At 43.4% G+C, this 66,724-nt stretch overlaps 1 protein-coding gene across 2 annotated transcripts; it reads right to left on the bottom strand.

Moving 5' to 3' along the window:
* Positions 1-16,138: 16,138 nt before the first annotated feature.
* LOC103184497 (alpha-synuclein) lies at positions 16,139-54,388 on the bottom strand. 2 transcript variants are annotated; one of them, XM_007902527.2, is made up of 6 exons: positions 54,150-54,388; positions 53,165-53,310; positions 51,855-51,896; positions 44,253-44,398; positions 18,466-18,558; positions 16,139-16,802 (listed from the first exon to the last, which is right to left on the bottom strand). In XM_007902527.2, the coding sequence occupies exons 2-6, from the start codon at positions 53,283-53,285 to the stop codon at positions 16,770-16,772; spliced, it is 435 nt and encodes a 144-aa protein (XP_007900718.1). In that variant the 5' UTR covers positions 53,286-53,310; positions 54,150-54,388; the 3' UTR covers positions 16,139-16,769. The 2 variants fall into 2 exon arrangements, with proteins under 2 accessions (XP_007900718.1, XP_007900717.1); XM_007902526.2 differs by lacking the exon at positions 54,150-54,388 and adding an exon at positions 53,553-53,842.
* Positions 54,389-66,724: the final 12,336 nt, after the last annotated feature.

A 66,724-nucleotide genomic window follows, 5' to 3' on the forward strand; every position in this document is an offset into this window, starting at 1 on the left:
CCAGCCAAGACTTAACAATAATCACACAATAGTTTTGGAAGGGCTCAAAATAAATTTGTTCAGAAAAGGTTGACAGCGGAACAAACCATGGTCATAACACAAACATTGCTTCACAGACTAAATAGGTGGGCACACCTAAAAGTAGAAAAGAGGAAATAGAAATTCAATAAGAGTTGGGAATTTATATCACTGATGTGCAATGACTTGGCCCTGGGAACCAAGTACAGACGCAGAGCTTCACTGGGTTCCAGCCAAACTAAACTTTGTCTGACACTCCAGTTGAAGTGTGTTCCTTCCCTATCCCTCCTTTCCCAACCAGTCTGTTATCCCTTCTCCTCTCTGGCTCTGGTGCAGCCATCAGTACCATCCTCCCCCCTCTATGCTGTCTCCTCCAGCCCCACCCCCACTTTCCTCTCTGACATCTCCACCCTCCTGTCTTCCCTCTGCATCTATTTTGAATGCCTCATCATGTTGGGCAACTTTAATCTCCACTACTCCTTTTCTTGTTCCACATCTGCTGACTTCTCCTCCCTCCTCTCAAAACCTATATTACATTGGATACACAAGTGGTTGACCGGAAGAACCCAGAGGGTGGTGGTACAGGGAATGTCATAAGACTGGGAAAATGTTACCAGCGGAGTTCCACAAGAGTCTGTTTTGGGACCTCTTTTGTTCAATATTTTTATAAATGATCTGGAACGAGGAGTCGCAAACTAAGTTAGCAGATGACGGCAAGCTAATGAAGGTGGTAGATTGCAAAGCTGAACAAGATAGGTTACAGGAGGATTTGAATATACTTGGGACTTGGGCAGATCGGTGGCAGATGAAATTCAACGTGGAGAAATGTAAAGTACTTCACATGGGGACAAAAAATCCTGGAAGTGACTATAATTTGAATGGAAGAAAAATAATATGTATGGAAAATGAAAAGGACGTGGTGGGTCCTGACTGACAATAAATTGAAGCTCTCCCAACAATGCTTTAGGGCCTTGGGATGTCCTCCCGATGTGAAAGGCACTATACAAATGTAATTTTTTTTGTTATTGTATGTCAGTGAATAAAGCGAACCAGATGTTGGGATATATCAAACGATCAATAGCAAGCTGAAATAGTGGGGTAATCCTGTCACTGTACAGCTCATTGGTGAGACCACACTTTGAGTACTGTGTACAGTTCTGGTTGTCGCGGTACAAAAAGGATAAGGGGTCAACTTCCATGCGTGCAGATGACACCCAACTCTATCTCGCCGCCTCCACCCTCGACTCCAGGACAATCGATGTCCTGGCTAATTGTTTGTCTGATATCAAGTTCTGGATGAGAGCCAACTTCCTCCAGCTCAATGTTGGCAAGACAGAGGCCTTCCTGCTTGGCTCCCGGCAGCACCTCTTCACCTCAGTCACTGACACTATCGCCATTCAGGGCTGCATTGTTCACCTCTCTGAGCCAATCCAAAACCTCTGTGTCCTTTTCAACCCTCAGCTACCCTTCAAATCCCACGTTCGTGCCGTGACCCATTCAGCCTTTCCCCACTTCTGCAACATTGCCTGCCTCTGCCTCTCATCTAGGCCACCGAAACCCTGATCCATGCTTTCATTACGTCTCGGCTTACGTCCTCTCCTGCACAAGCCTCCGGGAATCTATCACGTTCATTCTTACTTCACTGGCTCCCCATTCCTCAGAGAATCGAGTACAAAACCCTCGTCCTTACCTTCAAGGCCCTCATTGGTTTGCTCCCCCCTACCTCCCTGACCTCATAACCCCATATCAGCCTATCCACTCCATGGCCGCCTGCCTGCTTGAAGTCTCCCGCAATTCCCGTTCCACCATTCGCGGTCCGGTATTCAGCATCGCTGCCCCCACCCCCCCCCCGGAACTCTGTCCTGCAATCCCTCCACTTCTCGCCCTCACTGGCGTCCTTCAAGTCCCGCCTGAAGACCTTCCTCTTCAACAGTGCCTTTGGCTATCCTGAAAGCGATCCACCAATCTGATTAACAACCGGATTCCTACGTAGTGCTCGGTAAACAAAGGCATATGGAGTCAACAAACTTGCCTAAGGTTTCGCCCCGCCCGGGAATCAACTTGTTGTGTTATATTTTGTTTTATATTATAAATAAGTAATAAATAATCCGAGGAAAGAACAATTACACGTTATAATTACATATCCTCTGCAAACCTCCAGATTTGGCCAGCCTAGTGGTGATGTATACATCTTTCTAACTGTCTCCTATTGTCTCGGACATGTTTTCAACAGCTCCAAACGGTTACTAGGAAAGATGGTTACACCCAGCGTACTTTTGACTCATTTCAGAAAAAGCTCGATGAAAAAGATAGCTATCTTTAGATTTTAATACACATTAAACGTCAGGTGGACTTCGCAAAGCACTTCACGGATGTTTGCTACCTTCCTGTAGATTAGTACTAATTAGTACTGCTTGGAGGTTTAATGTAAGCACTTCATAAGTGAATAGAGCTAGGCTGACCTTTCTTTGTTTAATGAAATATGACATGTCAATTAGGCGACTGTGTGTGTGTGGTTAGGAGAGGGTGGAGGTGTGGAGAGGGTGAGTGATGGAGAGAAGAAGAAGGGGATGGGGATGGTGTTCTGAGTGGACAGTGAGATGCTAATGATTACTCAAAGGATAAATGATAGCAGATGGCATTGACGTAAATACTTTGGCCCACTGACAGAGCTTGAGATTTATCTACAAATGCACCAGCACGCTCACCAATACTCCGGTCATTTTGTTTTTTCCATCCCTTTCTTTACAGAGCGCTCTTTAAATAGGAGCGTTTCAGAAAGCGGGTTGTGAAGAAACCGAAGATTAATAATTTGGAGGGCAGGGTGAGGTAAATGCTTCCCGTTCGATATGGGTTCAACATTTCCTTTCCTCTTCCACCCTGCTTTTATATTACAAGTTTCTCCTGCTGCAACGATGAATAATTTCTCGACCTCTCTCCAGTCAGTCACGTTCTGGCTGTCACTGTGACACTAAAAATATCATCACAGCAACAACACAACCTCTTCCCCACGGAGCTCTGGGGTATATTTCTGGGGAGCTGTCTTTGATTGATAATTTCCTCACAGATAACCTACTATATTAAAAAATGTCAAAGTACGGAGACCATCAGGATGGAAAAGAGCTCTTTAATCAACATTTCAATGAACCAAAATCCATTAAACACTAAATGAGCTGTATGCAACCTGCCCCTCATGATACTGCAAGCTCTCAAACATCCCCAATTAATATAAACTGAACACACTGCTCTGCGGTAATGAACAGCAGATTGTTTCTTGATAAACCTGCTGCAAGGACGTCAGAATGACTTGCCTTCAAGTGTGCAACGTGGTCCTGGATCTTTGGACACAAGCCAATCAGGCGGTTACCGCTCCTGGTAACAGATGTAGCAGACACAAAACCAGAACACAAGGCAGCAAAGCTCTTTGCCACTCTATGCTTGTTCACCAATGTCAGCACAGGGGAAAAAAGGGTTAGGGTTAAGTGCAAAGTAAAGCACCCAAGTTCCAGAGGTGCAAGTATTGTGTTGCAGCTCTCACCATTGGTGACCAAATCTGTCATCGCAAAATAATTAGTACCAGCAATATCCATGCGTATAGGATACAGTAGAAGAAAATATTCTGAAAGAAGGAGGACTTGGGATCCTTTGTGCCAAGGGAACATACTAAATAGCTTGGCATGGCGCAAAATCTAGCCTGTTGCTCCTGAGAAGTTTGGGAGCTTCGGAGCATGATGCATGCGTAGATTTCTGACAATTGCTTTGCAATGCAACTCTCTTTCAGAAGAGAATCTGTACCCCACATTTCAATCAAACAGAAATACATCAAGAAACTGTAGAATTCAATTATTCCTGTTTAACAATTCAACTCTAGGTTAAGGTTGTGATCCTTACTATCTGGCTAAGAATTATCAAGCATGTAGACATTAACCCTGGGTCCAGTCTACTTGTCCAGGTGGTCGTTAAAGATTCCGTGGACCTGCTTGAAAAGAAAAGAGAGTTTCTCCCAGTATCATGGCCAACAATCCCCCAGATAAAATTGGTCATTCATTTTATAGCTGTTTATGGGACAGTGCTGTGTTTGCCTACAAAATAAACAGACACTGCACTTTACAGTAAATCCAGTGAAATGCTTTGAGGTGCCTGGACAATGTGATAAGGCGCTATATCAAATGCAAGAATTATTAATAATAAAATTGAGGAGAGTTTTTTTTTCTGGATAAATCAATTGCCCGAGTGTGCCCGGGACATTCGATTTGCTAACGAGGGAGAAATCAGTGATTTATACTCTCATTGGTGACCTCTCCCTCCTGGTCCATTTGCTATATGTAACGTGACTGATATGTAAGCCTTTGGAAGTCCATCCCATAACCTGTATACCTCGCCCCCTCCCTTGTGTCTTTCAAGGTTCATCTCAAGACCTTCCTCTTCGACCGTGCCTTCGGTCACCTTCCTACCATCACCGACTTGCCCTCCGACCCTCTTGACACTGCCTCGCAGCTCGGGTGCAAACCCTTGAGAATAAATATTCACAAATGGAGGCAAACACTTTCATGGTTGAATTGATCAGGCGCTGTACCAAATGAAAGGACTATTATTTTTATTATTATTATTATTATTATTATTGCAAAGCACAAAGACTCGCTAGGCCTCACTGGTGTGTTTTCACTGTGTGGCTGATACATTTATGTGCGCAACAGAAGAGAGATGAGCTGTGGATCATTACTTATTGCAAGCTTTTAATAGGTTTCAATGAGAGACTCCAGAACACTGTCAGTGTGCTTTTTTAATTAAGACTATAAAGCCCAGAGTCTTTATATTCTTCACTTTGTAGATCACAGATTCTCCAAACAAAGGTCACAACTAGCATTCTGGATTTGCACAGAGATGCCACTGTGAATTAGAGTCTTTCCATTGAAACCAATCTGTGCCTATGAAATGGAGATAAATGTTGTATTATTCCTTGGAGCAGTCAGGGAAAGGCAGAAAAGAGAGAGACTGAGTCACTTGTGACCAGAAACAAGCTTTCACGATAAGGCACGCACAAGTGTGGGAAAACAATCTGATTAAACTTCACTTAAATAATCAATAAAACACCCACGTCACAATCTGTGACCCAAAAGGTACAATCTGTTTATCGAGTTTTAATAATGAGATCTAAGATCTGACACACAGAGACAACAAACAGCCTCCGGTAAATCCTACACTATACAGCACACGTCCAAGGCACGGTGCAATGGTCTCAGTCTAGAAGATTACTTGCAAGTAACAAGGTAAGAGTGGAACCTTTGACATCCAAGGGAAGCCTGCAGGATTGGGAGGATAAACCAGGCAGACAGATATAATAATAATAATAATAATAATCCTTGATTTGATACCCAGTGATATGTGATAACATTTACAGCTGTGGCTCAAAATTCCAGCATTGCTACGAGTAATATACCATTTCACTCTCAGTATCGGCCTCTTCAAGATCAAACAATTAGAAGAACTATGAATCCATTTAACATTTTATTGCAATTTTGTAGATTTAAAAAAAGCACTAATTTAAAGAGACACTAATCTGCCTGGCAGTTAGTACTGGCGTGCGTTACATGGAAAAATCACACTCCGGGGGCCAAGTTCAATTGCTTTGTCTATGAGAACATGGGACTTATTAATGAACTGAGGTAGCTTTCCTTCAAGGTGAATGTCACTTTAACTGGTGGCAATTAGGTTAAATCTTCAGGTGGAGTGACTTTGCCAATTTTTCAGATGGACTTGGACCGCGACGGCTGTTAAGACTTAAGTTTTCCTTTTCTTAAAAAAAAAGGTTTCTTCTTCCCTTCTTCCTTGTCGCTCCAAAACACTGGCCCACGTGAAGGGCACTATATAAACGCAAGCTGTTATTGTCGAGTGTCCCCACATCACAACGCATTACCCCATTCAGCTGCGAGGAAGTGATGTGCTGCCAAGTCCTCTGTGACTGCGGCTCTGAGCTTGGCCACCAGTAAGCAATCTAAGGTGTCTCTGCCATTGATTATACCTGTGGGCCCCAGCAATGGAGCTGAGACGAACTGGAGGAGACTAGAGTGCTGGTCGATTGGGTTCCTATCTACTGCACCAACAGGAGCAGCTGTTTTAACACAAGTCCAAGAGGCATAGGATGTCAATCAAATCCAACCTACTGTGCAACCTAAAATATATCTTAAGATCGTGTTTGAAGTTGGAGAATTAATCAGACCAATTAATTAAGCCTGCAACCTTGGCAAATATTATTACTCTCCATTCCCGTTCTCAAGACTCAAACGCAAATCCTAAGCTGACCCTCCAATGCAGTGTCGTCCTTCAGATGAAATGTTTAATCAAGCTCCCGCCTGCCTGGTCAAGTGACATTAAAGATCCTTTGACACTGCTCGAAAAGAGAAGGAAGTTTCTCAAGATGTCCTCGCTGATGATCCTCATTCACTTCACCGCTGTTCGTGAGATTGCTGTATGCAAATTGCCTGCTCCATTTGCCCGCAAATGTGCAGTCACTACACTTCAGAAACTTTGTGAAGCGCTTTGAAATGTTCTCAATATTATACCTAAGTAGACAGGTGATTATTTTATTATGAATAGCTTATTTCATTTGCTGGTGAACATCTTGATTTCAAACTGTGAGCGCAGAGGACAACATCTGCAAAGCCAGCTGGAGAGGGTTGACTGAACCTCACCATAAGTGGCGTTGTCAGAAGCTACTGAAACATTCCAGCCGACAATCACAGGCAAACTTGTGATTTCAACTATAGTATATTTGCGATGCCAAGTCCCTCAAATAGCTCAGTTCTTCCAATAATCTTATTGTGAAGAATGTTTCTGGTAATGACTATTTATATCAGAACAGTTCCTCTTCTGAACCCATATGCTCAAGGGAGGAAAGACAAACTCATCCATTATCCATCACTACCCAGTGACTAATGCCTTTGTGGAAGACATGACTGGCTGCTTGTTTGCCGAGGACGGTGTTGAACTCAAAGGTGCAGCCTTTCTGGGTTGAATCTGATGCTAACATTCACTAAGTTGATCCCCAAATGGAGAAGACCCATGTAGGCCAGGTTCCCAAGGGAGAGCAGCAACCCATGGAGCTCACTCTGCTGAACATCAGCACCTTCAGGAAAACACCAGGCGTGATAAAATAACCACTTCACCTCCTTCATTCAGAGGCCAAAAAATAAATAAACCTCTAAAGCGATTCTGTCAAAATGACTTTCATTTCCCAGCAAAAAAAAAACCTTTCAATGTGAGAGATCACGTCGCTGACATTCGTTAAGTGGATTCACACAAAGCACTCGGAGTGCTATCAAGTTGTTGTTGTAGATCCTCTACCAGACTAAGGAATGGATGATCTGGACTTGCATTAAGCTTGCTCCAATATCCTTTTTATATCACCCATGTAGAATTGCTTCTTTATCGCATGTGCAGCTGAGTTGAAAAGACCCTTAGCCGTTGTCCCCCACACCCCATAATCCTCTGTTCCTTCCCCCTTTATGTACCATCAAGATTCCTCTGAAATGCAACGATGCTTTCTGGTTCAAGCACAGCTTCTGGCCGTGAGTTCCACATTCCCGCCAGGATTCCTGCATTATTATTGCAAGAGTACTTTCTGCATCGCCCCTGCAATAAAACGAGGCCATCCTGGCACATCCAGTGAACATTCCTCCAGTATCCTGAGGTGACTCTCCATTCTGCTTTCAGTACCATCAGCAACTGAGGCAGCTGGTAGTAAAGTACCCCCTCCACCCCCCCCCCCCACACACGCACAACACCCACACACGTGGGGAATGGCCTGAGCTGCCGCCTGGCCCAGGCCAACAATTACTTTTGCGGTGATGAGTTGTAGAGACATTTCTCCTCACAGCAACTCTGGTGTTTTGCAGCCACACGATTTGTTCATGTGCTGTCTGTCGCCCGTGTGTCCTGGGTATGAAGGTGGGCGGAAATTTGTCAGTGATCTGAGCCACTACCCTGGATGAATGCAAGCTGTTGTTGTTGTCAGATATGAATATTGATTTGGAAATAGCAGACCTTGCAGACAGTTGAGAAATTATCAGGCCTCCAACAACAACAACAACAACAACAAATTTCATTTATAGAGCGTCTTTCAAGTCGGGAGGACGTCCCAGAGCAATGAACAGTCAGATGTCGGGGCGCGAGCATGGGGGGGGGGTGGGGTAGGGGTGAGGTGGGAGAGAGACCAAAGGCACGGTCGAAGAGAAGGGTCTTGAGACCGGCCTTGAAGGAGGCGAGGGAGGAAGCAAGCCAAAGGGACTGTGGGATGGAGTTCCAGAGTATGGGGGAGGAGAGGCTGAAAGCCCATCCACTGATGACAGGGCGGGTCGGGCGGGAGACATGGAGCAGGCCGGAACCTGATGAGCGGAGGGAGCGGGCAGGTTGGTAGGGAGTCAGCAGGTCAGAGAGGTAGGAGGGGGCAAGGCCATGGATGGTCTTAAAGGTGAGAATGAGGATCTCCCTTCAAAATACACTTGGATATGGATGCTCTGCCAGGTGTTCGAGTCCATAGTTTAAGGAGAATTCTGACTGTTTTCCACTCAAGGAAAAATCCCACAAATTAGACTCAATTGCTGCGAATTCTAGCTCACAACGCACAGGGGCAACAACAAAGGGGTTGAAGAGAACTCATCTCAGTTCAAAGACGGCCTAAAACACTTGCTGCCCATCACCAGTTGGTGGAAGGAATTCATATTTTATAACAAATTTTCCACACACATCTGAAGCAAACAAGGAGGATGACAGGCTTGTTAAATATAGATCGTTTTTTACATATTTTAAGAACAGTTTATATCTTTAGCAAGAAGAACCAAACCCAAAGTGAGAAGAGGGGAAGGAAATGAGTGATAATTAGTCTGCTGTAACAGAGGTGCTCAGCACAAAATTTATTTTGGCATTGGTAGCTGTCTGTGAAAACGACAAGCCATAGAAAGCATGGCAGAGGTACTTGATGAGTATTTCACCTCAGTATTAACAGAAGAGAGTGGTAGTGAGACATTGAATGTACGAGCTGTGCAGCAATTAGAAGGGATGACTATAGAAAAGGAAGTGGTGTGAAAGAATCCCTTCAGAATGTCAACCCCACTTGTCCTCCCATCATAGCATCGAGCTGCTTTTTAAATGAGTCCAGTGACCTGGCCTCAACCACTCTTCCTCGCAACCTGTTACTCACTGAGTAAAGAAAAGCTTCCTGGTATCTGTCCTGAAATTGCTCTTTGAAACTCTAAACCTATGTCCCATTGTTCCACCGTCTCAAACTGGTAATATTATATGGCAAATTTAAAGAGCCACAATGGCCGTGCTTTTCTACCAATGTGATTTTGTTAAATCGTAGGGGCTGTTCTCTCACCTTGGCTCCTTAGTTCTGATCCACTGTACTGTGGGAATGAAATTATTCCTCTGCTCATACGGGCATGCATTTCAATGGAACTTGTACAATGAAACTCCTGTTGATTAGATCTGCTCCGTTTGTCAGCACAAGCAAGCTGCTTAAACATACAGGAAATTATATTCCTCCATGAAAATGTTGGGCCCCAGCACTCATCTGACATAACATGTAGCTTGCAGACAACTCCACAATCAATTCAAGCAGAACGAGATCTCAAATAGCCTGCAGTTGCTAATGCCTGGAAGTCATTCTGTATAATTGCTAGGCTGGAATGTTTGAGCATGTCTGATTTTCCTAATAATAATAATCCTTGCATTTGGAACTGGAACTCCATCCCACATTCCCTTTGCCTTGCTCCCTCCCTTGCCTCCTTCAAGGCACGCCTCAAGACCCTCCTCTTCAACCGTACCTTCAGCCACCCTCCTACCTTCTCTGCCCTCCACCCTCCCCGATCCCACCCCGCCCCCACCCCAACCCCTTAATAGATGAAAGATGCTTTTTGAAATGTAACTTTATATTGTATATTGTATTGCTATGGCGCCTTATCATGTTGTTGAAACATCTCAAAGCGCTGCACAGAATATACTGTAAAGTGAATTAACTGTACATTTTGTGGATGAAATGCAGCAGCCACATTCTACTAAGTTCTACTTACCTTAAGGTAAACAGAGGTGTTTGGAAACTTGCCTAAGGTTTCACCCCACATGGGAATCAAACCCAGGGCCTTTTGCTTGCTTGGTGAGTGCTCTAACCACTACACTACCAGACATCAGAGCCACAGACATGGTAAAGCAATGAATCGATAGGATGTTACCTGTTTTTCGGATCAGGAATTCCAAACCATTCGCTCGTTCAGGTAGCTGTTAAGAATGCTATGATATAGTATTCTAAAAAAAAAGGGAATTTGTCTTAGTGGCATGTCCAACAATCCTCCTGTTAAATTGATCGTTTGCCTCTGTGCCGTTTGTGGCTCTTCTAATTAATAGCCACATCACTTCCCAGGATTATTTTGCTTTAAAGAGCTCATTTGTCAACTACTTTGTAAAGGCCTCCTGTAGCAGAACCTACAAGAGCTTGAAATTGTTGCTTCAGAGCTTGTTAGTATCTGAGAATCTAATAAACATCCTCTTAGTGCTTACAACATGTCTCATGGGGAGTGGGGGGGTCTCTGATTTATTCCACAATCAGTGAGAACCTTATTATACTCCTTTGGATGTTTTCAATCAACTGTGACTTAGTGCTTGTTAGGTATTGTATAACTGAATCCTGCTACAATTTTACTGTGGTTTAATTTGTGACAATGTTAACCTGGGTATCATTTCAGCTCCCTTTACTGTTTTAGCACAATTTTCATTATATCTTACTGTATTTTCCTTAAATTAAACATGCTAGAGAGTGAGCAAATAACAACGATATAGCCCTGGAGCTCGTAGGACAGCAAAAAACCAACTTATTTTGAGGACCTCTGGTGATTCCTTTGGACAAGATTCTGTTGCTTTAAAAAGGGCCCGGTGAGAATCTGAGCCATCCAGGCCGGGAAGGAACACTGTGAAGCGTGATGCGATACGCCGAGGCTCTTCAGTCTTGAAAAGAGGTGTCGTGTCTCAGATGGAACCTGATAGAGGTGTACAGAATTTTAAATGGGATTCAGAAAATGAAACCCAGAACAATACTTTCAGACGCATAGATACGGTAGATTCAAGAAGACACGGGTTTAGGAACGCGAAAGGAAATTTCTGGACAGACAGTAAGTGTTTCTTTACCCAGAGGGTAGTTAACGACTAGAAAAGTTGCCCGGAAGGGTGTCTGAGGCCAGGACACGACACAGTCAAAAAGCACAGCTTGACGCTATGATGGGCATACAGTAGGGTGGGTGTTCTGGAAGGATGAGATCAGGCAATAATAATAATAATAATGATTGTAGTTCCTATAATCATCGCTGTAACGAGGACTGTGAATAAGACTATTTAGAAATGGCTTGACAAAATGCCTGGTGAACAAAACATCAACCTCTTGCAGAACGCGGCTCGTTTAGGAAGCTCAAACATACTAAGAAAAGTAACATCCATTCCTATGTAACGTGACAAAGTTATTGGTCTGGCTAAAAAAAAACACACTTAGAAAATAATTCAGCGGAGCAATTTAAACTGTAATAACATTATAGTAATAATAATCCTTGCATTTGATTTAGTGCCTTATCATGCCATTGAGACATTTCAAAGTACTTTGGCAGTCAATGATTAGCTATGATATTAACAATAACAATAACGATCCTTAAGTTTGATATAGTGCATGTCAGGAGGACCATTCAAAGCATTTCACAGGATTTACAGCGGAGTTTAATGATGGAGTCTTCTATAGTCAAATAAACAAATGATGCATGTGCACAGGTGTCCCTCTAGCTGGAGACAAACTCGGCAGCGGCTCAGGGAAGCAGGTTTCTGGAAGAAACAATTTTTTTTTTAAATGCTCGACCGGCGAAATTGAGGCGGGCGGGACTGCAGCGAGCTCCACATGCCAGCGCCAGCAACTGTGTCTTAAGATGCATTCATCTCTCTTAAGTTAAAGCTAAAGCTATTGAACCTCTAATGGGGTAGGAGGGGACAGGCACAATGGAGGTCTGCCTGGGGCGGCTCATTATCCTGAGCGGCTTCCGCGCGTGCAGTCTGTACCAGCGGAGTTTTGGATGGAATGGCCAAGCGGCAGCATGAAACACAAACAGAAAGAGAACGAAATAATCTCCTATCCTGACAGCCCGTGTTCTGCGGCCAGCCATGCACACCCATAAATCCTGACGTTATCATCCACGCATTGAAAATAAAAGAGGCAAACAGACCCCCCAAAACAGGTACTGTACTATCAAGCTAATTCCGTCCCAATTGATCCTAATCCACGCAAATGCTTCTGAGCTGAACCCTGAAATGGGTTGGGACATAGGACACATGTTGTGACCTTGACAATGCCTCAGTCTATTCCCAGCACGTGTTGAGCCTTATTCAGAGCCCAATAATAACCCAAATGTGACTCCATTATTCTGCTCTTCCTTCTGAAGGCTTGAGAAACAATTACATTATCTTGTAATATAATGCTCAGCCCTGGCATCCTTCCAGTGGTAATTGACTCGGCGACAGCGTTTTCACTGTTTGTCTGGGACTGATCTTGTTAAAACCCTCCGGAGGATTTCTTTGTGATGATCATTTACTCTGAGCTGCTTAGAGCCATCACTCACAGCTTTTGGGTGACGTGCTGTGCTCCTGCTCCCTGTGCACTTTGCTCAGGTCACCTCAGAACCAGTCTAAAGGCTTCCAAGGATATTCTGGAGTGAGACTATCAAAGTGACACATGTTAAATGATAAGGTGAACGGGCTGGAAAATGGGAATTAAAAAAAAAGGGTGATTTTTAGTACCTTCTGTACTGAAAATGTCTGTGTTTCTATACAGCAATGTTATATTAATTAAAGAGCGATGGGCCACAGAAGATACCTGAAATGTTATTAACACAATGTAGTGTGCAATACCTATTTCAAATGGCGAAGTGAAGAATGTTTTTGACTGAGCAGAAAAATATCGCCTGTTGGCGTCCGAAGAGGAGTCAGGTTGGTCTGTCGTCAGCAGTGGGTTGGAATACCGAGGGTCTGCCTGGTTTAGCACCACAGAGACCGCCACAGAGGGATGACTTTATTCCAACATAAAATTGCCACATGTCATTTTGGAGCCAGTCCACCCACAAGGAGAATCAATTTACCTTCTCCTCAAGAGGGTATAGTTACTGGCTGGTCATTTGGCATCCAGCAAGCACAGGTTTGAGCCCACTTTATGTGGATAGGAGGTAACAGGAACTTACTGTGAACTTTCTGCAGAAGACAGAGTGGGTAGAGAGGAGTCCATGATAGGGTAGGTTTAGGAAACAGCAGCTTTTGATGGGCTAAATGGCTTTTGTCATTTACATTCTTCTCATTGCAAAACAAATGGATAACCCAAGTTGAATCTAATTCAGCCAATTCTGTAGTGTAAAGGTGCTTTTTTGCTTAATTTTTATTACAGAAGTACATTTGCGAGGGCATTGGGAAGACAACGGGATTGGGTTCAAATAGAGTACATTGCTGAACGGGAGATCTCTCCAAATAATGCAAGCGGATCTTAAAAGTAATAACAAGGCAGATCTGGATGGAAGGCAGGACCTGTTAAATACTCTCCCTTTCTTTCTTTCTTTCTTTCTTTCTTTCTTTCTTTCTTTCTTTCTTTCTTTCTTTCTTTCTTTCTTTCTTTCTTTCTTTCTTTCTTTCTTTCTTTCTTTTTTTCTTTCTTTCTTTCTTTCTTTCTTTCTTTCTTTCTTTCTTTCTTTCTTTCTTTCTTTCTTTCTTTCTTTCTTTCTTTCTTTCTTTCTTTCTTTCTTTCTTCCTTTCTTCCTTTCTTACTTGCTTGCTTTCTCTCTCTCTCACAGACATACAAAGGTATTTTAAGTGCTGCAATGGATAGGTTGTATTCTGAGAGAGGCATAATTTTTAACTTTGTTCCTCTCAAACATTTCTATACTTTGTGTGACAAGACGATTAAACCCAAGTTTACGACAATTGCTGCACTATTCTGAGCTATAAAGAAAAACAAAAAAGCAATATAAAATAAGAATAATCAAAAGGTGACCTCTCTGACGAGTTCACGACTCACCAGTTATGCAATGTGCGTAAGTCAAAAATCAGCTAAAACGCATCCTGGAAGCAGAGAGCAATACGATCAGTTAACATACATAAAGTCATCTGTGTTGTGACCTTATCACAAATGCCACATGACATTGCCATCCATAGCTTCCTCCAGCTTTTGTCTGTAACAAGGTCAGTAACAACATAAAGTTTTTTTTATGGTCTGATACGCACGGAAACCTAATGCTGTGTTTTGAGTATCAAACTACTTTGAATTGTGTATATATAGGGAAATCTCCATTGATCTGAAATGTATTGTGCACTCTTGTCATAGATGGATGCACACTGTTTAGGAGACTAAAGGTAGAAAAACCAGATAGCAGTGCTAAAATGAAAGATACTCACAGTCGCACCATTTATGGCCTCAAAACACACAGTCAATCCACTTTACAGTTTGTCCTGTGAAGCACTTTGAGACATCTCAGTGACAGGATAAGGCACTATCGCAAATGCAAGGATTATTATTATGTTACTGTTGTCATAATTTCCGTGATATATCTACCCATCCACGTAGGCCTGGTAAGAAATCAGCACAATAGATACGCAGCTTGTTTGTTCCTGCTGTGGCAATACTTTTCTACCCTCATTTATATCCCATTCAAACAGAAATAGTAATTTGATCGTCTATTCAGTTCTCAACGGGATACCGAGGCAGATAATTAATTGCGGGTCTTAGAAGTCTAAATAGTGGTCCATAAAGCTGTCAGGATGATTCATGTCCTGCTGTATCATCATAGAACCAAAACCATTACATTGACTTTTCGGCCATTCACAATACAATTGTACCTATACGTAGACTCATCAAAGATGGGCTCCAAAGGTGTCTTCGGTATCCATATAAATTTGCGCATTTTATAAGAACAATTATGTGGCTGACACAGGCAGGCAGAGACAGAAGGTGTCCCATCGATAGGCCATTAGTCAATGCAGTTAGAAATGACATGTTGCAAATAGGGGATTAAAAATAGGAGGAGGTACCAGCATAGCCTCAACGGTCACCTCCTCCGCTGACATTCCTATGGTTCTGTGAAACGACAAGTCTGGACACCAGTGAGACAATTGCATTATTACTATTACTCTCCTATTTTAGGAAAATAAGCAAACCATTTCCATATTTTTTCTCGACGCATTGGCCTAATGGCTGAAACACTGGCTGGAACCTAACGCCTCATTAACAACAACTTGCATTTATATGGCCCTCCTCTCTTAAACTGGGAATGCTGCTCTGAAATATAAAGGCCACTTAACAACTGACTTGCGGGTCATTACTGTGCGCAAGCTGCCTGCTGCTTTTGCCTGCAAACTAGAGTCACTACACACGACACGAATTGCTGTGAAGCGCCTCGGGACGGCCTCCTGACCTGAAGGGACAAATCTGACACGAAAGGCAAGGATTACTTATGAAGCGGGGCCCAGGCTCAAACACTGTGCAGCACAAAACATTTCCTTCGGCAATTTTACGTTTGGTTTTGCTGCCTTTTGCGAATTATCTTCTTTAAACATGTTTACTCCCTTCAGATTTGCTTACGCCTCCACACCTTCCGCACTACCCTTGGCAAAGGGGTAACTAGGAGACTTCCTCCCACTCCTTCGTCTTCCCTTTGTCCTCTTTAAAATGGTTCCACGCCTCAGCATGCTCCTTCCCCCACAACAATTTGCAGTCATCGTCAGAACAATTGCTACCCATCAGAGCACCTCAGCGACACCATAATAATAACAACAGTAGTAGTAGTAATAATAATAATAATCCTTGCATTTGATATAGCGCCTTATCATGTCGTTGACGCCTCCCAACAAAGCTCTTCACGAAATTTATTGTAAAATGGATTGACTGGGTATTTTGTGGGCGAAACGTGGCAGCCAATCGCACACATTAGGGTCCCACAAACTATCACGCAGTGTTGCACCCTACCCCTGACCAGCCTGCCTTTGATGCGTGATGTTATTGCATCCACGGTCACTGCAACTCTAGGGAATCTGATAAAAGACTCAACAGCAGAGGAAGTAGGTTCGTATTTTCTGTTTATTTGGTTTCACAGAAACACCAGATATTTGCAATACACTAATCAAAACCACCAGCACATACTGATTCTCATCGTTGCCATATATTTATAATGTGCGTAGCTCCATGCTGACCATTTCATATACTGTACAGTACTCACAACAAAATCCTGGTCAAACAGAACCACCATACACAGAAAACACACGTCAGATACATCACACACGAATTACATAGAGACTTTTTTGTTTGATACACACATACGCGCGCGCGCGCGCACACACACGCACGCACACACACACACACACACACAGAGCAAGAGTAAAGCAGCGGACAGATAGGCAGTTTTGCAACCGCTGAACCTCAAACAAACCCGGGGTCCGCAGAACAGAAGCTGTCCTGCTCCAACAGCACTTATTTCAGCGGGAGAGAAACCACTGGAATTAGGCCTGGTCAAAGCCACAAAGACTCCCGAGTACAACTGATGGAAGACTTCAAAGTACACTATAAAAAATAAATCATTAAAAAAAAAGCTTCACAACTAACTAACGTCTCAACGTAGCACTTCCACGGGGAGGAGGAGGAGGAGGAAAGTGGAGGAGCTCTTGGTAATAGTCCGTGATACTTCGAGTGATACTCACGCTTCGGGTCCATAGTCTTGATATTCATCCTGTGGGGAATACAGAGCAAAAGAAACACGATTCAGATTGTTTTTCCCCCGTCCCATTGAGCGATCTGGGTGAAAGGGCCAAAGCCTAGTGCCACAGGATCCCACCGTGGTCCGAATGAGAGGATAAGAAATTTTGCTGTGTCCGGAATGGAATGCAAACTCTCTCTCCTCATGAGGAGGATAATCACAACACCATAGCAGCTGACACTTGGGCTGTTTTAAAAGGGACGTTGATTGCAGAAGGAAAGGAAAACCGAGGGAGCTAAGAAACTCCACGACTTGGAGTTCTAAATAAAGAATGAGAAATGGAAAAGGTTTCTCATGTGCAAAGAAACATTTCAACAGTTCGACTGGTGCCTATGGTATATCTCCCAATGCAATCTGGAAGCAGTATCGAGACTTTTTGTAACTGATGCATCTTCAGTGAGATGCAATATGTCACTGCAGATTAGTGACATATGCAACATGTCATCCTGCTGATTCGATTTCTCCTTCCCCACCTCCATCCCGTGTGTGTGTGTGTGTGTGTGTGCGTGTGTGTGTGTGTGAGGGGTGGGAGGTGGGGGGTGGGGCAGGAGCGCAGGGTGGGAGGAGAAAGAGAAGTCTAATTTGGAAGTTAGTAAATGGATCCAAACCAGCAAATTCTGCTGGCACCCAGGATGTGCTTCAAGATGCCCGCTGGAACTCTTACTGAAATACCAATCTTGTGTTTGTGACTGTTGCAAAGCTGGAATACGGTCAGAGAGAGCTTCTGGCACCCGGCAGCAGACTGGTGTCCAAGTGGACTTCTTGAGGATGTGTCCCAGACACACCTGGGTACTTGCGGCATTCGCCACTTTACAAAGCAATTTGCCAACGTGGCGAATCTGGCCCCAGTTTTGGTTTCAAAATCAGACTCGGGGTAAGGCCAATGATAAATCAGACGCTTCAAGTTCATGCCTGTGGCTCCTGGCACCATCTGGCACTCCATCATCAGAAGAGTACAGAATGTGCACAGACCACCCCGTGCGTCAATCTCTCTCTCCACACCTACCTTCGCGCTTCCTTCAACTCCCCTTCGTTCTCCAACAGTTCCTTCCTATTGACCTTACTTTGCCTTTCACCTTCCTGAACCTATTTTTTTTTAAATCCACCTTTTCCCCATTCCTCTGGTAATTTATAAATTCCGTTCAATTTAACATCTTTCTGGTTTTCATTAAATGCACCTTACGTTTCCTGCATTTCCAGTGGCCTGCCTTTTTTTTCGTTCTATCATTTCAAACTCGGTCTCAAGCTTCACTCTGTGCTGCATTGGGTTGGCAGGAGAGGTCAAGCTCTGTGAAGATCTATTTTCCTAGATTACTGGGCACCGTGTTCACCCAACAGAGCAAGCAGAAAGTTGTAAACCCACAGGCTGATTCACAAAATAATAATAATCCTTGCATTTGATATAGCGCCTTATCAAGTCTCTGAGACGTCTTAAAGCGCTTTGCAGAATATAGTGTAAAGTGAAGTGACTGTGTATTTTGTGGGTGAAATCAGTCGTGCCTATGAGCCTACTTATCTTACAATTCACTTAAATCAGTCTAATATCATCAGTCAGTTTGGCTGAAGTGTCTGAAAGCCCAGTGAAACTTGTTCGGGTGAGGTGAGATGGCCCCTCTCACAGCGGCCTTGAACTTACCTCAGTAGTTGCTTCGTAGGTCTCAGCTTCGGGATCTATTTGCAACACGTCCGTGTTGTCAATCATTCCTTCCTGAGGGAACAGATCTTCATCCTGTCAACAAGAAAGTCATCATTGGTGTTGCTGTATTCAGATTTATGTAGCGGTTCAAGAAATCAATCTTACTTGTCCCGCCTCCCCACTGTCCTAACTCTAATCCCTACATTTGATATAGCATTTCCGTTTCAGGAGGACATCTGAAAGAATACTTCAGGATACTCCACGTGATATAGTGTAAAGTGTAGTGACTGTATACTTATAGTATGTATTGAGCTATCAGACAAAAAATGGGGAACTATAGACCAGTTAGTCTGACATCGGTGGCAGGGAAAATTCTAGAGTCCTCAATTAGGGACGTTGTCATGGGGTACTTAGAAAATCCTAACATGATTAGGCAGAGTCAACATGACTTTACGAAAGGGAAATCATGTTTAACAAATCTTATAGAGTTTCTTGAGGGTGTAACTAACAGGTTAGATAGGGGGGGGATCCAGTAGATGTGGTGTATTTGGATTTCCAGAAGGCCTCTCACTAACCACTGGAAACACTCATGGGTTTGTGTTGTCGCTGACCAGCTGGCTTTCCGCACGCTTGCACAGTGAGGTTCACTGATATCATCGGCACATCATCAGTGGATCTGACTGTGTAAAATCCTGACCAGGGCTTGTACTGTTATATTGCCAGGTCTCACTTGATGGAACAAAACCAGGAGGTTATAACGGAATCCAACTGTACTGTGTAAACTCTTCATCAGTGCACTATAACAAATGCTATTGCCTTGTTATTCCAGAAAGTCAAATGAAATCAGAGCGGTCTACAACAAAGAGAACAGAAAGCCACATTTAGCATCTTAGCTTTACGGTGGCCAAAAATTGTAATGTAATAGCTCAATAGTTTGACAATTCCTTCAGAGCGTATTCTGAGATGACTCAATCTGCTGCGAAGGAACAAAGCTTTAGGTTAAATGCATTAATAAACTGCTGCAGCTCCAACTCTATTATCAATGCATCGCTAGGCAAACATGTGGGCAAGATTGATGTATCACAAACAAGCAGCAGTAAAATGTAATAAGAAAAGTGGAGCATGCAGCCCTGGAGAATAAACCCATTTTTAATGAGGATTTAAGAATGAATCTGCATTCCTATGGTAGCTTTACAACGTCTCAAAGACCTCCACAGGTAATTTATTGCATTGGCATTTTTGCAGACAAATAACGCAGCCATTTGCATCAGCGAATTCTCACAAACAGTCGGGAGGTGAATGATAAATCAATAGGGAGGATTGTTGGCCATGACACTGGGAAAACTCTTTTTGAATCTTGTCATAGGATCTTTAGCATCACGTGAGCAGGCAGACAGAGCCTCGAATTAATATCTCATCACAAAAAAAAGGATAAATCATTAATTTGTCCTCTCCTAGGGAGGGGCATGAGAGAAAGATACTACTGCTAACTCACAATCTTATCTCACAACCATATATACTGCGTAACACGTGCCTGGAAACTTCAAGCTCTTTCTTTTGGACCCAAATCTGCGGATGGTTTTACTCACTTATTGATCTGCAAGGGCCATGCGTTACCATGCCTTCACCTGGAAAATATAGTCACTGCACTTCACCATAAATCTTTGAGATGTTCCCCTGACATGAAAGATGATCCATTAAATGCAAGTATTAGGTGTTTTTATTTCCAGTGCTGGGCTGCAGTGTTAGGCTGTGATGGTATTTCAGACTATCTATTTCTTAGCAGTAGCTCTCACCCATAAAAAGCATACTTTTTGCTTTCGGTGATGTCTGTACCAGTGCGTACATCAATGTTGCACTAACTGATACCTCTGCCATTGGTGTGTTTTACTTCTGGAGCATCATCATTCCATCTGAGAGCCAGATGTTCACGAGCAGACTGTTTGGAAATTTGGAAGGATTAATAATAAGTAAAATAATAATAATAATCCTTGCATTTGATATAGCACCTTTGCCAGCTCGTCCAAATATCTCAAAGGGCTTCACTGCAAAGTGAAGTGTCTGTATTTGTAGACAAACTGGGTAGAAAGTAAAACGAATAAAAAGATAGCAAATTGAGACATTTCCCATGTATGGCTGTGTCTTACAACGTGGGTTAATATTTCAGATTTACAATGAAGTTTGAATCATCGGGAAAGCAATAACAAGATTAATGGTTGCATTTGATAATCTTTTGCAAACCTTAAAAGGCTTTCCAGGAGGCCCACCGCTGACCTTCCCCATCCCGCTCTTCCCAGTTTGGGATTTGACAAATCACAGCAACACGAGTTTAGATTCACCTGGCATTTCTGACAGTTCGGAATTTGACGCATTCTTAAATGCGACCTTCATTTTGAAGCCGGTTTCCTGTAAGTTTATTTTAAGAACTTCAGAACACAAGCTTGAAAGTTGCGCATCAACAATTTAAAATTTTGGAAAGCCAGGTCAATTTGGACCACGGTGGCATTTCTCCCTCTCTACATGCCATTGCGAAATGTGCCCAACACAGTGTAAATCAGGTGCATCTTTTCCTCCCAGTGAATTATGCTGCAAAAGGTAGTCGGTAGACAGAGGAACAACTGTGGCTGGCAGGCTTCCATCAAATTGTATGTCCCTGGTTTGAAACGACCAAGGCCAGTAATGTAGAAGGCCAGTAATGTAGTTGGCAAGATTTCAGCTAATCGATGCTTTAGCACAGTTGGCGTGCTGCCTGGTGATGGCAGCAGGTTTCACAGTATCATTACTGGCAGATCAAGTGCAAATCTGTGCTGAACTTCTGTCAACTGCATCAACGATGCATCAATAGATTGGGCTTCACTATTTGAAGTCCTATTAATTATCCGGTTATGCACTTTAGAGTTAAAATCCCAATAACTCGCCCTATCCCGGTGACGAGTCCAAAATTTGTGTTAAAGCTGGAAACGGTTATAGGCCGTCTTTCGGTTTGGTTTGCCAGTGTTAGTAAGCGTGTGTTCTCCAGATCTACCTGAACAGGTAAGCGGGACGTTGGTTTAACTTCTCATCTAAAAATGGCACCTTTGCCAACGCAGCACTCTATGAGCATTGCATTGGAGCGTTAGCCAAGACTGTGAGCTCAAATTCCTGACTTGCAGGAGATTGAACTCACAACCTCCTGACTTTGAGGTGAGAGTGCTGCCAACTCAGCCAGGTTGACACCTGCATTCCTTCCAAATGGCATCCGTGTGCCTTCCAAACTTCAAAACATTCCCGTCTCTGTTCATTTCTTTTTGAACTCCAGGAAAAATACAAGGAAAATGACAAACTCTATTTACTGTGCGTTTTAAGCGCATTGGTGTCCACTCTCCCCTGCCCCCTCCAAAGAGAGGATTAGTAGGTATTTGAGAGGTAATGAAGAAGAGCGTCTACATTTTCACAGAAGCAGCCGAGATGAAATGAGAAAGCCCTGAGGTAGCAGCCATTATCGCACAGAGCAGCACCAGATTCGTCTCTCTTCCCCGGGAAATAACCAAACATAAAATAAAATAGAATGTATTTGTTCTTGTGATCGTTGCTGGGAGAACGGGCACAATAATGGGCGAGGATGGAAAGGGTCTGCCACAATACTTTGCCGTGAGCAGCTTGAGCCCTGCTCCTGCTGAGCACATAGCCATGGCAACAGACTTGTAAGGAGACAAATCTCTGAGCCGTGGCAGGGACCAAGCCAACTGCATACTCAACAGGACGACATGGAGAAAGGTAAATAACTAATGGTTCAGTTCCAAAGACTGACCTCTTTTTGAGCTGACTGCCCCTTAATCGATGTGCGCACAGATTCTTCGGCACAGCCGAGGAATGGATAAAAACCCCCCATGCTCAACATTGGTGGGAAGCATTGGCATTAACGGAGTTAACGGTATTAATGAGTGAAGCTTCAGTGGCAGGAAAGTGACCGAGTGTCACTACATTTATATATTACGGATGTTGCATTTTTCTACACAAGACATAAAAACAATTAAAGGAAAAGTATGTTTGTGTTATATCCCCTGTAATTTTGAATTCCATCCATAAAGAGATTCTCCTTCAATTACCAGCATCGCAAACTTCCTGCACGCTTCAAGGTCGATGATCCGAGACAGATGCAATGTGAGCAGATGCTTTGTGTAGAACCTTGATGATGACATTAGGGTCAATTAACTTCTGATCACTAAAAGCAACAATATTGTCGCTCTGTCTTTATAATGAGAAGCTCATGTTTTATCTATCAATGTATAATAGAACCCATTGTGAAGGCCTGCTCCACTGGCACATGAATTGGGAAGATGTCCAAAAAAGCGAGATTACTTGTAAATTTAGACAAGGTAGGTGCATTCTGCACACCTCTCTTCAACGGAAAACACATTTGCTCAAAACTAAGAGAAGTCTGTTATAAAGCAGACGTGAAAAGCAAGAGGGTCAGCGATCATAATTCAGAAATCTGATATTCCAACACTATCTTAAATGTGCAAATATGTTAATTGGTACCATATTGAGCTCCGGTGCCTCACTGAACGGCTAATCTTCATTTATGAGCTTGGAAAAAGTGTAGTTAGCAAGGTGGGCAGAAGCAAAGAGATCACAGGAGAAATAGTGATCGTACCTCCTCATCCAACATCCATGCTTGGATCGATTTTCCAGTAGGGGTCACTGGATAGTAAACAGAAGGAAATTGGGGCTCTTTATTCTGGGCTGCAAAACAAAGGAAAGTAGGAACATAGAAGAGAGTGAGGTGAATTTGAATGGTCCTTCTCCCACCAAATCCAGATCACAAGAGAGATTCAGTTGAAGAAGGGGCTTTAGCCCATTAAGTGCTCCACGATACTACCCCGCATGAAGGGTGCTGTATGAGTGCAAGCTGTTGTTATTGTTGATCCGATTCTTCCATCAAACCCACTCTATCAATTTCCCATTACAGCATCAAGCTCTTTCTTAAATGCTGTTTTACGTCAGTTGTGTCCTGGGCTGTATTCCCGCTAACCCATTCCAATCATTAACTGCTCTTTGGTTAAAGAGATAGTTCCTGTGGATGTCGAAAACTTGCCCTTCATAACTCTTAAACCAGCACCCTCTTGACTTACAGTAATGGCAATTCAAAAGTTATTGTTTTATGTAATGTCTCATTTAACATCTCATATCTCTAGACTATCTCCTCAGAGACATTTCTTTCATTTGTTTCCAAGGCTCTTGTTTATTTAATTGTTTCTCAGTGATCATCCCTCTACCACTGGAGATTATATTCATTGCTTGTACCTATACGATGTCTAGAACTTGTACATTCCTTTATGTTGCAGCGATGAAAGCTGTACATAGTCTTCAAGGTGTGGCCTGACTAGAGCGCTGTATGGCTTCATCACCACTCCTGTGGAGTTGAACTTAATCAATTTGCAATATTAGTCCAGCGTCTTGTTTGCTGTTTCAGCGCCTTGGGACGTCCTCCCGACGTGAAAGGCGCTCTATAAATGGAATCTTGTTGTTGTTGTTGTTGCTGTTTATTGTTGCTTCACATTTTGAGAGAAAAATCCACTTACAACCACAACAACAACAAAATTACACGTGTAAAGCGCCTGTCATCTTGGGAGGACGTCTCTAAGCGCTGGACAGTTAGAGTTTCAGACCTGAGCTGGGGTTGGGATTGGGGAGGACGGAGGGCAGGGGGGGTGAAGCAGGGTGATCGAAAGCACGGTCGAAGGTGAGGGTCTTGAGATGGGTCTTGAAGAAGGCAAGGAAGAGGGCGAGGCGGAGGGACTGCGGGATGGAGTTCCAGAGGGTGGGGCAGAGTGACAGAAAAAGTCTAGCTTCTTTTCCAACTTTCCTCTGGGCCTGTTCTATCCTATCTAGTGAGTACACCAGCCTCATATTTTCTTCCTACATGGAGTATCTTGCATTTACATGTATTGAAACACGTTTTTTTAATGATCGTCATATGTTTTCACCCTATGAAGCTCTCCTTGCGATATCTTGGCTGCAAGCACCGAGACCGTAGATAGCTATGTCATCTCCAAATGTAACTCTCTTGCACTAAGACAAAAATCACTCAAAACGAACTCACAGGTACAAAACGTTATCAAAATGGCTGAACACGAATGCTTGAGGTACTGCATTCATTACCTCCATCCATTTCAACCAAGCTCCCCTTAAAATCGGCTTTTTCTTCCTTCTGTCTAACCACATATGCTAAATTGCAATGGTTTCTAAAGGGACTTCTTATTAAGCAGCACAACATGCAAATGGCATTTATCCGTACAGTCACCAGATGCACATTAAGCCAACCTACAAGAATGCCGCTTTATAATTTACTCTCAAGTATCTGTTCAAATCCTTTTTAAACGTTGTTATGGGTTTAGTCCGAACAGCCACGTGTAGTACAGCATTTTGCATTCCAACACACGTTCTGTGAAAAATATTTCCGTTTGTGTTAATCCTTGATTTCCCTGTAAATATTGGTGATTAAATTAAGCAAATTCCTTTTGTAGAATCTTTTAAAAATGAAGAGTCATTCAGTTACATTTCCAGGAAGGATAACTTTTTCCCTTCATTAAATAAAAGAATCAATATCAAGTTCCAATTTCTGCATTTATTTTTAACTTAAATGTTCACAAAGTAGCTGTGATATTCAATTACGAAAAGTACGTTTTTTCTTTACTGTTTCCATGTAATACTCTCTCGGAATAATGGTCCGAATGGACCACAACTTTCGAAAGGCATAAAGATTTCATTGGTAACTCAATAATTTCAAGCATCTTACTTTCAAACTTCTTTCCATTCATCCTCCTCTCTCGGGACCAGAAAGTTTACCAGAAAGACCGACTGCTGTCTTAACATTTCAACAAGACAGTAGAACAACAATCTACCTCTGACTACCTAAAGATGGAGGGAGATAGATATTTGTTAGGCCAGGGTATTAAGGGATATGGGGCAAGTACAGGTAACCGGACTTGAGGTACAGGGCAGATGTGATCTTATAAAATGGCAGATCAGGCTTGAGGGGCTGAATAGCCTACTCCCGCTTCTATTTTTTTAGTAGGATGTGTGATGGGAGGATTGTAGGGTGAGTATTCTGGAGGGATGAGAGTGGATGGGCCAAAGGGCCTTCTTCATCTTAACCAATTATTGTGATTTGGGGGTTTCAGAATAATGATAAATTCATGAATACATTCTTGATTTTTAGGCTTTTTATTTCTGTAGGTCTTAGGAAAAACGGGGGACATCAAAGATTTTGCCACAATTCTTCACATTCTGAAAATAGTCAAAATCTAAAGCCAGGCAGAATTTCCTGCTCTTGATTGGTGCCGTTTTCAGAGGTAAACAGACTAAGTTACCATAACGTGTTCAGTCACCTCATGGTTGCTCATGAGACACTGCTGTGTGTAAAGTCACTGACAGTTTTGCTTTTCTAGTCACTGTGCTTGAAGGCAATTACTTTAAAGTGCTTTGAGACGTTTCAAGGTGTTGAGTTGCTGTAAAAATTGTAGTCATCAACTTGGAGATGATGAGGCCAAGTTGCACCCTGTCAACAAACTCAGACCAGAGAAAAGGACTAGTTTCACCCGACTTAATGCTTCTGTTATTGGATGCCTGTACCAGACAGTATTAATATTTTCAGAATTTCATAGTACTTATAAAATGATTCCATTTATCTAAGAAGCTACTATCCTTACCGACAACATATCATTCGATTATCTGGGATTTAACAGAAACAATAAATAACACAAGTCCCACAAGTTTCAATTGAGTCAATACAGACCAAGGATTGAAGCTGAAACCATCCTGTAGTCAAATGTAGTGACTGTTTTTGTTTTTGTAGGCAAACAGCAACCCTGGTAAGTGGAGACGTCTCAGCGACGTGATAAGGAGCTATATCAAATACAAGGATTATAGGATTGTATAGCCGGTTCATGCCAACACATTCTCATAAGATGATTATTCGATTTAACTGGAGAATACTAGGCATGATATTATGAGATACCCCCCTCTCTTTTCATACAGTGCCAAAAACTTGTTACCAACTTAATAGGTAGATTGAAACCCGGTTTAACGTCTCATCCAAAGGCCGTCAGTGAAGCACTCTTCTAATGCTTCACTGGAGAATCACCCTAAACTGTGAGGTCAAGTTTCGAAGTGTTTTTCCAAATCGTGCCTTTCTGTTTACAGAATAGAGCCACCGGAAACTTTTATGAGCCCCCGAATGGGCAAACAGCCGCAGTGTAACATCTCGTCTGAAAGACGGCACATCCAACAATGCAACACCCCCGAGCACTGCACTGAAATGTCAGCCCAGTCTGGGATTTCAGGTCTCAACGTGGGACTTGAGCCATGAATCTTCTGTGGTGTTCCAGACACTGCCAAGGGCAGGATTGGGGAGGAAGGATAGAGAAGACCAGGCCACGGTAAACAATGCCAACGCTTGATATTTAGCAAAGCCACATTACCCAGATAATTACTGTTTAACATTCATATGTGTGTGTGTATATATATATATTTCACACATTAACATCAATACAAAGAAATTCCAGCAGTTCATTAAGGAATTAAATTGCTTATTTAGAACTGGACCCAGTTCATAAACGGCCAGTCTGCAATGAAAAGCAATTTACTTGAACCGATGCTTCAGTTACGTCTGGCTCTGAGATAACTCGTTTCCGTTTAGATTATTATTATTGCAACAGAAATCAAGTCAAGGTAATGGAACAAGATTCTGTAACTGACGCACCGTATAACTGGAGTCTTAGGTCACGGTAAATGAGGCCATACAATGCTCCTTAGCACGGAGCTCGTAATTCAAACCTGCCCTTCCGCCAACTGGGCAGCAAATTCAGCCAGCTCATTAAAAGCCCATCCCCACTGAGCAGAGCGAAGGGCAAGTCATACGTCAAAGGCGTTTTATTCCCCCCCACCACCACCCCCATCAAGGATATGAAGAGAAGATCTTTAGTCACTGATGCAATGACCTGTTGATTTAAATTATTATTTAAACAATTTCATAAAGACTAGTTTCGTAGATACACAGGGCCACCACCGTTTAAAGCAGGAAATAGAAATCTTATAATCATTTTTAATTCTTACTTTTTTCAAGAAAAATGCACGCACATCACTGGTAACTTCTTAAACCACATTAGCATTTACTGGTAACTTCCATAGGAATATTTGTTGTTGCCACATATTAGTAGAAATAAATTCTTCATTTTGTGTAATATCCGGTCCGCCTTTCTAATCAGTTTGTTTTTTCAAGATAAAATCTAATCCAGCCGTCAGAATATTAACTATTCAGTTAATTCCTGAGCAATCACAGTGCGGAGCATCACTAGCTATGTATTTTAATGGGTTGTTTATTACAACTGAACACATTACAACATTACCGATTATGAACTGGCTTTTGTGTTGTAAACACAATTCAACTGAAATATTATCAATAGAAATAGATAATATTTCAAAAGAGTCATACCGTATTCTAACAACTGTTCACTAAATAGAATTTCATTACTTGTAGGCATATCGGAAACGTCAAACAAACAGTCACAGCCGAATACAGATATTCGGTACATTTTTATGGCAGGGACTTGAAGTTTGCTCCCGGATTTCCCTAATACCCCACAGAACACCACCATCAGTGAAGCAGCTTGCAGAACACAACCCCAATAGGCCTGCAATGCACAAACCCCATAAGCTCGGTCGAAGAGCGGAGGTGGTGGATTGGGGAGTGAGGAGGTCGGAGAGGGAGGAAGGGAGGGAGGCGCCAAGGAGTGAAGGGATTTGGAAGGAATCTAATGGTGATCAAATTCCTAAATGTGGGAGCTTTCACTGATAAGGATTAAATAAGGCTCCCTATTTTCCGCACTTGAAGGCGAGCGTCCACAGTCCTGAGCTTTTGCTTCTTTCTTATGTTTTTTTTCCTCACCAAGGTGAAAACCATAGCACTGACTAATGGAACACTTTCCATTGGTGGCATCCATCAGGCGCATTCAGCAAGACACAACCCTTTACATTGCTCCACTGCGCACTCAAGTAATGCTCACCCATAAAATACACAGTCAACCATTTTACAATATATTCTGTGAAGTGCGTTGAGATGTCTGAATGATGCAATAAGGCACAATGTCAAATGTTACCCCTGTGATTGAGGGCACCAATTTAGTGAGGATGGTGTATTGTGAACTCATATCCAATAGACATTGGGTTGATCTATTCTATATCATCTCCATCATATCGAACCGACACTAATAGAAGTAAATTCGCACTAAAACAAATATTATAGCTGGCAAGGTACGAGACTAGGTTAAAAACCCAGGTTTCTTAAACGATTATCTAATTTTTTTTGGCAAATTATTTTTTGAATAGATAGTCACATGAATTTTGCAATCTTGCGAATTGAAACAAAGAATGGCATGAAATCGGACATTTCTTGATCTGTGTTCGGAATCACTTTTCACGATGATTGTTGGTGACCTCGTAATGATAATAATAATAATCCTCGCATTTGATATTGCGCCTTATCACGTCTTCGAGACGTCTCAAAGTGCTTCACAGAATATACTGCAAAGTGAATTGACGATATATTTTCTGGGTGAAACGTACCTCTGAAAGGGTTTGAGTTTTTGTTTAATTAACTAATGGTCCACAGTCATTCTGTCCAAATATTGAAATGTAGATTTACACAGTCGTTTTGTAGGTTTACTAATAATTAAAGCAGGAGAAATCCATAAATCTTGCTATTTGTAGGAGGCTTCGTGTAATTATTATATTCTGCCTTTATATCTTTCGACTCTGGGAATACATGCGTTTCCATGGATAGATAGGAATATTTTTCATTTCGAACCTTGGTAATGGAAACTCACATTTGGCCTTTCAAGCAGATTAAAAACCAAGTCTGTCAGAGGGAGAAGTGATTACACTGAACACATTCTCAGATGTCCGACCGACACTGCAATGATGTTAAAACTCTTAAGAATAGTTCAGCAGCCTTCCCAGCAGCTCTCTTATCTCATATGTTTTAAATTCTAAGCTTTGCTTCACACATCTGTCTGTGATGGATGAAGTTGGCCAGGCCGCTGCCTTGGGTGACACTGAGACTCAGACTCGGGTTTGATCCAAGTCTGTTCTCGGTCAGTTGCTTTGAGTCAAGGCTGCAATGGCTTCGGGACCCTAGAGTTAGGGAGTGAAGGGGAGAGAAAATAAATCAGTGGAGGTTGTCAATTCCAGTCAGAAGGAACTGCTTCACTGAGTGGGTTGCTCGGGTTTGCAATTCATTACGCTGATTTTTTTTTCTGGTCAGCTGGCTGTCAAATATCGAAACCCAACACTGCGTTTAGGGATATCAAAACCAGACAGATTTTCACGTAGACATTTCCCTGTGACTGGGGATGAAGGCTGGATCAATCGAACCATTCAGAAGGGAACTGGATAAGAACCTCAGAGGTATATTCGTTAAGGAATACAGGCGAAAAGCTGGAAAGTTGAATCCCTGAAAAAGGGCAAATGAAAACTAAAGGCAACAGTGTCACATGATGGGTCAAATGGCCTTGACAACAAAACATACAGTATATCAATTCAGTGAAATCAATTCCCTTTACAGTATATTCTGTGAATATTTTATCCGGCTATTCCCTGAAGTGTTCAGTCATGTTCCTTTGATGTTCTTTAACCAACTGTTGCCTTTATTTTGATGAAAACACTGGTGCTTTCGGTTCCTCAAGACATACCAAAATACAGGAATCACAGCAGGATTCCTAAATATTGAATTACGCTGGTCACCAGATGCACTTCTCGATTATTCATGGAAAATCCCTGGACGGGAGTTTCCACAGGTCTCGACAGTCACAACCGTTGTTCAGTATTTTGAAACCTATTGCAACTCCTGCAATTTGAGAATACCGGAAAATGTTTTATCATTTGCTTCAGTTTTATCAAAAGTTTTATCATTTGCTTCAGTTTCCGACCCCTGCTCTGATTCCTCAGTCAGGAGACATTTCCTCATGGCTGGCCCCATCCACCTGCTCAGAAACTCTCTCTCACTTGCAGGCAGCATTCCCAACCGGCCCAAATCAATCAGAATTGGGGTTCATGCCAAGCTCCGCTCCTCCAACCGATAGGAGTGTAGCAGGTGAGCGCGGGAATTTTAGAACTGGGGATCGGGGGCTGCTGTACGTTTGCGTTCACACGATCTCACTCACAAATTAGTCCTGCAAATATAACAGAGCAACAAGAGGAGTTGGGAAGGATTTATTTCTTTATGAAAAAAGAACTGGTTTGGAACTAACAATTTCAAGAAAGAAATGCCTTGTGATGGTTAGAAACCAGCCGGTGGGAACCCTACAGGGAATAAGACATGTTTTTTCTTTACTTGGAACCTGTAAAGGTTCTGTGGAAGGTATTCCTGCACCAGGATATCACAGGTAACTTGTCTTTTGAACCTTCTTCTGCTAGGTCCCACTGTGAAGCACACAAACACACACACACACTTCACTGCTCTTCCACGTCTCATCATATCTTCAGTCGCCCGTTCCTGAGATCATCCAATTAGCACTGAATTGCGAGCAGCTTTCACGTTGGTTCACGTCAACCCAGAATTGTCTCAAGTCCATTTAACGTATCGTGTTCAAAAACCTTGTTTAAAAAAAAGGATGGAATCATGTGGGGAGGGGGGTCAAAATGGCCTTTGGCTTGACATGTAGAACCAGCAGCTTTTTCATACAGGTAATAAAGCTGATGACTTTTAATAAGAGTTCAGGAAACCTAAAGGCTACCGAGTACGGCTCGTCTTTATTATGTAAATAGATCCTTGCATTCATTTGTTTGCTGTGCAGTCAGGCATTTTGCCTGGAACAACACACAGAGAGCAGTCATCTGTCATGCCCGCTGGCTTCTCTCGGACAGCTCACAAGGATTCGATTAGCTCCTCTGGGGTTGACTTGAAATGGAACCACTCTAAGGGCGAATGCAAAACCACTCAATTGGCTGCCAAACCCACCCCGACTGCAGACAGCAACTCCTTTTTTAATAAGCCCGATATAGTAATTGGCAAAAATCGCAAGAGAAAATAAGTACCCTCAAGACCGCATCGATTTCTCCAGCTGTAATTCCTTCCCGTGCAATCTCCCCTTCAACATGCAGAGACCTGACTTGCTAGCATCCAGAGTGTTAGAATATACACTTTTTGTACACTGCTAGAATCATAATAGATGCTGTGAATGGGTTAACTTTTAAGTTAAGTGTGGGGGACAACTGGACTGGCAGTCATGGGATAGGATTCATCTGGATTTCTCTGTTTTTGAAAGAGTAACAGACAGGGGCAGTGGGTCACCTCTTATCAGTAAATGACAACAAGCCACAGAGGTAACGGTCCAAGGTACCGGTCGACACAGGATCTCAACTGAGCAATAAGTCGCTAGATTCTGACAGGGCCGAGCGACAGAAGGCAACCCTCAAGAATAGCAATTAATGAGCAAGTTGTTTAAACTAGAGGGCCTCGGTACCATCCCGGGATACTGATAAGAAATAACCAGTCACTTAAAATGAATGTACTCATGATCCCATACCACAAAATAATGAGCACCAGATACAGTCCCAAACTGATCAATCCTCTATCTTAGTCAATTAGATCAGATATCGGTGGTCTTAAGGACAATGTGTATGTGTGCTGAGGCACGTACACCCCATGAGGCGTTCACGTGAACCCAGCATGATTTTGGCCAGGTGACCTAATGTCCGCACCATGATTGGATGGACACAAGCTTAAGACACGGTGCCAGACCAAGATCGGTGCGCGCCCGGGACAGTACCTACCGTGGATGGAAGACTGAGAGCTAGAAGACAGAAGTAGACGACCACGAGGAGGAATTACGCGGTAGTATTATTCTGTTAGTTGATTGATTGATTGATTGTGCTTACTTGCCCACGCCCATCGGGAACTTGGACGTATCCTGGTGTTTAATAAACACTACTCTGGTTGCAAACAGTGGTTGTGTTTGATTGGAACTCGAAAAGAAGATTTTATTTTCTAACAAGAGCCATGTTGTAACTGTCTGCTACGTCTCGCAGCGGAAGCTTTTTATATCAAATTGGAGGCAATATTTGTCTTTAGGATGTCCTCCCGGTGTGAAGAACAACAACAACTTGCATTTATCTAATGCCCTTCACGTGTCTTGGAGAGCTTTGCTCTGGGACACTACCCCGTAAAAGGCACTACATAAACGTAAATTTGTCTTGCATTGTACTTTGCTGCAACTGTGGATCTTGGCTCTACTCTCCATCAGCTTCAACCCTTTCTTCACCAGGTTTAGCCAAATCCACAGGCAACTTCTGTACTTTTAGACTACGCTTTTGGCCGTCGTCCCTCACCCCCGGGTCGGATGCAAACCCTGGACTGTCCAGCCCCTTTAAAAATGTCCTCCCATAAAATATACAGTCAATTCACTTTACAGTATATTCTGTGAAGCGCTTTGAGACGTCTTGAAGGCATGATTATTATTATTATATCAATGTAACTTTGTGTTGTATTGCACCCTGCAGCAACAGTGAGTCTCAGATCCAATTTCAGGAGCATAATGCCTGAGGATGACAGTCATAGTCTTGCACCACCGTTCTTGTGGCCTTCTCGCAGTGAGATGTCTAAGTGGGTTGAGAAGCACTCAACAGCAAAACGTCTCCAGAAAAAGGCTCTGTGGCCAGGACTTACATTTTCAGGAAGGAAGCAGGCACAGATCATGCTGACCTGCCCTTTCGGGGGCGATCTTAAAAAAAAATCAACTTTTTACTCAAACAAAAGGGAAGTTGGGCATTTCAGAAATATTGTCTGGGTGAGTGTGGGGTGGTTGGGGGGTGGGGGTGTGGAGGGAGAGACTCTTCTCCTTTGCTGCCAATATAATTTCGTCAGATGGAATGGAGCGAAAGAAATATTGACTTCCAGCTTCTCAAGCAATGTCTGCTTCTCTGGTCTTTTAAAGCCTCGGGGAGCTCACACCTACCTGTGATACCAGGAGAGGAAGACAGAAAATACAGAGCAGGAATGACCTTTTAACTTGTACAGTAGCTACAAGATGATATTAACAGTCAGACCTGAGCTTCTCTTTGAGAGTATGGATCCTGGGGTCACTGAAAGAGCTTTTTTTCAAAAAAAATATTATTTCTGGATATGTTCACTTAATTCTTGCTTTAATCTCCCGTTCAAAGTAGGTTCTAAAGGACAGCAAACTCAAAACTGGCAAGCTGCCTTTTATTACTATTTGCTGTAAATGCCTTCCTCTCTGCTACCCAGCTGATGATTCAGATGGATTGATGAGTCACACAGAAACAAGCTCTGTACATCGTTTCTATAGCATTGGTACAAAAAGAAAACTCAGAAGCTTCAAGCAGATCGACCTACTCTGTGCAAACAGCTGTGGTTATTATCTCTGTGGGTTGGATTTATCATATTAGGTTCCAAACTAGCTCAAAGCCCTATTGCTGTGAAAAGCGACAGATTAATGGGAAAACTACTGTATCACGTACTTGACTGTAGCAATTCGAGCCATTAAAATATAATTTCAGTGGCGTGCTAAACATATGACATGAGCAGTCGTTCTTGGCACCATTGATGGCAGGCAATATGGTGCAGCATAGTCTCATAATGGTGTGCCCATGTAATGGTTTACAGTTTAAAACTTGGCCCACAGCACAAGATCAAACACTTTATACATAAGGAGACTGTGAGAAGGATTCAGGACAGAGAACAATCTGCCTTGACTGAGCCCAAGACTGCGCTTACTTTGGAGGCGTTGTGGGTCATCTGCAGTGAATTACACCACTCTCGCCCACTGCAAACATTTCTATGCTGCTACCAATGACTGCTATAATTCCCTCACGGTTTAACACCACATGCAAGAACGGTAAATGTACTGTGAATGCAGTGTTTGTGATTTCTTATGTCTAGCAAAATAGTGTTCTCTGCCTCCCCATTTCTCCGACAATAAATTCCAGCCTCAAACGAAGGTCCATACTGCACACGCATGGCATTCAATTTGTTATTCTGGGCTTCTATGACCCTCTTGAGCATAACTGCCAAAGTAACACCAATTAGAGCAGAAATCAAAGGCAGTTTTTTTTTGCTCCATATTTACATCTTCTGGGAGCTGGAGGATTGCTACTCTAACTCATTTCACATCGAACCATTAACTATCAGCAGTGAATGTGAGGACCATCATTTCTAAAGATGAAAACAAATGTCGTGAGCATAACCAGAGCATTTGACTAATAGTTTTCCATAAATACAGTGTTTTTTTTTATTTAGCATCCCAATGCGAATCGTTTATAGAGCCGGATTTAAATCAATAAGTATTGTTTTCATTTGAAAACACAGCTTTCAAGCGCACGACAAAAAAGAAGAAATATACTGACAACCAAACAATAGAGCTGGAATTCCTTCAAGTCATATGAATGATGTTGTAAGATCGACTCCTCACTTAAATGTATTAGTTGCTTTTAATAATAATCCTTTTACTTCAGGCTGTCGCCTCAAGTGTAGTGACTGTTTTGTAGGCAGACACAGCAGACAATTTTACATACATGTCCCACGTACAGCCATAAAGGGAATAAACAATTTTATTTGGAGGGATTATTGCCGAGGAGAAACTCCCTTCTCTGTTTGAATAGTAACAAGGGATCTTCTACGTCTACCTGAACAAACACACACTTCCACGCATTGGAACTTGTTCAGTGTTGGCTAATGCTCCAAGTCCAAATGTGGGGCTTGAACCCATAACCTTCTGACTCAGAGACAAGATTGCTCCCAGCTGAGCCAGGCTGACATATCACACACATTGTTGCTGGTGAATCGATTGCTTTGAATTCTCAGAAACCCTCCAAAACAAACTGAAAAAAAATTGCAAATAATTAATTCTTTTCAGAGAGTAGGAAAAGGCATAATGATTTGGAAAATTTACTCTTCACCTGCACCTGGATTTCGTTCTCCCTGAATGATTATTGAGACATGTTTAGTGTTATCTTCCCAACGGCAAACCCCGTCTTGAGCTAAATTCTATTCAGCAACAATAAAAGCCTTTAATTGAATTCACTGATTACATTTCAGAAGCATTTGACTGTGGGATAACCTAAGAAGAATGCAGGTTTAGAGATGTGGGTCTGAAGGCGAATACTTATTGAGCTGGAAATTAGGACGGTTTCAGAACTGCAATCTTTTTGATTCGAGGTCCTTTTTGAATGAAACGGTAAATTAGTTAAAACAAACCAAAAAAATATAAACAAGAGGAAAAGATATCCGCCACACAGCAACCTCTCGTCAACCGCTGAGGAATCTGAACCCGTCGAGCTTACAAAATGAGCGAAACTAAATCAACGCAGAGGAACACAGCGGAACCATGTACTAACACGGGGTTAGGGTTCCAGCCAATTCCGACCGCATGACTGGTGGTGTCGCTGCCCGGTGGAAGCCGACCGGTGTGCCCACTCGAAAAATGGCCAGGCCTACAAGTGCCTCTCACAGGAAGGACTTGAGCAGCCACCCGATGACCCCGGAAATCAACCGTTTTATTTGCGCCCGGGATGCGCGTGGGTGGTGTGAGGGAAGCTGGACTTGGCCAACCCCCGACGCGGGAACGAAGCACCTCGTGGTTGAAGCTCCACTGTACTTTCAAGACGGCAGGAGTGGGGCTAACTATGAAATGGAAAATCTTATCCGAATTCGTACGAGAGTATTTCTCAGTGGGAAAATCGGCAAGACCGTTACACGCTCCGTGATGCAAGGATCATTATTTATTTTTATAAGTTGTTGTGGTTGAAAATGCAATCCATTACGGCGCAGTAGAAATAACACACGCTACCAGCTAATTGGCCAGATATTCTTCGAATCCGTTATCATAACATCAGCCAGCAGGAACGGTCTTGATAATCCCGACACGCAATACATTAATTAGGGGCCGAGCAAACAGCAAACTGTATCTGAAGAGAAACATGCAAACGGGCAGCGTGATTTAGTGGAGGAAGTCAAGTCATGTAGAATCGTTGTAGTCCATTTATTCTGCTGGCTTTAACTCATGTCACCCAACTTCCTAGCCTGCTTGTAATGCCTGGATATTCTACATTGTCCGCGCTTGCCAACAAAATACAGTCACTACCCAAACAATAAATCCTGTGAAGTGCTTCGAGACATTCTTCCATCAGGAAAATCGTTATATTAAATGCAAGGATAATTATTTATTAATACACGAGTTCCGTATAGTACCAACATCAGGAAACAGTCCTAATTACCACATCTTGTCACATTTGTCTCCCTGAATACCCCAGGCTTCACACTATTTGCGAGTCAGGCAGTGATAATTTAGCAATAAATTACACTTGTATGGCGTCCTTCACATCGGAAAGACGTCTCAGGGCGCTGGACGGTCAGGGGTTTTTGGACCCAAGCTGGGAGTTGGGGTCAGGAGAGATGGAGGGCGGGGTGCGGGGTGGGGAAGTGGGAATAACCATTAACAATCAAGGTTAGGATGCAAATATTTAAAGGCAAATCCAAAGTGCCAATGAGAGAGCAGCTCTCCTTTCACTGAGCTGGAGAACACCATCACATTTTCATTCATTTTATGAAGCAGTTCAAAAGACGTCAGCTTTTCTCAACAAGCAGCAGGCTGTCGCCTCCGGGTTAGAAGATTGTGAATTCAAACCCCACGTCGGGTCTTTGAGCTCATAGTTAGTACCCCCTGTGTGTACAGGAGGAACACTGCGTTGTCTCAGGTGTCGTTGTTTGGATGAGATTAAATTCAAGTCTCACTAACACTTAACGACCGTGAAAAAGCTGGTTAAGCCGGACACATTTGGGCCAACCGTTTTGTCCGGCTTACAACAACAACAACAACAACAAGATTCCATTTATAGAGCGCCTTTCACGTCAGGAGGACGTCCCAAGGCGCTGCACAGTTGGGTCATGACCCGAGCAGGGGGGAAATGGTCAGGGTGAGGGAGGGAAGGGAGGGAGAGAGGAGGGGGGAAATGGTCAGGGTGAGGGGAGGGAAGGGAGGGAGCGAGGAGGAGGAAGAGAGTCGAGAGGGGAGCTGAAGGCTTAAGCAGCGTCCAAGGTTAACCAAAGCTCCCTGACCTCTCCCCGCTCAGCAGAGGAGCTGGCAATGGAAGAGGACCAGCTAGCAGCGCTCCAAGGTGATTGATAGCCTTGGAGCAGCTTGCGAATGGAACGGGCTCCGGCCATTCAAAAGCAGCTCCAGCTGTCACTCGATCGCGATCTGACTCCTCAACTCGTGGCTGAAAGCAGCCGCCTCCAGACACAGAAGCGAGCAGATTCAGCGGGGACCAGTGCGGCATTTTATCCAGATTAACCGGATTGCTGTAACGAATTAACCGGCACATTTAAAAACGGATGCGAATGAATCGCTCGTTCGGTTTACCCGACATCTGGGGTTGACCGGCAAGTCCAGTTAAAGCGGATTCCTCTGTAGTTAGAGATCTCTCAAGAGGCCATTCTGCACGACTGCAACTGTTTCACCGAGTCACCAGATACGGTACATTTATGGAAAATGTCTTTCCTCTTGAGAAGCAGAAGAGCAATGCCGTAGTTGGAATCATCAACTTCCAAGTACAGGGCACCGCAGCGGAGTCATTGGTAAAAAGGCAGCGAGTAGACATTGGCTATCGTGGTAATATAGCATTGACGGCACAAACTGAACAGAGCTTTAAGCTAAAACTGGTTTGCTAACCGTTGTTTCTAAGCAGACCTTTTGTAAAAAACATTTCATTCTAAACCTACTCCCAAACCCTCTATTCACTCTCTCTTGCCATCTCCCCACCCAACACACTTACCCAACACAGGGACTGGAATTTGCTGCAATGCTTTTTTTTTTGAACCCCTTAAAAAAAACCTTCACTGTATTGGGGGGGGGTGGATTAAAGTTGCTGATCTCAAATGGAATCGTCAGCAAGCGAGTGGGCAATGACCAGGACGGTCCGTAATATGAAGTAACACAGTGCGAGACAGATAAGATTTCACCACCAACAGCCTCGGAGGCTTCAGAATACAACCTGATCCTGAGCTATACGGCAAGATAAAAATGCATTAGTGACAGTTCCACAATGTAAATGCAACACATGTGAGGCCCAAATTAGATAATGATTAAGGAATGACTATGATTCTGTGGCGTTGAGACTCCCACACAGTGGTTTATTCTACATGGAAGTCTCCTAGACTGATGACTCTGGGGTTGATCTTCACAGATTTCCTACAACTTCAAAGATCCCACTGTACCTCAAAGAGAAATTAGTTTGTCTGAAGTCAAGTGCATGGCAAATGAATACAGTACAGTCTTTGGGATCCAGAATGTGCGAGTCTCTGGATTGCTAGAGACTCAGGATTGCTGGAGTGCTGAGTCCTGCTGGATGCAAAAAAATAAACCCAAACCGCCACAAAATTAAGCAATTAAATCCCTAAAATCAAAAGATGGACCGCAAGTGGATCAGTTGCTCTCCAGAGCTGTCAGGTAAACAGAGAGGAGTAAAACGATGATGGGGGAAGACCAGCTTTTCCAACTGTTGGATATAGTTTAACATTGGAATAGTAAACGTTCACACAGCCTGCAGACGTAGTTTTAATTGAACTGCTAGTAACCTACATCTGTCGTCCACTGAATCAGGATTAGTTGCTGCTGAGCAGCATTGATTTCAGGAGCAAGACAAGCCTGGTGATGTTAACAAACAAATGATATGAGCTCAAGCAGGGCAATAATTATGTTAGCCAAATGCAAAATCTGAATAAATGAAGGCTGAAATGAGCGGTGTGGTGGCTCATGCATTTACTGAGCTTACTCACCTTAGCAAAAAGAGTAAGATTTGACTCAGTCTTTGCAATGGCAAAACACGTTTGCATCTTGTTTCCACAATGTCAACCGCGCAGCTGATGTGGGCACACATCATAATTAATGCCAAGCGACTATTTGTAGGAAGATACAGTAGCCAATTTGCACAGACAAGCATGATGTGGGCCAAAAAAAGGATGCAGGTTGAGCCCACCCTGATATAATAATAATAATCTCTGCATTTGATATGGCGCTTTTCAAGTCTTCTCGACGTCTCAAAGCCCTTCACGGAATATGCTGTAAAGTGAATTGATCGTATATTTGTGGGCGAAACGCGGCAGCCAATTGCGCACAGCAGCGTCTGTCCCACAAACACAATTCATACTGAAGCTGTAGGTAAACTCAAGGCATGGCGGGTCTCTCAGGTTATGGCCCAATTCTGCATGCATTCACTGATCTCAGCCAATGCAGCACTTGGGGAGTCACAAAGAACCTCAGTTCTCCCAATTTGTTAGAGATAAATGCCACGACTCATCTCTTCTTTTTCCCTGGCTTGCCATCAAAATACGCCAAACTTAAGGGCTGCGAGGCACTGCCCCATGTGAAGGAGGCGATATAAGTGCAAGTTGTTGTCGTCATTGTTGGATGCATCTACGTGGGTTTCAAAACTGCTGGTCGGGCGAGCATGAAAGCAGATAATTTACTTTGAATCTTCTCTTCGGCAACGCGAGCAAAGAGGATAAAGGGTACCTGCAACACTCCTCAATCCAGTCATTGAAACAAAATGTTACAGAAATCATTACCAGGACACTTAACATTTATTGAGCGCATAATTACAGTATATAAAAAAAGTAAATGCCAGTTGAATAGAGCTACAGTTTACTCTCATGTCCCCTAAATTACAGCTTTAATACTGATCGGCTATGCTCTGCACGTAATTGTCTACAGAATTATGTTAACCCGTTGCCTTGACCGTTTGTTTTTGAATGAACAATTGGCTGCCACGTTTCGCCCACAAGTTTTGCAGTCAATTCACTTTGCGGTATATTCAGTGAAGAAGCTTTGCAACGTCTCGAAGGCGTAATGAGGCGCTATATCAAACGCAAGGATTATTATTATTATTATCATCAACATTTAGAGCACCAATATAACAATGATTTGGATTACTCTAAGCTCCTGGTGAATTTTAGCAGCGCTGAGGAATAGAATGTATTTTTTTTACTTAATGACAATAACTAGGGTTGGAGTTCTGTTTGTCCATCAAACATGGCCCTCAAAGGCGATTGACACGTAAAATATCATGTGCTGCAAGCTCTTGCTCGCTGGGAGCACGGCTCAGACTGTCTGAACACACTTTCATTCAGGAGAGATGTTCATCTGATCAATCCACTCGGACTGGATTCAAACTCAAGTCCCAAAAGGCACTGTACCATCCACTATGGTTGGAATCTTATGAGAACTGACTGTTAATAAGACTTTGAACTGCTGAACCTCAAACTAAACCCAGTTATGACAGATATAGTCAGTTATTCTCAGTTCCTTTAGAAATGTCTGGCACTCATAGGGAAGGTCAGTGAACCCATTTACATCGATATTTTGTGTGGTTTCGAGCCACACGACAACTTTCATTTGTGGAAATCCTCTAGCTGGATATCACCACAAGTCTGGAAGCTGAAAACACAATTTGGAGGGCATCAAAAGCAAGAAACCAAAGGTTTAGGAGGTCTCTTAGCCACAAGAACCACAAGATGAACTGATAGTGATGCCCTGCTGTTTGAGATAACGCCATTTTAGTTTCTGAAGGAGTGAGTTAAAGTTTTGGCTGCACTTCACAATGATAATAATGATAATAATCCTTGCATTTGATCTAACACCTTTCATGCCAGGAGGACGTCTTAAAGCATTTCATTTCAATAACTGTGAAGTGTAGTGACTCATTTTGTGGGCGAACAAAAACAATTTGTGTACAATGTCCCACACACAGCCGTGATCAATTGTATCTGGGGCAAAATACTGCAGATGCTGGAAATCTGTGATAAAAACAGAAGTCGCTGGGAACACTCAGCAGGTTCAGGCAGCATCTATGGACAAAGATGGACCTTAGGCCCATTTTATCTCATCCCTCAAGAAAACTCATCCTACCATCTCTCCCATTACAATATCAAGCCGCTTCTTAAATGAGTCCAGTGTCCTCGCCTCAACCACCCTTTCTGGCAACCTGTTCCAGCAGTTAATTATGCTCTGGGCACAGAAAACCTTGATCCAGTTGGCCTTGCTTATTGTCACTGGTACAGTGAATGATAAGTCAACTAACACCCTAGATTCAGCTTCCCCTCCTGGCGAGTTCTATTCCATCCCATGCAGCACATGTGTTTCCAAACCTAAGGATGACATCTCCAGCAATGCAGTAGATATTGAGATGAGGCACTGTGATATCAATTGTAGGTCTGAGTAAGTATCTACGGTGACTAACCTAACAATTTTGCTTCCAGTATATATTGCAGTACACCGGTGGCCAACCTTTTTGGTCGGCAAACAAAATAAATGTTCTCGATTGAATATTTCTTGATTTATGCCATTAATAGTAATAATCCTTGCCTTTGATACAGCACCTTATCAAGTCTTCAAGATGTCCCAAAGCTCGCCCAACATTTCGCCCTGACCGGGAATCGAACCTAGGTCTCTCGCTTGTGAGGCAACTGCTCAAACCACTGAGCTACAGGACTCCACAAATAAGAGAAGATCTTACATTAGTTGGGCTCTGAACCACCAGGTGACAAGCTGGAGGGAGGGGCGGTAGGGAAGGGAACAGGAGATAGAAACAGACAGGAAATAAAGTAATGAACTTGTGGGTTACACTGTTTAGTTTTCAAAACTAAAATTTTCTTTCCTGCTACTGGTTTCAATACCACTTCTACCTCACCAGTAAAACACTAAACTGAACCATAAACACTTAGCAATATTTCTTAAAAGTCGCCATCAAAATCTCTTCCTTTGGTTGACAACAGTTAGATCTCTGGAGTCATAATGAGCACTTTGCTGCCGACACCATACAGATCAAAGCACTTCACTTCGCTTTTAGAGCAGAGAAAAGAAACATCAAGTTGCAGTTACTAGGGATGTGTTTCAGGAATCAAAACTTGGCACCTTAAATAGTCGTACCACCCAATGCCTACAAGAGTCTTCTTTGGCTGTCAGGCTACATGGAATCTGTTCTCAATAGAGTTTGGGAAATATGGATACTTCAGATTGCCAGGAATATAACAGACGCTGCCTGGAATCAATTTGTTCACAGCACAGATGAAATGGAAATAAAATTCAATGACCAGGTCAGCCACATCCTAACCAAACAGCCAAGGGACTATGGATACACTCTTATCTGACCAGGACCAGATGCCATTTCTTAGACTATCAGGCGTAACAGGTGGATTCAGAGATACTAAACCATGCGATAAAGAACAGAGACCTAGAAAATGCACCATCTCACCGACTTAATGATTGGCTTCGGTCACCTGGAAGAACTTTGTCCACAAGGCATATTCAATACACAGCACAGTTATTTTCACAGTGTAAACCAAGCAAAATCCAAAGGAGGTAATCTTTACATCTGGCAAAATAACCCGCTTCAGGTGGTGAGCTTCATTTGGAGCTGACCCTGAGAGTTGGTCATTTTGCCTTCACTGCTTTATACAGAAGACCTTGTTCTGAAACAAGCCTTCAGCACGACACATGTTGAATTGGCCACCAAACCGCTGCAGTGATGTTGACTTTCTTCTGTTTGTATGACTATCAGAAGGGTTTAGTTCTCGTGGAAGGTTGCTCAGAAATGGCTCAGTTCTGAAACCACATTTGAACTGAGCGGATGTTCACTACTTAGAGAGACCAGTCAGAGAAACAACAACACTTGTATAGCGCCTTTCACATCAGGAGGACGTCCCAAGGCGCTGGAACTGTCAGGGATCTGCACCCGAGCTGGTGGTTGGGACCAGGAGGGGTGGAGGGCAGAACATACTGTGATTTGGGAACTGTTGGCTCTATCGCGACATCTTCCTATTAATTTTCTCAGCTTGATTCAGATGAGGTTCTCTGATTAAAATTGATGTTGTCTGCTCGACATATATAGGAGAATGGTTTATACCGTGGCAAACATTCTAATCCCATTTAGAGCCTCCGGCCATTCAGCCTGATCAGATGTAAACGCTATTGTTCAGGTGATTGGAACATCCAAATCTCAATGCATGGCAGAACAGATGCAATCTATGAATGTCTCATTACAACACAGAATTAAGGAAAGTAATTTGTTACGAATATTGGGGTCTAACGTCTTTTATTTGTAACGCAATTCTTTAATAAGGAAACCAGATTTGCATCATTCTGACTCATAGAATGATTCTGACGCACAAGGCTCCATGAACCTATTACCCCCAATCCTCGCCTGGCTCCATTGGTTCCCCATCCCCCAGCGGATTGAGTTCAAGATCCTCATTCTCACCTTCAAATACCTCCAAGGTCTTGCCCCACCTCTTATCTCTGTCACCTCCTTCAACCCTACTGAGGAGCCAGGCGAGGATTGAGTGGAAAGAGTCCCTGTCTCCAGTGACTGGTCTGCTCTTCTAAGTCCTACCAGTGAGCCAGACTAGCTGTGCTGTTATCAGCGAACCAGACCGGCTCAGGACCAGAGTGCAGAGACCCCCGGGGAAGACTGACATTCTGTTGCCAAGCACATTACCGGAGAGAGAATTCAGCTCCAAGGAGAGTTAATTTACCTCCTCCTCCCTCGCACCCACCCCCAGCCTTGGAGTCACGCCAGGAGCTAACAAATTATTTCTAATATCTGACAAAGTACCTTTGAAGTTTCTCTTTTATGTAATAGAATTAGAAATCATTTCAAATTGGATCCCAATATCTGACAAAGTATATAAATATAAACAAATATGAAGTATTTGTAATAGACTGTGAAAAACTGACCTGTTTCACCAATTGCTCCTTCTTGACTAGGCCCGTTGCTGCCGCTATATTCCCAGCTCCTTCCACTGTCTTCTGGGCGACGGCAGACATTCCGGTCACCACGGCTCCTCCAACCAGAGATGCCTGCTCTTTGGTCTTCTCGGCCACTGGCAAGAAATCACAGGAAATACACTGACCTATTGCACAAGAAGCTTCAGCCACAAACAACAAATGACAAGAATCAATTTCCGATGAATGGGCACCAACAGCTCGTCACAACCAACACATCATTTCACTTCCTATCGCTTGGTTCATTTCCCCATCCGTGACGTGTGGCAAGTATCATGTCGTAACAAGTCCATGCAGTATTGGGTAAGTGCCAAGGCAAGTGCCTTACGGGTCAGTTTGCAACAAGGGAGATCCCTTTGTTACTCCTTTTTTGTTCCTCTTTCCCTCCCTTAACTAAGTTAATGTAATCACAAGGCCGCAATCCAGTTTCCGTCATGTAGCTAATGGACAGGCAGCTCAGAAATATAGTCATTCTCTAGTCAACCTCATAAATCTGGTGATGTTTTAAAATGGAAATTAGTCCTCAATTCCCACTGCTCTACCTTTGGTTACAATGTACAGTATTATCCCTTTCGTTTAATAGCAACATAAAATGTTTTACCCCTAAGTTAAAAAATAACTCTCCATAAAACAACTGGATGAAGAAAGGGTAGGAAATAGAGACATATTCTGCAAATAAGCAAGCATTGCAAGGCAATTTGCAACGCTCCTGTTCCCCCCTTTCTGAGTAATTGCTGTATATTGATTTGCATAACCAACGTGTTCTCAAACTCTTCGATCTGTGTAACTGCGGTGAGAATAAAGCAAATAAGCAGCAGTAATAATAATCCTTGCACTTGTTGTGGCACCTTATTACATTGATAATAGATCTCAAAGCACTTCCAAAGCTATACTGCAAAGTGGTGTAACTGTGTGTATTTTGTAGACAAAAGACCTGAATAGTATAGAACTATCCAACAACTGCTTCACAAAGAAAACCTCAACAGCCCAGCAGCGTAGACTGACAGCGTTAGGTTGAAAGAATTCAAATATGAGCTTTCAATCCTAATTTTCCAACAAACAAAACACATATCTCCTTCAAGCTTTCTATAAATTCCCTGCTCCTCCTCCAAACCCTTTCATATTTGTCCCAATGGGTGCAGACACTTCTAGAGGGAAAAAAAGCAAACGAGAAACAATGTAAAAGGTAAATGTGAAGAATGACGCAGGCTCCACTCACACACAGTTAACCTTTCCCCGTGTTATTGGTGCCCCATGTCCCCCATGCGCAGAGCTAACAAATTGGTTAACAACCTCCAGCTCCGTCCTGCTCCACGTCTCCCCCACTCTCCACTGCTGGGCCCACCCCAGCATTGGCGGTCTCTGTTCCCACCCTTTGGAACTCCAACCCACATTCCCTTCGCCTCGCTCCCTCCCTTGCCTCCTTCAGGGTACATCTCAAGTCCCTCCTCTTTGACTGCACCTTCTAACCCTCCCCTTCCTGCCCTCGACCCCACCTGATCCTAATCCCCTGCTCGGGTCCAAATCCCTGACGGTCCAGCACCTTGCGACATCCTTTCCAACGTGAAAGGTGCTATACAAATGTAATTTGTTGTTTTTGCCGTTGTTGTTCATCATTTGGTGTTTAACGTGAAATAAGAGCGAAACACAAGTGGAAAGCAAACGAGGTATAGGCACCTGCACCACATTTACAGCGCTGGGTTGAACCCACGCCAAGTGGAAGGAGCATTGGGAAAGAGGGAAGTAAAATGTTTATGCTGCCTTTCAAGTCAAAACGTCGAATAGTTTGACTCTTTCCAATAATTAGCGTCACATGCAGCGACTGTTTTTTTGTGGGCATAGACGGCAGCCATTTTGCACACAGCAAAGTCCCATAAATAGCCTCGAGGGCACATCACCAATTAATCTGGAGAATTGCTGGCCAGGACATCAGAACAGTCCCTTTTCTTCTCAAACAGAGCTATAAGATCCTTAACATCCAACTGAAACTCCAGCGATGGGCGTGTAATTCGATTCACTCTGCCGGAATACAAAATTCTCCCCGAGACCTTTCTTCCAATTCACCGTCACGAAAGGTTGATGACATATAAACCTAGAGATTGTATGCACCCAGGTACAAATTCATCAACGACCAAAATTATACACTACCCTCATGGTGAAACAATTGGCAGGATTATCCTATATACACATATATATAGTCATCATGTTGATTTAGATCTCCATTCAGTAGGAAGAGTTTGATGCAATTTTTTAATCAAGTAGGAATTTAATAGCAAATTTGCAAACAGGTTTGTAACAATTAAACTTCAAAAATGATTTCTCATTGCTGCAAATAATCCAACGGAACTCAGCACATGTAAATGGAGTTTTAATGAGATGCAAACATCAGGATTCATTCCACATGAAGAAGCCGATTAGAAGACTGTCACATTCCTGCAAATAGGATTGATGCTACAGTCACTCATTGTGGCTAATACTGGTTCTCTCTGTACCCCACATTAGCTTGTCTGATCAGAAACAACGCTCTGGCAAACAGAAAAGAGAAGCTTATCGCATTCGTGGCACGTGGAGGGCAGTCAAGTGCACAACTGCAAAGAACCTCAATTGTGTAATCAAACTAGTTGAAAGTGCAAGCATGTATAAACCCACATGCCTTGAAGACAACGCGTTCTCTTTCTTCTGAATTGTTAAGACTCTTGCATGCAAGTGACTGACTGATCTCACCGAGTCCTGCTCACCAATCATCCCTCGCCCCCGTGAGATAAGAATCAATCGCCCTTTAAGCAAAGTGCAGATCATGTGCTTCTCAATTTTGATCTTAAAAGGTAATTATGCATCACAATCTTTGAGCATCCTTGATCACATAACCACAAGGGCTTTGACTCGTAGAGTGAGGGCATGTCCGTACCTGTAAGTTATGGTAACTGCCTTCGCCAGATGCATCTCGTCGGAGACACTTTGGCTGCAGGTAAGAGCAAGCCTACCTTCCTACCACTCTCCAAGGAGGATATTATTAGATGTGTTGCTTATTTTAGTCAACCTTGAAAGGGTGAAGGGATTATACAGTATTATAACACGTATATCGTTACTCAGAAAAACCAGAGCTGAAAGTTCACACTCACATCTTCCCCTTCCGACACAAAATCTATTTGTTTCCACTTGTGATCTGACTGCTTTATTTGTGCACGCTGCCATAAATAATCTAACAACCCTGAGCTGCTAAGAACTGCATAGCAACACAATAAGATTAACTGCTCTTTCTTAAAATTTACTTTGGGGGCAACCGTGATGGTGCAGTGGACAAAGCTGCACCTTACGATACAAGAGATCATTAGTTATACTAATAATTAGTTTGAATCCCGGCTCGTGATGAGTTCAGTGGTCTGACCCACGGTTCCAGGACTCCATGAGGCTAAATTAGCCACAGCCTTCACAGGGTTGGACTCCAGCTGTTACCCCAACGCACACTCTGGGGTCCCCAAACCTTAGCTCTTGCCAACCTGCGCCTAGTACTTTCCGGAATTAGTTAAGCAGGATTCATCGCTCCGGGGAGAGAGAGAGAGAGCTCATTCCATTCCAACAATCTATCTCTGGGATTTCCATGTGCAGGTGGGTTGCATGGAAATCTCAGTTTGGTCTGGATACGGTGATGGGTTTCCACGTGTGTCAGACACCAGGCTGACCCATACAAAAAAAAAGCCAGGGGGAAGACCAGCCAGAATTTCTCTATTCGGTGTCCTCATAGCTACTGTCAAGCTCGCATGTGGTATCTGGGAGGGAAGAGGTCAGGCTTGGCTAAGTACAGTTAAGTGACCTGCTAACTCACTGCCAAGGCTCACCAGATGAGCAATGGACGCTTGAGCAAGGTTTTGGAGGGCATTCGGACCAACGGAACTGCACTCCAGCCAGAGGAGGCCAGAGCAGGAGCAGGAAGTCAGCGGGCAGATAATTAGGGGGTTGGGGGGACAAAGATCAAACGGATAGAACAAAATTATTTTCTTGAAATAAAATTCATTGGAGTTGGAGGAAAAGCTGTGCTTTTCCGATGCACACAGCCTGAGTCACGATTCATTCAACGTTGTAGACTACGAAACGACAATCGCATTTCATTTTGCTCTATCCATCAAGTTTTGGCACATTCACCCATATATGGTAATACTGTCAGTATCGCAGCACATCAGCAAGCAAGCTGCAAGTGGGTGTGCGTCCGCGTGTGTGTGGGGCGGGGGTGGCGGTGAGGGAGAAAGAGAGGAGACTGCTGCCCTTAAACTCTTCAGTAATTTCGCCCTTCACATCATACTAACATTCAAATAATGGCAAAGCACACAAAGCTCACTCCTCGCACACTGCAATCTCGATCATTCAAATCTGATCTCAATGGCAATTCAATGGGCAATTTTAACCTCTTTTAATTGGACAAGTAGCAAATGTCCTCTTCACATCTCTGGTAATTGCAATTTACAGTCGCCAGCTCCTAGCATCAGTGGATTTCTCTTTGACCGTGCCTTCAGCTCCCCTCTCGACTCTCTTCCCCCTCCTCGCTCCCTCCCTACGCTCCCCTCACCCTGACCATCTCCCCGCTCCTTGCTCCCTCCCTTCCCTCCCCTCACCCTGACCATTTCCCCCCTGCTCGGGTCATGACCCAACTGTGCAGCGCCTTGGGACGTCCTCCTGACGTGAAAGGCGCTTTATAAATGGAATCTTGTTGTTGTTGTTGTTGTTGTTGATCCACTCTTAAACCATAATCTGTTAACCTTCTGGCCCTCATAATCTCTCTGCTCTGAAGTGGGCTTCTCACATCTCCTCCATTCCTAAAGCAGTCTCCAAGAAACAGCAACAACTTGCATTTATTTGAATTTATATAAATCCCGTTAAAAAATATATATAAAATAATAATTCGGTCATTTCAATCCACGACTGTTTGTGGGGACGCTGCTGTGCGCAATTGGCTGCCGTGTTTCACCCACAAACTATACAGACTATTCACCTTACAGTGTATTCCGTGAAGCGCTTTGAGACGTCTCAAAGACGTGACAAGGCGCTATATCAAATGCGAGGATTATTATCATATAGCACCCTTCATCCAGAGTAGCATCTCGCTAAACAGTGTCAGAGCCTGACCCAAGCTAGGAGAAGGGGCTACACATGGTCGAAGAGAAAGGTCTTCAAGCGTGATCTGAAAATGGGGAAGGAGGGGTAAGAGAGGGAGAGAGGTTCGGGGTGCAGGGCTGAAATCACAGCCGCCGATGGTGGAGTGGAGGGGACAAGGAACAAGAAGAAAGCCGGAACCAGCCCAGTGGAAGCGGCGTGAAGCGCAGTGGGGAGTTAGAAGGTCAGGGGGGGTAGGGAGGAGTCACTCAATTTAGTTTCTTCTTGAACCTTCAAGATTGTGAAACCCTGGCTCAGTCTTTTGTCCTTTTCCAACACGCAGACTTTTAAAAGCTAACCATGGCATTACCTAACCACATCTTCCCTCAGTTCGGTTTCTCTACAGCTTGAGCGCTCTAGAAATTATCACCCTGCGTTCCATTCTTCTTCAAGCCTGGTACGTGTGAACGTGTAGGAGATTCTGTGTGAAAGCTGGAGCTACATGAAAACCCTGCTTTAGCGAGAGGCTTTTCGCAGAGAAAAATGCATCGCTATTGCTCCATTAAACACAGTGCTCTTACAGTATACCTCGTCAGCCTCCCACATTCAATCTTCGAACATGTGTTTGAACCTAATTCCACTGTTCTCGATGGAAAAATAAATGAAAAAAGCGAGGAGACGGATAAAGGTTGCAACTTCCATTTTTCGGGGCACTGAGCGCATGTGAGACCACGTTTGAATTAAGCGCAGGCTAACTCACCGTAAAGGCTGGAATATCGAACTCATTTCACACACCAAAGAGTAGGAACGCAGAGCGTAAGACGAGTTAAGCATCTTTCACAATCTGCACGCTGAACTCCTTATTCCTGCTTTGCCGGACAGATTTTCCGTGCTTTTTAGTGTTGCTCTGCTCGCTCTGCCGGTTTCACACACACACCACAATCTTAAGAGATTTAATGACACGTTGCAACGCTGTCGAACAAATGTCAGTTCGCTTAACACGACTGTTCTAATTTCAGTCTTCAATTCAATCCAAGGCCATCATGATTAAAACACCATTTTTTTTTTAAAAATGGGCAGAATCTCACAAAACAACGTACGTCGCCCCAGTTTGAAATATCGCAGTTATTTCAGAAATGTTACTTGACTTGCCATAGTGGTGATGGAACAACAACGACAACAACATGCTGTGTGCCAACAGACACTACCCAACAGAAACGAAATGCACACAGTGGATTAATTCTCAGCACTGTCTGCTTGCAATGCATAGTTTGGTTCATCTTAGAGGTTCACCTGATATAGATTTTGTCACATGGACCCAGATGGTTGTGTCATTCATACCTTTCTGCCTCCCCCTCATGTCACTTTCCCACTGGAGTCCTGAAACATAGCGTTGCATTGTCGGAGGTGCCATCCTTCAGATGAAACGTTAAACCAAGGTCCCATCTGCCTGTTCAGGTGGATGCTAAGGATCCTATTGTCGCTCTACGAAAAGGGAAGGGAGCTTCTCTCTCCCGGTGTCCTGGTCAATAATCCCCAAATAAAATTGGTCATCCCACAAAACAGAGTAACGTCACCCCAGTCTAAAATATTGTTTGTGAGATACTACTGTGAGTAACTGGCTGCCACCTTTCACCTCAAAAATGCACAGTCAATCCACGTTACAGTATATTCTGTAAAGTGCTTTGAGACACCTCAACAATGTGATAAAGCGCTATACAAAATGCAAGGATTATTATTATTGTTATTATTATTATTCCCAGTGGTGAAGTTGACAAAGCCCATTGCACTGGACACCTGACTCACAGTCGTTCACTGTCACTTGGGAGGCACTAACTGAAATCATTTGAAGCAGGAGAGGATGGATAAATAAAGAAGTGATGGAAAGAGGGAGTGCGGGATTGAAAGGAATAAAGGGAAGAGGGTGGGGCTGAAATGAAGAGTGAAGAGAGTAGAAGATGGGTAGGGAGAGGAAAATGATTGGGTGCGGAACAGAGACCAAGGAGGGAAGGATGGGTGGGGAATGGAGGCCTTTTATTAAGTGTTTGTGTTACATCTGCTCTGCTTCCTCATCAAAATGATCCAGAGTCCCAAAGCAAAATGGGAGCCCGACCGATACATCGGAATGGGTTACACAACATAATCCAGTCAATGCAAATAAAACAAATTCACACAACATATCAGTTATGTTTTATTAACCTTGCTGTGATTTTTTGTATATATATAATATATAATCATTTGTAAAAAGATAATATACGCGTAGGATCATTGTGCTATGGAAGCAATCCAGCAGGTGCTGTGAAGGCTCAATTTCTCACCACACTGGTAGCAATTTTATTACAGCCAGATATTAGCCCAGGGTTCATTGCATGAAAGGTGATTAACATTGGAGAAAGATAGACAGAGCTCAGGAAAAGCTCTCACAGACAAAAGTTGAGTTGTGGAATTATATTAGCCGCTAGGTACCTGAGGAAACTCCATGATATACACCTTCCTTCGTCTTGGAACCTGAAATAAATGGGAATTCCTGCCATTAAATTGGAGAACAAGCAAACAGACCACATTCAGATCTCAGTACCACCGCCCCCCCCCCCCCCCCCCCCCCCCACCCCAACCGCTTCCTCCACAACCATTCAGGTGAGGATTGACAAATGAATCGCCTGTCTGGTCAATGGACAGCACTACCTGGCGCGTTCAAACACAGCAAACGAATGGGTTAAAAACATCATGAGACTGGGATATGGAAGCTTTTCTCCCTGATCTCTGTGAGCGTGTGTGTGTGTGTGTGATTTTTTTAAAAAAAAATAGCAGGATGCTCCCAGGAGGGAGATCAAACAGATTGCAATTGACACAAATGGAAACGTGCAAACACACAGAGAGAGAGAGAGGGAAAAGCTCTCAATGTTGTTCCATTTTGCACTGTGTAGCCTAAATGGGATTTTAATGCTCACTCCCCCAACCAGTCACATCTGCCTCCTGGAAATATAGCCATACAGCAATGTTCCCCTACATTTTCGATCCAATATTCTTTTGGCAATGAAAAAAAAAGACATCTCCCTCCCACCCTCTCCTCCTCATTTCTGAAGCCATTAAAATAATGTTACTCGAATTGCTTTTTCCTTGGGTATATTTTTTAAAAAAATACCACACACACTGACTGACTGACTGACTGACTGTCAACCTGTCTGGAAAAGCTTTCATGTTCAACACCTGGACTGGAGCCACAGGAGGTGTTTGAGACACAGATTTCCAACACTCACCTGATGGATCTCAAGTTTAAATTGAATTAAAAAAAATGTCTTTTTCTCTGTGTGCAATTCTGACTCTACTGATTCTCTCTTTCTCTCTCCTCTCTCTTTCCTCCCCCCTTACACCCCACTCCACTCCACCCCCCACACTTGATGCATTCCCACCCCATTCCCCCTCTGGCCATCAGCTCCTCTCCTTTTGCCAATTGCCACATTTCATGTTGCGTCCAACTCTGCAAAACACAGAGAGGGTATTTAATTTTTTTTTATTATTATTTTTTTTTTGGGTGGGGAGTGGGGTGGGGGGGGGTCCAATACAAGAGATTTCACATCAAAAGCTGAATGGTCTGAAACGAGATTGTCTTTACAGTGTGGGATGGATCATGTTATTTCCTTGTACAAGGCACACAGACACACACACACACACACACACACACACCACAGACAGAAACAACCACAGAAACACACACAAGGCACATGGAAAAGCGACGTGTTGAATTATTGCATTGCTTGTTTCTTGTCACCTACCCATGTACATCACTCCATCTTTTGTCTTTCCTGCTGCCTCTGCCACTCCCTGCTTGGTCTTTTCAGCAGCTGCCACAACCCCATCTTTCGCTTTGGAAAGCCCTTTCATGAAAACATCCATGGTCCCAAACCTTCCTCCACACTCACTGGTGTGAGAGAGAGTGAGAGAGAGAGTGAGAGTGACAGACAGAGAGATAGAGAGAGAGAGAGAGTGACAGAAATCACACACTGACTGCACACAATGATCAGTTTCAGCAAATAACACAGAACACAATCCTGTTAGTCTCTCTCTCTCTCTCTGTCTCTCTCTCTCTCTCCCCCTCCTCTCTTCACTCTCTTTGTTTATATATATATATATATATATAATTTTAAAAAAAGACTGAATTACCTTTGTAGTCTGCAAAGAGGGAATATACAAAAAAAAAAGCCAGAGAGAGAAAAAAAACAAGCACACACTCCTTTCCCCAGTCTTTCAGTACATCACTGCTGGATTCGGTTTGGTTTGGTTTGGTTTGGAGGCTGAAGTGGCTGAGACCCAGAGCTGAGAAGCATTGACAGCTCACAGTGTGGCTGCTGAGGCTGAGCAGGTTTGTGAGCTTCCAATGACTGCGAACTGACTCTCTCTTCCCAACGTCCCCCTAATTCTCCAGCCCCAGACGTGCCTTCTGATTTGTTCACACCACCTACTTTCATCTTCTAACTCCCCCCTTTGGGACCATCGAATCCCTCCATCCATCCCTCCCTCTATGTCTGTCTGTCTCTCTCACTCTTTCTCTATCTCACACACACACACACACACACACAACCACACACACAAATAGTGGCACTGAACACCCTTTATTTCAGCAGTGAAAGGAAGGTTAAGCACAAACATTGACCCAATTCCCAACACTTCAGTAACAACATTGCCAGGTTGCCGAACGAAGGCTGATCCCTGGTTTCAAGCTTCTTTCGGAAAATAAACAAAACATCTTGACTTACTTACCTCTACGCCTCGAAAACCAAAGACTGCACGTTTTTCTATTTGGGTAGTTTTTTTTGGGGGGCCATTACCAGCGAGATCAGGCCCGGTCTTTTCGCTTTGAGATGATGTGGGGCGCCATTGGTGATTTCAGTCAGTCTCCTGACAGGAGCCGATGGGGGGGGAAGTATCCTTTAAGAGCCGGTCCTTTGTCAATAAGAATTTAATTTAATGTTTCAAGCTGCAGATTGTTTCCAGGATGAAGCAGTAAAAGTCAATGTCTTTCCAGTTTTTTTTCAAATCTATCTATCTATCTATCTATCTATCTATCTATCTATCTATCTATCTATCTATCTATCTATCTATCTATCTATCTATCTATCTATCTATCTATCTATCTATCTATCTATCTATCTATCTATCTATCTATCTATCTATCTATCTATCTATCTATCTATCTATCTATCTATCTATCTATCTATCTATCTATCTATCTATCTATCTATCTATCTATCTATCTATCTATCTATCTATCTATCTATCTATCTGTATCAGCCTCACCCCATTCTCGAATCCCTCGTCCCTTTCACCCCAGCAGATTACTGATGACAATTTAAATTTTAATTGGTATCTTTTTCCCTCTCTCTCTTTCTCTCTGTCTGATGCTATTAATGACGTCGGAAGGAAAAGGCTCACAAAAGCACGAAAGCCTTGCCATCTGGCAGAAGCCCCGGACACCAAATAGAGCAGAGAAAAAAAAAGGGGGGTGAGCGGTCAAACAGAACCAGCCTTTCGCTCCAGTAATGAGGAAGGCCAAACTAATCCAAGCACAGTCCAGCTCACTTGTAAGAAAGACTGAGTTTGCTGCCAAATTCTCTTCTTCAGAGAGAGAAGGACTATGAGAACGCAGATTTTTGGGGGTAAATGCCACGCATCAGCTATTGGGTGAAGGAATGGGTGGGGGGTGGGGGGCGAGGGGGGGGAAATTATGCCTTCTGATGGAAATTATAACAGGAGATGCTCAAAAAGCCATAATTTATGATTTTAATAAATTGCTTCACCAACTCCCCCGGCTCCATTCCAGTAATTTCTCATTACTTTCAAGGTGAGTAATATCTATGCAACGTATTCAATATTTTTTCCTGTGTTGGGCAGCCGATGCAAGTATCAAGCACTTTCCCAGTTGAGTCGCCGACAAGGACACAGTCACGACAGTTTACAGTAAAATCCTGTGAAGTGCTTAAGAGACATTTCGAGGACCTGATAATGCGCTGTACATATCAAAGGATTATAATGATAATAATAATCTTTGCATTTGACACAGCGCCTTATCAAGTCTTCGAGACGTCTCAAAGCGCTTCACAGGATAGACTGTCAAGTGAATTGACTGCAGATTTTGTGGGCGAAACGCGGCAGCCAATTGCACACAGCAGCGTCCCCACAAACAGCCGTGGATTGAAGTGACCAAGTTATTATTATTTTTTTTAAGGAAAATTATTACCCCGGAAAAGCGATCCGCCGATCGACTAACAACTGGGTTCCTGCTTACTGTTGGGGAAACAGCTTCGTGTGGAGCAAGGAAACTTGCCCAACATTTCACCCTGATGGGAATCGAACCCAGGTCTCTCGCTTGCGAGGCGAGTGCTCTAACTGCTGAGCTACAGGACACCACATATCATAATAATAATCTGTGCAATAATAACATTATTATTAATAATAAGTCTAGAATAGGCCATATGCAGAGCAAACAGTCTAGCAATGTACTTCCCTCTCACCCCGACAGAGCAGTGCTCACTGAACCAGTGTAAAGGATTCATTTTCACACGGTGTATCTTTATGACCTCTCTCTGGCTGAGACAACCCAGTTTGTGTCACTTTGGGTCCTGTTGGGCTTGCTGTTTGAACCCATGCCCGTCAGAAACTGAAGTGAAATCTGTGCAAACGAGCTCGACACGAGATCCTTACAGATCGCAGAGAGTGGTTTCACGCAAGGCTAGGCTGGATTGAAGCCTCTGTGCAAGAAACGAAAGGCAGTGTGCAAACCCCTGTCACCCTCAATCTGCCCCACTAACCCCAACAATTTACCATTTAAATATTTTCCACCCCAACGCCCTCCCCACCACCCACCGCCCCACCACCACCCACCGCCCCCTCCAACATCCCGCAGAAAAACTGAGCGCTATTTTGAACACTGATTGTAAAATTGAGCTGATGAAACACTAATGCCCCGCTCCTTCCCCTTTCGTCCCAGGTATCACTGGCTCGAGACCAAGGCTGAAAATCAGACTTTTTCAGTCAATTGTATATCGAAGTCCAGACTTCATGTGCTCCTTCCTGACACTCAACGTGNAAAAAAATGTGTCTGCTTGCCGTACAGATTTGTGCTTGACGGATTGAATGAATGGAGTCGGTTGGCAGGCTGCCTCTTATCCACCCCTTCCCCCACAATAGATTGCTCGGGGCCAGATGAACTGGAACAACAGTCCTCTCTCCCCCCACCGGAGATTGCAAGGACAGATTGATCCCTACAACTCTGACACCTGCCATCCTCCCAATAGCCTAACAGGGATAGAATAGATGTATGCTTCAAACTGTACACCTCCTGACTAGACATCCAAGAATCCGATCAATACGGCAGTACCACAAGGTTGCAAACTCTCTCCTGCTCGCCAGCAACCAGACACCCCAATAATAAGGGACGCACTTAACTTCATTGCTAAAGCTCCAAGCAATAGGCAAGACAGCACTTAACTTACACGTCGGTTACCAGTAACGATGGGGAAATCTTTCAGCAAAAATGCGTGAAACGATGGCTTTCACCGGCTAACGTCACATTATTTTCAGGAGAATGCTTATTATTTCACAGTGGGATCAAAAAGACGGTATTGGCAGAGCAGACTGACGATGTGCAATGTTTTTCTTCCTCTCCCCCTCCCACCCCGCATCCCCCACCACCCCCGCCCCCCACAGAAATCTCTCAAAAGGTCAGAATGCTTATTGTGAAACAGTATTTTTCCAGGTGTTTCTCGGTGGCACAATATTTAAAGAGAATTTGCTCGCAATCTGTGGAAATCTCAGAAGGGAAGTCACAAATGACAAATGACAAATCACAAACTGACCTGACTTTCCTTATCATCTCTATTAAAAATGAATAATGTAGGAGAGAAGCGTTTGCAGGTTAGAGTTATCTGCATGGAGTGATATAAAAAAAATGTGGTCACTCAATCCATCACAGCTGCAACCAATTGACTTCCCCGTTTCGCCCATGAAATAGACAATTCACTTTACCATATATTCTGTGAAGCGCTTTGAGACGTCTCGACGACGTGATCAGGCGTGGTATCAAATGCAAGGATTATTGTTATTATTATTAGTAGTAATCCTATTCCACACACAGTTACATGTTCCATTTGTCAACACGGACACTTATTCAGTGTCCTGTAGCTCAGTGGTTAGAGCACTCACTTTGTAAGTGAGAGACCTGAGTTCAATTCCAGGCAGAGGGCGAAACCTTGGGCAAGTTTCCTTACTCTACACAGAGCCTAATAATAATCCCTCCAAAACAAAACAATAATAAATTGGTCATTTTCAATCCACGACTGTTTGCGGGGACGCTACTGTGTGCAATTGGCTGCCGCGTTCGCCCACAAATATACAGTCAATTCACTTTACAGTATATTCTGTGAAGCGCTTTGAGAGGTCGAGAAGACGTGAAAAGCGCTATATCAAATGCAAGGGTTATTATTATTATTATTATTCATCACTTGAGCTTTGGGTTTCATGTGAATCGGGCATTTCAGCTTGTGTTAGACTGCAAAAACCCAGAACTGTCCACTTGTCTATTAATATAGCGTCTCCAGGTTAGGAAGGAGAACATTCACAAAGAGGTCCTTCTTACGCTAACTATCCAGTGACTCCTTCGGAAAAGTGCTTGTGTGTGCCTTGAAATGCCTGAAATTGCTCATATTCTTAGCTTGAACCCATCGTCTTGAAAATTAAGATTGTGTAGAATTCATGTAAATTCAGGTCTAATTTGGGAACTGTTTTTCTGCAGCTGTTTAAAAGTGATTCGCCGTTTAACTGGACAACCTTTTAAGAAACTGTCCATTTGTTGACAGTGACTTTATACAGTCTGCGAATCGCTATTCAATTTAAGTGATGATCTTTAATTGGTGTATAATTTAGTGAGAAAGGACACGTGATCCTTCACAAGTATTACTGGGGGAAAGTGCGTCCAAATTCATTTTTAATTTAATTTAAGTAGGAAACAAAGATATCTATCAACATGAAATGTAATCCATGTAGCTTGAAGCCGGTAACTGATGTATTGGACCTATGTGTGGCGGACAGGTGGTGGGGGAGGAATGAGCACCATTATGGGGGAGAAGCAGTTAGCACTGTGGGTAGGACAGGGTAAACGAGACACAGTCCAGGGAGAGGATTCATCACTGAGAGAAGGTCAGGAGGAAACTTTGGCACAAGGAGAAGGGCCACAATGCATTCAAGCAGCCAATTGTACCAGGACCTCGCGTGTAACTCCTGTGGGGCCCTGCAGCCTGTTGGTTAGAGCACTCGCCTCGCAAGTGAGAAGACTCAGGCTCGATTCCCGCACAGAGAGAAACCTTGGGCAAGTTTCCTCACTCCAAGCACTTCTGCTTACCCAGCAGCAAGTCGGAACACAGTGATTAAGTTCTACCGGTGGATTGTTTTCTGGGGGTAATGATCTCTGCCAAAATGAAAACAAAATAAAAAATGTGGTCACTCAATCCACGACTGTTTGTGGGACAGACGCTGCTGTGCGCAATTGGCTGCCGCGTTTCGCCCACAAATTTACAGTCAATTCACTTTACAGCATATTCTGGGAAGCCCTTTGAGACGTCTCGACGATGTCATAAGGCGCCAAATCAAATGCAAGGATTACTATCATTATTATTATTATTATTATTATTATTATTATGTCTGATAAATAACGTCTTTATTGTTTTCACACTCTACCTTTATGCGGGTCCGCAAAAGGAATATCCATGTGAGGTTTAAAAATCGAACAAAGCTATGTTTAAAATCAACTTGAGTAATCTCCGGCAGGCGTGCACCAGCTCACGTGGCAACGCCACACTCGCATAATATCCCCTAACTTCCCTCCCAGCACTGAGCTGCTTCCTCTCCAGCTCGCTCCTCGTTAGATTACCGTTAGCCTCAAAAGCAACATCAATAACAGTACATTTTACATTCGTGTGGCGCCTTTCGCACTGGGAGAACGTCTCAAAGTGCGATAGGCAAGCCGTTCAGTGAGGCTGTTAAATCTTATGCGTTGCACAGCATACAAAGCGTATGAGGTATGTTTCAACTGACAAATTGCGGTGTCGGTAACAAGTTGGGGGAGGACTGCTCAAGAAAAAACAAAGGTGCCTGTATCATAGTGTACCATTCTGCAGTTTTACTATGCCAGGGTAACATATTTTTGACTGTCTGCTCTGATTTTAAATCAGCTGCTTTTTGACTGTACATCTTCAGAATCTGAAGTCTGATCTCCCCGCATCTTTGTATTCGATATCATGCCTTTCACGTGGGGATGGCACCTCACAGCGCTTCACGGGACTCGCTGTAAAGTGCAGTGAGCGTGTGTTTTTTGTAGGCAAATGCGGCAGCCAATTTGCGCACAGCAGTGCTCCACGAGCCGGTGGTTGAGTAGGACGAGGGAAGCGTTCCACACAACTGGAATTTTGTACGGTAAACCAATCCGTCCAAAGCATTAAAAATCCAAATTAAATATGTATATATTGCCAGGTGACAAATATAAAATAAAACACAAAGCAGCATTCAAAAACTGAATGGCATTCTGGACCAAATGGTAGATGAATTTTAACATAAGTAAACAACAACCACACACACTTTTATATAGCTCGCTTTATACGGAGAGCTTGGCAGTTTGTCGCTGACCTGGGGCGAGAGGGAAAGTGACAGTGAACACGGTCAAAGGGGAAGCGCTTCAAGTGTGATCTGAAGATGGGCAATGAGGGGACAAGGCGGAGGGATTGAGGCAGGAAGTTCCAGAGTTTGGGGCTGAACGCAGCTGCCGTTGGTGATGGAGCGGAGGAGACGAGGGACATGCAGAAGGTCACAGTCGGCTGAGTGAAGTGGGCAGGTAATGGAGTGGGGTGTAAGCAGGTCGAAGAGGTAAGGGAGGTGCTAGGGCATGAATTGATTTGCGAGAAAGTTCGAGGACCTATTTCGGATCTATTTATTTCTGAGGATAGTCAAGATAGTGCATATTAAAACAAATATCAGGAAACATGTCTACCACAAAATAGTAGTAGTGCAGTGACTGTAGGCGAAAGATAATAGACACATCAACAGTAATCCAAAACACATCAGACAGTGAATTGAAGCTTCAAATGTTTTATTTTTTTTGCAAAATCCTGATTTACACGTATTACAAAATCTATTGTGCTTGAACGATCGTTTTCAATGCTTTCAAGCAAAATGGTTGAGAGTATCAGAGCGGAGAGTATACATTTGATTTTTCTACTGTATTGTACTCTTGTATCTTAAATGGAAGAACAGAAAGACATTAGCGCTAGCCCAGCCTTGTGTTTGTCTGTACAACGGGGTCTTGTTTGTCTGTTTATGTTTGCCTGAGGCTGTGAGCAAGTTGAAATCTCAGACCATGTTATTTAGTTGTAGGACTAAATGCGTGTCAATGCTTTAGTAAACACCCGAGGGCTTCAATAAATCCCTTTCATCAAGATAAAGAAGGCAAAACTCATTACTTTTCAGGACACAAGCCATTAGCTTCCAGCGTCTGGAGGTGGGGAGTCACTGGGCCACATCTCCAAAAGTCCATCTGATGCATCCCTCTGTCCGGAACAATTAACAACGGTTCAAAGCCAAGCTGCAAATCGTCGGAAATGAATGATTCTTATTGATGTCACAAGAGAATGATTTACCTTCAGCTGTTTTGCCTGCTTTGCAGTGATTGCCCTTCAGTTGGCGGTGTCAGAAGCGAGAGCTGCTGGCTGAGGCCGGGGACACAGCGATGCCCACCATGGGTACCTGGGAGCAGCTATCGTCAGGCAAGTCACGTATTCAGCTTTCAGTGTTGTAACTCAGCGTCAACCAAAAGAAAGAAGAAAAACCCGAAGGCGAGTGGATGAAACAGGTGATTAAGATATGTGGTTAATCACAGTGGTTAGAGCCCAGACAGTAACGTTAGTTGCATGCACCTCCCATTCAAATGCTACTGCTATCCATTTCCATTATACCTCAAATCTGCTGACTATCCTCCGAGGGGCAGGAGAAAAGCAGGGACTTCATGGAGCTGAACTGGCTCCAAGATGACGTGTTTGGCAACTGAATGTCGGAATCCAGCCGACCAACTGTGGCGGTCTGAGCCAGGCGGGAGCCGTAGTATTCCAGGGCACTCACTGCTGATGACAGCGCAGCCCGGCCTGACTAACCGGCAGGACCTGGAAGGGCCGACCAGTCACTGGGGGCAGGGAGTCATCCCACTCAGCTCCTGTTAACCCTGCAAACCATAGCCCTAATGGATAGGGTGGTCCTAGCCAGACAAGCAGTAGGAAAGCTTGGTCAGACAGCAATATCAACGGCAAGCTGTGTGGGTTTAGTTGGTTAAACTTCAACAGTTACCCCAACGCACACTCTGGGGTCCCCAAGCCTTGGCTCTTGCCAACTTGCACCTAGTACTCTCTGGGATTTAGTGAGCAGGATGTGTCCCTCCAGGGAGAGAGTGCGTATTCAATCCTAACAATCTATCTCTGGGACTTCCATGTGTCGGTGGGACACATAGAAATCTCAGTTTGGTTTGGATACCCTTAAGCACGGTGATGGGTTTCCGCACGTGTCAGACACCCAGCTGACCCCTAAAAACAACTCAAATGGTACTATAAAATATTATGGTTACGTTCGTTCTGTTTTCAGAATGGATAAATAAATAATAAATAATTATTGCATTTAACATAACACCTTTCATATTGGGAGGATGTCCCAAAGCACATCAGAAGATTTTTTGCAAAGTGTAGTTACTGTGTATTTTGTGGGCGAACGCAGCCACCAACTCACACACAGTAATGCCTCACAAACAGCCATGAAGTGAATGATCAATTTTATTTGGGGAGGATAGTTGGCCAGGACACTGGGAGAAACTCCCTTCGGTTTATCAAATAATGCCTTGGGATCTTGCCTTGGGATATATATATGTGTGAAGTCCTGTAATTTAGTGGTCAGTGCACTCGACTTGCAAGCAAGAGGACCTAGCTTCCCAGGCGCGGGAAACATTCAGCAAGTTTCCTTACTCCACACGCCTCTGTTTACCTAGAAGTATGTGGGAACCCGGTTGGTAGTCAATATGCGGATCACTTTTCTGGGGTAATAATCCCTCAGAAAAAAATCCCCAAAATAAAAATTCTAATGCCAATAACACGAGCACGAGAAGAGGTTACCCGCAGAGATAATGCAATGTACGTCGCAAGCTGAGTCTGTTCAGAAGGTCAGGAATGGTTTCCATGACATCCAAGAGAAGAATAAAACAGAATTTACCTTTTAATTGTCTGGCAGAAAAGAAGGTGGGAACCAAGTACTTTTACAACTGGAACAAGTCGTGGTGGAGATTTAAGGAGCATATTGCTAGACCATCAATCGCCAGCAGTGAAGTAACATAGGACAGTCACTTCAAATTGTTCTGATTGTTGTGGAGCTTCACATGGGAGATGGAATCGGATGTCTATAAGGGAGGAATTGGTTAATATGTTCTTGATATTCCTTTAGACAGCGATCTGCTGATCTTTCTGAAGAACATGAAAATCTCCAGATGGAAGAGTCACCTTCACAAGACTATTTTGGATAAACAAAGCGATTCAGCCAATTTGATCTCATCCCAACGTGCCCCAGTTCTGACGAAGGGTCGTGGACCCGAAACTTTGACTCACTTTCCTTTCTCCATAGACGCTGCCTGACCTGCTGAGTGTTCCTGGCCACTTCTGTTTTTCTTTTCAGATTTCCAGCATCTGCAGTATTTAGTGTTTTGTCCCATGTTTGAATCCTGACTTGTGCTGAGTTTACTGATATTACGAGGATTCTTTGTCTCTGAAAAACAATTAGACAAGCGGAGCTCTTCAGTCTTGATAGGAATGTCTCTGAGAAGACACCGTTGTTAAACATTAATTGAAAAAGTCAAACCAGATCAATAATTTAAGATGCGCCAAGACAGTGGAACAAGAGGACATATTATTATTATTATTATTATTATAGGTTTAGACCTGCAAAGAACAATTTCAGGACAGATTCCAGGAAGCTTTTTCTTTCGTCAGAGGGTGATCAACAACAAAAAAAAAACTTGCATTTATATATTCATATACTATATATATTTATATAATCCCTCCCACAGTGCTTGACAGGGGTGGAGCACGACAACGAGACGGGATAAGGGGAGGGGGTCGAAGAGGAACAACTCATTTACAAAGCAGCTTGATGCGGTGATGGTAGGACTTAGGCTGGGTATTCTGGAGTCCTGTAGCTCAGTGGTTAGAGCACTCGCCTTGCAAACGAGACACCTGGGTTCAATTCCAGGCAGAGGGCGAAACCTTGGGCAAGTTTCCTTACCCCACACAGAGCCTAATAATAATCCCTCCAAAACAAAACAATAATAAATTGGTCATTCTCAATCCACGACTGTTTGTGGGACATTGCTGTGCGCAATTGGCTGCCGCGTTCGCCCACAAATATACAGTCAATTCACTTTACAGCATATTCTGTGAAGTGCTTTGAGACGTCGAGAAGACGTGAAAAGCGCTATATCGAATGCAAGGATTATTATTATATTATTATTATTATCAAATGGGTCAAAGGGCCATCATCCAAACCGATCTTGTGATCGTTCTGAAAAAAATATTTTCACATATTTTAAACCAAGGGAGAAAATTGAAGGAGCATTTACCTTCAACAGCAACAAAAACAAGGAACTAAACGAGAAAATACTTTAAATCAATAGCCGGTCAATTAGCACCTGAAAAAGAAGATCAGAAAACACTCATATTGTAACTTGCAGTCGGTTCATATTTGGACGTTCACTTCATGATCGTTAGCGCCTTTGACCGCAGTGCGCAAACCGGCTACAACATATGCAGTCGCTACGCATTACAATAAATCCTGTGAAGTTCTTGGAGACGTTTTCCGGACATGAAAGGCCCACCATCCAAAAAATCCAAGGATTTTTTTTATTATTATTCAACTACTATCGTTTTATAGCTACATTACAATAACAAGCTCTTTGGGACGTTCTGCAACTTGAAAGGCGCCTTATAAATTGTTTGTTCAGATGCTGGTGTCTTCAATTACACACGCTGCCAGTTGCAAATAGTTCACTGCTGAAAGCTGTGCTTGAAGCAAAAGAAACTTGGTGTAGGCATAGGAGAGAAGAGAGGAGAGAGATATGGGTGAAGGGGAGGATTCTCCTCCAGGGAAAGGTAAAGGGTTGTCCTTGGAGGAGGTAAGTGGGTGTCCTTGAAGCTGAACTGACTCCAAGGTGACATGTTGGGCAATGGAATGTCGGAAGAGAGTCAACCCTCTACGGTAGTCTCAGTTGTCTGGATCTTTCCAAATGTATTCAAAGTGCAAGGACGTAAGAGGCATGGAAAAGGAAAAAAAAAACAACTGAGCTTCTCCACGGACCAAGTAGCAACAACAACAAATGACAAATTGCATTTCACGCCCAATTTAGTGGACGTGTTGCATCGAGTTTCCTCTTACATACTGCTTCTTGCTTCAACCACAGCTTCCCTCAGTGAGCCTTTGCCACAAGCGTCTTGTGTGATGAAAGCCACTAGCTTTTCACAGTCATCTAAATTACGCAACAGCAAGTTGTATTACTGCAACTTGCAGTGCACTCACCCCAACCCATTCTGGCCCTCAAGAAAAATTCTGTACAGTTACACTCTGATTCTCAAAGACAACCACATAAACCCTCCGGGATATTCTTCTATCCCCAGATCTGCACTCTTCAGTTCTTGCCTCTTTCCATTCAACAGATAACAATCTTCTTCCTTTTCCCGACAAGATGAAATATTGGTTTATTGGGTTAATGCTTTTTGCCTTGCTTTTCCACGGCAGTTCCAAAGTCCTTCCTTGGGGGGAATGGTTAAAGTTGGGACTAAAGTTCCTTGTGAATGAACAGACAGAGGGGCTTCAGGTCCAGTTTAATGGCACCTCTGACAAGAGTCAAACTATACGAGTTCTAAATCTTTGAACCCACAACTTTCTGACCCCGAGATGAGAGCGCTTCCAAGTCAGCCAGGCTGATATACATGGTTTGCCAGGATGATATCCATCTTTCAGAGGAGATGTTAAACCAAGGTCCAGTCTGCTGGTTTAGGTGGAAATTAAGGATCTATCAACAGCTGGATCACAGGACAAGTGAGTTAGTAAAATTGGAACGAAACCCCTGTCATCTTTGCAGCCAAACATAATACATAATGCGGAGTAGGTCAGGATGTGAGAGATCCCTCTCACGACAAGCAACAAGACAAAGTGGTCTGTTAATCGCGGCTCGGGAATGGTCATTTGTATAAAAAACACATCTTCCATCCTCCACCCTTTTTACTTCCAGTAAGAATCTTCACTTATGCTCCTCTCTCCCTCCTTTGCCCCATGCGTCGACCGACAGACATATTGCTCCTCATCGATTTGACGTCAAGTCATTTCCAAAGCTCAAGCTAAGTATTTCTTGCTACTTATTTCTTCAGATTGTAACCAAACTACTTACTCTGCCAGGAACTAACTGCAGATCAGGTCTTTTATACGGTCTGGGATAAAATTTAAAAAAGGCACTATTGACAGCAAGACAGCTTTGTCAAACGTGTCTTGAACACAGACAGTGTCTCTCTACACGAGTACAGTTCTACAAAGCCAAAGTGATAGATGGTACTGGAGGCAATTTTTCGTGGATTGCACAAGTCTTTGAATTTGTTTGCCGAGGCAATTGTCGGTAATTATCTCTTACTGTATATCATAGGCAATATTCCAACCAATGCTTCCACGCAGTCTTGTAGGTGACCTCTGGCTGTGACTCATGGATAATTATTTGGCAAGTAAGAGAGGTTATTTTAGAGTGTCTTGCTAGGTAGGTAGGAACCCCTGTTGTGGCCACGTATTATGATGGGCTGTAACAGTCTTCCACAGCTGCCACAAAACAGTGGCTTGGATTCAGCTTTTAATCAGGTCAATTTCTACACATAATACGGTGCTCGGTGCAAATTCATGGCAACAACAATAAAATCACATTTATGTAGCACCCTTCATACAAGACAACATCCTGGAGCGTTTTACAGGGATGTGGTTGGACACTGAACGAGGGAGAGGGGAAAGGTACAGTAGGTGGGTTGAAAGAGGTAGGATTTAGGTGAGACGTCGTTTCAGAAAGAGAGGGGGTGAGACAGACGGAGTTCCAGAGGTTAGGGGTATAGGACCTGAACGCTGAGAGGGAGGGCAAGCAGAGGAGGAGGTTGGAGGGATAAGGGGGTTCCAGGACGTGGATGGATTTGAGGTGAAGACCTCGAAATCAATCGGCAGGGAGACACCGAGCCACT

The sequence above is a fragment of the Callorhinchus milii genome, unplaced genomic scaffold, assembly GCF_018977255.1.
Source record: "Callorhinchus milii isolate IMCB2004 unplaced genomic scaffold, IMCB_Cmil_1.0 Scaffold1, whole genome shotgun sequence".
Lineage (NCBI taxonomy): Eukaryota > Metazoa > Chordata > Chondrichthyes > Chimaeriformes > Callorhinchidae > Callorhinchus > Callorhinchus milii.

Bases quoted from the DNA above. Each gene is read 5' to 3' on its own strand.
- LOC103184497 (XM_007902527.2), bottom strand. From the start codon at position 53,285: ATGGATGTTTTCATGAAAGGGCTTTCCAAAGCGAAAGATGGGGTTGTG. The intron at 18,559-44,252 runs GTCAGTTTTTCA...TCTTGTTGACAG, and splicing joins AGGAGCAATTGGTGAAACAG to GATGAAGATCTGTTCCCTCA. The intron at 16,803-18,465 runs GTAAGTTCAAGG...TATTCCCCACAG, and splicing joins CCTACGAAGCAACTACTGAG to GATGAATATCAAGACTATGG.